This window comes from Phoca vitulina, unplaced genomic scaffold, assembly GCF_004348235.1.
Source record: "Phoca vitulina isolate PV1807 unplaced genomic scaffold, GSC_HSeal_1.0 scaffold35, whole genome shotgun sequence".
Classification (NCBI taxonomy): Eukaryota; Metazoa; Chordata; class Mammalia; order Carnivora; family Phocidae; genus Phoca; species Phoca vitulina.
Window position 1 is genome coordinate 18,402,841 of NW_022589738.1, and position 51,683 is coordinate 18,454,523.

The 51,683-nt window shown below is 44.2% G+C and overlaps 1 protein-coding gene across 9 annotated transcripts; it reads left to right on the forward strand.

Moving 5' to 3' along the window:
• The first annotated feature begins 19,761 nt into the window (after positions 1-19,761).
• On the forward strand, positions 19,762-47,002 carry KRBOX4 (KRAB box domain containing 4). 9 transcript variants are annotated; one of them, XR_004302066.1, is made up of 8 exons: positions 19,922-20,053; positions 20,655-20,758; positions 22,533-22,577; positions 26,404-26,530; positions 26,842-26,934; positions 40,572-40,640; positions 41,020-41,171; positions 45,821-47,002. XR_004302066.1 is itself a non-coding variant. In XM_032426530.1 (7 exons), the coding sequence occupies exons 1-6, from the start codon at positions 20,026-20,028 to the stop codon at positions 40,613-40,615; spliced, it is 441 nt and encodes a 146-aa protein (XP_032282421.1). In that variant the 5' UTR covers positions 19,922-20,025; the 3' UTR covers positions 40,616-40,640; positions 45,821-47,002. The 9 variants fall into 9 exon arrangements, 7 of the variants coding, with proteins under 7 accessions (XP_032282422.1, XP_032282421.1, XP_032282420.1 ...); XR_004302065.1 differs by lacking the exon at positions 45,821-47,002 and adding an exon at positions 42,067-42,144; XM_032426530.1 differs by lacking the exon at positions 41,020-41,171.
• The last annotated feature ends 4,681 nt before the right edge of the window (positions 47,003-51,683 follow it).

Consider the following 51,683-nt stretch of genomic DNA (forward strand, 5'->3'; position numbering starts at 1 on the left):
GCAGTTCATGGGTAGGGATGAAGTTTGGGGTGAGAAAGAGAAGATGTGGATCCAGATCACAGAAGGAACAAAAAAGCATTACCTATTCTAGAAACTATTTTCACTTATGTCAAGTTTATTAACTCCAAACCTAGGCATGTGAAAATTCACTCAAAAGGAGAAAACAACCTATTCCCGGCCTGATCATAAATTGCAGGAAATGCCAGGCACTTTGAATATTATGGCCCATATGCCACGAATTCATTAAAACACAGACCTGTGTAAGTTACAGGAAGCACGGATTTGTGGAATGAGCACCAGAGTGCGTCCTGGCTTGGCTGTTCTCGTTTACGTGATGCTAGGCAATTTGCTTAGGTCTTTTTCTGTTTTCTAACTCCCCGACTGTTAAGAAGGTTCATGCAGAAAGAGAGAAGGACAGGAAGAAAAGAAATTCTCCATTTCTCATGCTTAGCCTGCAGAGATGCTGTGCAAATCGATGAATAACTTCCTTAGAACACTGAGGGGCTTCTGGAAGCCCGATGTGGGGCATCTCCCGGAGCCGCAGGCCTGGAGCTTGGCTTCTATCACCATAGGACTACGCAGTGGCTGAAACATTGAGAGGTTCATGCTACAAATTTCCTCCTTCAGGAAGTACCACTTGTAAATTACGGCTCATTTGTATTCTCTGATGTTCCTTGTGTGGGAGGTAGGAGCTGACTGCCTCTTTCTAAAATAATTTCCTAAGAGGGATTTTTTTTTTAATACCAAGGCATTTTAACTGGGGAAGAGAAGGGAAGGAAATGAAACATCTCATTCAGTGGTAAGTGGATTGATTCATTTACTCGTTCCACAAACATGGATGGAGCCGCTCCAATGTGTCAGAAATGCTGCTAGACTTTGGGAATGCAAAGCCAAATAAGGCAGGGCTCTGGCTTCAGGGAGCTTATGGTCTCATAACAGAGGAAAATGAAAAGAGTCTGTGATCTCATCCTGTGCTGAGGGTAAGGCTGGGGGCTGAGAGTCCATTGTGGCCGCATCTCAACTACAGTAGGGCGTGCCTTGGGCTGGACTGTGAAGGCATAGAGGAATTAACTCGAGAAGAAGAAAAGGATATTCCAGGCAGAAGGAATGGTGCCTACGAAACAAGGTGCAAACCAGCTTTCCTACAATGTAGAGAAAAAGAACATGAGATCTGTAAGGAGCACCTAAGAAAAAGTAGGCATCCAACAAATGGGTTAAACAAATGGGGTTGAGTTAGTGAAAGGTAAAAAGTATTAACCTTAAAAAGAAAATAGCCAGCTATCTTAACAGCAAAAAAAAAAAAAAAAAAAAAAAAGTTTATTCCAGAGTTGCCGAGAATTACAATTTGGGACATGCAAGCCATGGCAAAACCACAGGCAAGTCCAACAAATGGAGGAGAGGAACACAATTTTTTGGAGAAGGAGGAAGTTGGGAGAGGTTGTTTGGAATGAAAGTCCACTGAAGAAAAGCAGGGGTGCAGCAGAGATGATGGTTTCTCTTTGGTTGAGTGGCAGGGGTAGTCAATTTCTAATAGAAGATGCAAGTACATCTTTTTCTCTTGGGGCATATAATTGATCATTCTTTCCTGTTGAGGACTCTTCCATTAGGGTCTATAATCGACAATTTTTTCTGTAATTGACATTGAGTGGTATGCTCCCCCTTCTAGCTCTGCTGTTTCACTTTAAGAAAGTTTCCGTTTTTTAATCTTCACAAAAGTTAGGCAGCTGGTGCCCTCATGAGTGCCACACCTCATCCAGGAGACCATGGTGTTTATTAAAGGCTGGTAGGGGAACAAAGGAGACAGATGAAGTAGTAGACACAAGATTGCAACCTTGGCCCTCCCACCCTCACCTTCCACCCCCAGACCTCCAACTGTAGTTCTGGTGCTGGCACCATGTAGGCTGTTAACCTTAAAAATAAAACAGCCAGTTATTTTACCAGCAAAAATAGGTTTATTCGGGAATAGCAGAAAATTGCCGTCCTGAACAAACACGGTTCCGCAAAGCCATAGGCAGGTCTGACTAAGTTATTTTATGGAGAAGGAGGGAGTTGGGAGGGGTTGTTTTGAACAAAAGTCCACTGGAGAAAAGCAAGGGTTCAGGTGATAATGGGTTTCTCAGTGGCTGAGTTGCAGGGGTAGTCAATTTCTTGTAGGAGATACAGTGTACATCTTTTCCTCTTGGGGCCTGTAATTGATCGTTGTTTCCTCTTGCAGATTCTTCTGTTAGGGGTCTGTAATTGACAGTTTTCCTGTAATTGACATTCCTGGTAGACTTCCTCTACCAGTTCCCCTCTCTAGCATCCTGAATCAGCTTTAATGAGGTTTCCTTTTATTAATTTTTTTTTTAAGATTTTATTTATTCATTTGACGGAGAGAGAGAGAGCACAAGTAGGCAGAGTGGCAGGCAGAGGGAGAGGGAGAAGCAGGCTCCCGGCAGAGCAGGGAGCCGGACGCGGGGCTCGATCCTAGGAACCCAGGATCATGACCTGAGCCGAAGGCAGCCGCTTAACCGACTGAGCCACCCAGGCGCCCCACCTTTTATTAATTTCACAAGGTAAACAAAAAGTAACCATGCCAGATATGCTTTCTCAGAATCACCGATTTTTTTTAAGCTTCCTTGAGAAGCTGGGAACTGAATCATGTTGAATTCAGTACCGTAGAACTTTAGAAAAGCTGCAGATCTGCTAGACCGCGGGAAGTACCCGCAGCTGAAGAGATGCAGGTCCCTCCGGATGGAGGTGGTCTGAAAGCTTAGACATTATGCTTTGGCGAGTTGGAGCACTTGCCTTCTAGAAACACTAATGACAACCAAAATTTATTGAGCTCTCAGGAGATGCGATTGCCCTGAGGCTATCCAATGACTAAGAAACAGTCCCTTGCTCTCAATGACCTCTGAAAAACTAGCCATTTAGGAAAAAAAATCAAGCTCTTCCCCAACCTCTTAATTAACACGTGAGGTCTCTGTTGTTAGTATTTTAAGGATAGTCCTTTCTCTCGGTTTAGCAGTCTGAAAAAGACATTTAAGTCAAAGAGAGTAATGTGTACGATCGCTCCATTTATTACAGTTCCAGGAGAGAAAGCTAGAAAAGCCAAGTGTCTGCTGCCCCAGTGTGGCCACAGTACACCCTTTGCTTTCAGCAATCGCATGAATTTACATTTCCTATATCAACCTCAGATGTGTGAAATTAACAATTTCGGAGAATGGGGCTGCGGTGGGGGGGGGGGGGGGGGGGGGGGGGTGGAGGTGTTCTCCTTTACCATGTCCCAAGGAAAATCCTACGATAAAAACTGGAAAAAAAAATTAAATTTCTCCAGTAAATTCCAGTAATAACTTCTGGTTTATCCTTTCTGAATGGAAGACCCTTGTTCTGACATTCTGAATTCCCTAAATTTCTGCAATGTCCAAACTGGTAAAAAAAAAAAAAAAAAAAAAAAAAAGTTCATGTCCAGGAATTTAGTAAACAAATTTTGGAAACTATTTTTGATCAATGTCTTAGCTATGAGCTGTGAGAATTATGAGGAATTTCAACCAAATTTCAAATTGGTTGTCTTCTTCAACTAACCTCTCCATCCTCCACCCACTCCTTAAAAATCTGTTACAGAATAAGGTTAGCCAAGCAAATGCATTTGTTCTTCTCCATACATAGGCCAACAAAAACTGAATCAAATTATTCTCCCATATGTATCTCTCTTTTCTGGAACATTTACTTTATGCTTTTCACCACACCAATTCCTTCCACTCCAGGAAATTTCTCCCCTTAAATTCAGCTTTTCTGCAAAATGTTTCCAGACTGCACTCAGAAAACTTAGTCAAATTATCATTTCAGCATCTTCTACCTGGAGGGAAAAAACAGAGACCGAGATAGAGTCAAAAAGAGAATGACGGGGAAACTGCTGCTATTCGTGTACTTACATATAAACTACTCGAAAGCAAGCACTGCATCTAGTCTTTCCATTTTGTCTTCTACACTATTTCAATGGTAGATAGAGAACGGATGGATTGACAGAAAGAGAGAGGCTTAATAATGAGAGATTTCAGGGTGCTGTTATTTAAATCCACCTTTTCCAAGGAGAAGGTTGGATTTTGAGATCAGGTGTGAAACATAATTAGAAAGAAAACCATAGCACATTGAATACACGTCTATAAATGAAATTAGCTCAAAATATTACATTTGCAGATGTGTCTGTCTCTTCTGTTAAATGTCAGGCACTCTGCGTCTTGTGGGTAAGAACCAGGCCAGCTTTGACTTTTTTAAAAACAGCTTTATCAATGAATAATTTATACTCCACAAAATTGGCCCATTTTGAATGTACAATTCAATGATTTTTTTTTTAATTTATAGAGTTGAGAAACCATCAACACAATCCACTTTAAGAACATCTCTGGAGCACCTGGGTGGCTCAGTGGGTTAAACGTCTGCCTTCGGCTCAGGTCATGATCCCGGGGTCCTGGGATCGAGCCCCACATCGGGCTCCCTGCTCAGCGGGGAGCCTGCTTCTCCCTCTCCCACTCCCCCTGCTTGTGTTCCCTCTCTGGCTGTGTTTCTCTCTGTCAAATAAATAAAATCTTAAAAAAGAAAAAAAGAATATTTCCATTGCTCAAAAAATATCCTTTTCGCCATTCCCACTCCCAACACCCAGCCCCAGACAACTATTAAACTGCTTTCTATCCCTATAGATTTGCCTTCTCTGGACATTTCATAGAAATGGAATCACAGTATATGGGCTTTTGCGTCTGGCTTCTTTCTCTCAGCATAATGTTTTTGAGATGCATCCATGTTCTAACAAATATCAGTACTTCATTCCTTTTTATTGTCCATTGAATGGATAGAACACATTTTATTTATCCATCTGTCAATTGATGGACATTTGAATTCTTTTCGCTTTTTGGCTATTAGGAATAACGTGCCTATGAACATGGGCGTCCAAGTCTTTGCGTATTATGTTTTCATTTCTCTTGAGTAGATACCTCAAGAATTGCTGGGTTTTATGGCAACTTCATTTATTTAAGAAACTGCCAAACTGTTTTTCCAGAGTGATTGTCCTGTTTTAACTTTCCCACCAGCAATACATGAGGCTTCCAATTTTTCTACATCTTCACCAACATTCTTCTGGGTAGGAAGGGCTGTCTCGTTGTGGTTTTTTTTTTGCATTTCCCTGAAGATTAATGGTGTAGGGCATCTTTTCCTGCGCTTATTGGTCATTTGTAGATTTTCCGTGGTGAAATGTGTATTTGAAACTTTTGCCCATCTTTAAATTAAGCTTGTTGTCATATTATTGAGTGGTAAAATTTCTTTGTACACTCTGGACACAAACCTTGTGCCAGAAATATGAATCGCAAGTATTTTTTTCTGGTCTGTGTCTTTCCATTTTCTTTTTCTTTTTAAAGATTTCATTTATATATTTGACAGAGAGAGAGAGATAGCAAGAGCAGGAACACAAGCAGGGGGAGTGGGAGAGGGAGAAGCAGGCTTCCCGCCGAACAGGGAGCCTGATGTGGGGCTCGATCCCAGGACCCTGGGATCATGACCTGAGCCGAAGACAGACGCTTAATGACTGAGCCACCCAGGCGCCCCTGCATTTTCCTCACAGGGTATTTTGAAGCTCAAAGGTTTTATAATTGTGATGAATTTCAATTCATCAAGGTGTTCTTTCATGTATTTTGTTTGGTGTTACACCTAAGAAATTTTGCCTAATCCACCATAAGCTACAATATGCTCCCATGTTTTTCTCTAAAAGTTTTATAGCTTTAGCACTTACATTTAGATCTGTGACCCACCGTGAGTGAATTTTTGTGTATGTTGCTAGGTAAGGGTACAAATCTATCCTTTTGCGTGTGGCTATCCAATTGTCTCAGCACCATCTGTTGAAAAGACTTTCCTTTCTCCACTGGGTTGTCTTGGCATCTTTGCCAAAAATTAATTAACCATAAACATAAGGGTTTGTTTATGGACTCAATTCTGTACCATTGTCTGTCGTCATGACAATACCACACTGTCTTGATTACTGTCCTTATGGTTGTTTTTAGTTTCTTTGAAATCAGGAAGTGAAAGTCCTTCAACTTTGTTCTTCTTTTTCAAAAATGTTTTTGCTATTCTGGGTCCTTTTGGAATCAACTTGTACATTTCTGGGGTGGGGGGAGCCAGTTGGGATTTTTATAAGGACTGAGTTAAATCTATAGATCTATTGCTATCTATACTAATCTATAGATCTATCTAACAGTATTTGGTTTTCTAATCCATCAACATGGAATGTCTCTCCATTTACTTAGATCTTTAATTTTTCAATGATGTTTTGTACAAGTCTTACATTTCTTTTGTTACATTGACTCCTAAATATTTCATATCTTTGATGCTATTGTGTATGGAATCCTTTCCTTAAATTTCATTTGCAGATTTTTCATTACTAGTATATAAAAGCATAATTGATTTTTGTGCATTAATCTTATGTCCTATAACCTTGTTCAACTTGTTTATTAGTTCTAGTAATATTTTGTGGATACCTTAGGAATTTTAAAATAAAATTTTAAATTTTAAAATAAAATGAAATTTTTAAAAAAATTAAAATACAGGTGGATACCCTAGGAATTTTAAAATTTTAAAATCATATCATCTGCAAATTAAGGTAACTTTTACTTCCTCCTTTCCAATCTGGATGCCTTTAATTTTTTTCTTTCCCCCATGGGCTAGAACATCCAGCTCAATACTGAATAAAGGTGGCGTGGCAAGAGTGAACATTCTTGCTTTGTTTCCATTTCAGGGAAAGCATTTAATGTTCATCATTAAGTATGATTTTAGTTGTGGGTTTTTCATAGATGCCACTTATCTAATTGAGGAAGTTCCTGCCTATTACTAGTTTGCAGAGAGGTTTTGTTTTTTGGTTTTTAAAATCATGAATGGATGTAAGATTTTATCAAATGTTTTTTTCTGTATCTATTTGAGATGAAAGTGTGTTTTTTTAATCCATTATGCCATTAATACGATTTATTATATAAATTGATTTTCAGATGATAAATCAATCTTGCATTTGTGAAATAAATTCCACTTGGTCCCAGTGTATGATCTTTTTAATATGTTGCTGGATTTGGTTTGCTAATATCTTGTTGAAGATTATTATGCCCGTGTTCATGAAGGACATCTGTCAGTATTTTTTTGTTTTTTTTTTTCTTGTGCTGTCTTTATCTGGCTTTGGTATCAGGGCAATTGTGTTCTCATGGAATGAGTTGGAAAGTGTTCTCGTCTCCATTTTCTGGAAAAATTTGTTGAGAGTCAAAGTTAATTCTTGTTATATATTACATAGAACTCACCAGTGAAGCCATCTGAGCCTGGACTTTTCTTCACAAGCAGAATTTTAATTACTAATTCAATGCCCTTACTTACTATAAGCCTATTTAGAGTCTCTATTTGTACTTGAGTCCATTTTGGTCATTTGCATATTTCTAACAATTTGTCTATTTTATCTACATATTCTAATTTGTTGGCATAAAGTTGATCACGGTGTTCCCTAACAGTTCTTTTACTTTCTGTTAGATCAATAGTGGTGATTCCTTTTTCATTCCAGATTGGGAACTTCTGTCTCCTCTCTTTTGTCTTGGTCAGTCTAACTAAAGGTTGTTAAAATGTATGGACCTTTCCCAAGAACCAGCTTTTGGTTTCATTGATTTTCTTAATAGTTTTGTTGTTGTTGTTTTTCTACTTCATTTATTTGTGCTCGAATCTCTATTATATTCTTCCTTCTGTTTGCTTTGGATTTAGTTTGCTCTTCTTTTTCTAATTTCTTAAGGTAGAAATTTAGGTTATTGATTTGGGATTCTTTTTTTCTTTTCTCATATAGGTTTTTAAGCTATAAAACATTCCTCTAAGCACTGCCTTAGCCCATAAATTTTGATATGTTGTATTTTCATCTTCTTTCACTTCAACATATTTTTAAATTCCTTTTGTAATTTTTTCTCTCATTCATGAGTTATTTAGAAACATGTGATATAGGGGCAGCTGGCTGGCTCAGTCAGTGGAGTGTGAGACTCTTGATCTTGGGGTCATGAGTTCAAGCCCACATTCGGCGTAGGACCTACTTTGAAAAGAAAAAAAGTGTTATTTAATTTCCAAATATTTGGAAATTTCCCAAATTTCATTCTTTGTGGTTTCTAATTCAGGTCTGCTGTGTTCAGAGAATAATGTTTTGTATGATTTCAAACCGTTTAAATTTACTGAGGCTTTTTATGGCTGAGCACATGGTCTATCCTAGAGAATGTTCCATTGGCACATGAAAAGAATGTGTGTTCTACTCATGTTGGATGGACTGTTTTATAGATGTCAGTCAGTTCAAGTGTGTTGATAGTGTTGTTCAAGGGTTCTATATCCTTGCTGATATTCTGTCTTGGCTTTTCTATTCATTATTGAGAGATGGGGTGTTGACAGCTCCAACTGTTATTGTTAAATTGTCCATTTCTTCTTTCAATTCTGTCCGCTCTTGCTTCATGTATTTTGGGCTCTATTGTTACATACATATAGGTTCAAATTGTTCTACGTTCCCGGTAAATTTACACTTTTATCATTACAAAATACCCCCTTTGACTCTGATATTTTTTGTCTTAACGTCTGTTTTGTCAGGTATTAATATGGCGACCCAAGCACTTTTATAGCTGCTGTTTGAATGGTGCATCTTTCCTCATCCTTTTACTTTTAACGTAGCTGTGTCCTCCAAAATAAAGTGTGTCTCTTGTAGACAGCATATAGTTGAATCTTGTTTTCTTTTTTTTAGGATTTTATTTATTTATTTGAGAGAGACAGACAGACAGCATGAGAGAGAGCACACGAGCAGGGGTGAGGGGCAGAGGCAGAGGGAGAAGCAGGCTCCCCACTGAGCAGGGAGCCCAATGCGGGGCTCAATCTCAGAACCCTGGGATCATGACCTGAGCCGAAGGCAGACCCTTAACTGACTGAGCCACCCAGGTGCCCCTGAATCTTGTTTTCTGTCCTATCTAACAGTCTATGTTTTTTTTTTTTTTTTACCGGAATGTGTAATCTATTCACATTTAATCTAATTATTTACATGATGAATTTATATTTTCCATTCTGTTACTTCTTTTCTATATGTTTCATGTCTTTTTTGTTTCACTCTTCCTTCTTTACTTTCTTCTTTTGTTAGATTTTTTCTATTATACCATTTAAATTCCTTTGTTGAATTATTTTACTGTATTTTTAAAAATCATTTATTGTTGCTTTAGGGATTATAAAATCTATCTTAACTTGTCACTATCTACTTCACGTTAATACTAACTTACTTTTGGTAAAATATAGAAAACTTGCACTAACATAGCTCCATTTCTTCCTCTCCCCTCTCTGTGTCATTGTTGTCATATACATTATACCTTTATATATTATATCTTTATATGTTATAAATTCAATACGTTTTATAATTATTTTATGCAATATTATGTCTTTTAAATCTGTTAAAAGATTTTAAAATAAACAGTATTTTATATTTACCTACATATTCACCTTTTCTGGAGCTTTTAATTTCTTAGAGTGAATTAGAATTATCATCTAGTCATTTTCTGGCAACTTGAAGGACTATTTCTAGAAAAACACATCCATCCATGAAAAAAATAAGATTATTTTGGCTTTATAAAATACTAGGTAACCCTAGCTAGAGGCAGGTGCAAGGATAAAATGGGAAGAGTACAAATATTTTATTTGTATCCATTAATTCCAGGCATATTCATATTCATGTGGTGTCTACACATATTCCGGAAAATTTAACTGTGAGGTGCCAACAAGTTCTTGGCTTATCAGCCCATCCTCCTCCCCCAGCCGATGTGAGAGCAGGTTGGAGATTCCTTTTTAAAAATTATTTTTTGAAAGGAAATTTTGCAGTAGGGAGCACTTTGCCCCTTTCTTCTGGACCTCCCCACCGCCACCTCAAGCTAAGAGAAGGGGCCCCAAGGTGATTCAGAATCATGGAGGTTGCCTTCTAGATGGGGAGACTAACATCTCATCTGCAGAAACTCACCAACCCATCCGATCTTGTCTCTGTGGTGCAGCTTGAGAGTTTTTGGTAAAGCTTGTCCTCAAGATTTGGGGGTGTGAAGATAGACTGATGACTGCGCCCACCTGGATGAACCTGTAAAGAGGAGGCCAGATGGCAGCCTGAAATGGCCAGGTAAAGAAAGAGAGCAGCAAAGCGAAATACGTCAATCAGAGAAAGACATGTATCATATGATCTCACTGATATGAGGAATTCTTAATCTCAGGAAACAAACTGAGGGTTGCTGGAGTGGTGGGGGGGGGAGGGATGGGGTGTCTGGGTGATAGACATTGGGGAGGGTATGTGCTACGGTAAGCGCTGTGAACTGTATAAGACTGATGAATCACAGATCTGTACCCCTGAAACAAATAATACATTATATGTTAAAAAAAAAAAAGATAGCAGGAACGGAAAAATGAAGGGGGGGAATCGGAGGGGGAGACGAGCCTTGAGAGACTACGGACTCTGAGAAACAAACTGAGGGTTCTAGAAGGGAGGGGGGTGGGGGGATGGGTCAGCCTGGTGATGGGTATTAAAGAGGGCACATATTGAATGGAGCACTGGGTGTTATACTCAAACAATGAATCATGGAACACTACATCAAAAACTAATGATGTAATGTATGGTGATTAACATAATAAAAAAAAAGAAAGAGAGCAGCAGTGTAGACAGTGTGCAGGTCTAGAGTTTGGTGGAGTGAGGGTGTGAGTTTTCCCAGGGGTCAGGTGGATGCCACGGAAGGCAGCCACCTGGAAGAATCTTGAGGGGTCTTGATGCAAGTCGATAGTCTTTCAGGTGAGGAGACTGGGGCTAGGAGTATTCCCTGTGGTAGAAACTGAGGCGGTAAGTAACTGAGCTGAGGAGGGTTTGTATGAGTTGAGCGTCTTTGGGGGCTCATGGGACCATCAGAATGACCCCATGGTCCTTCTCCTACTCTTCTGTATCACTGTTAAATCTGTGCAGAACTTGCAAAGCTCTTGCTATTGTCAATGATTTGGTTTCACCCATTTGCATTCCGGGGCTCCTGGGGATGCTTGTCACCTTCTTTTGTTCAAAATGTAGCCTGTGAAATTTTTTTTCTTTCACTATAATGATTCTGTTTGTAAGACAGCATTTAGGGAAATCAAAAACTACACTGTCATCATCACCTTCCCCTGACCGGTTAATACCGACTTTTTGACGAAAAACCAGTCCAGCTGGCTTGTAGAACGTCTCACGCTCTATATCCTCTAATTGTTTCCTCTTGATGTCACCTAAACTCTTCCTTTATCTCTTGTAGTTTCTATAGAATTGAAGGTAGGTCTCCAGGCTTGATCAGTTTCAGGTTAAACATTTTTTTTAAAGATTTTATTTATTTATTTGACAGAGATACAGCGAGAGGGGGAACACAAGCAGGGGGAGAGGGAGAAGCAGGCTTCCCGCCGAGCAGGGAGCCCGATGCGGGGCTCGATCCCAGGACCCTGGGATCATGACCTGAGCCGAAGGCAGATGCTTAACGACTGAGCCACCCAGGCGCCCCCAGGTTAAACATTTTTGCCAAGAATACGTCATAGGTGCTACTGTGTAACCCACTATTTGTGATGCTAAGTTTTCTATGCAAGGAGCAAATAATCCGTAGGGTGATGTTTTGATTCTACATTTAAGAACCTGTTCTAAAACAACCTTTTACCAAATGCTTTCAACATCTGCTGCGGACTGAATGTTTGTGTCCCCCCTTCAAATTCATTTTTTGAAATTCTAACCCCCAATATGATAGTGTTAGGAGGTGGGGGCCTTTGGGAGGTGATTAGGTCATGAGTGTGGATTCATGAACGGAGTTAGTGCCCTTATAAGAAAAGGCCAGAGGGCTAGCTCACCCCTTTCCCACCATGTGAAGATACAAGAAGAATACAGTCATCTGCAACTTGAAAGTGGGCTCTCGCCAAGGACCCAACCATATTGGCACCATGATTTTGGACTTCCAGCCTCCACAACTATGAAAAGTAAATTTCTGTTGATAAGCTACTCATTTTATGGTATTTTGTTAGAACAGTTCAAGCTAAGACAATATCCCTTAAGCTTCCTTGCTTGAATCAATTATTACATGGAGGTATGTAAAATAGTGATTTTCTAATTATAGCAATTTTTAATATTTATTAGGTGGCATTCTTATAGAAATAACTGCTGTAGTGAAAGGGGTGCCTGGGTGGCTCAGTTGGTCAAGCGTCTGCCTTCGGCTCAGGTCATGATCCCAGGGTCCTGGGATCGAGCCCCGCATTGGGCTCCCCGCTCAGCGGTAAGCCTGCTTATCCTTCTGACCCTCCCCCCTCTTGTGCTCTCTCTCTCATTCAAATAAATAAATAAAATCTTTTTTTAACAAAAGTCAGACAGGGGCGCCTGGGTGGCTTAGTCATTAAGCGTCTGCCTTCGGCTCAGGTCATGATCCCAGGGTCCTGGGATCGAGCCCCACATTGGGCTCCCTGCTCAGCGGGGAGCCTGCTTCTCCTGCTCCCACTCCCCCTGCTTATGTTCCCTCTCTCATTGTCTCTCTCTCTCTGTCAAATAAATAAATAAAATCTTTAAAAAAAAATGAAAAAGAGTCAGACAATATGCCCTCTTTGGTGTCTGGCTTCTTAAAAAAAAAAAAAAAGAAAGAAAGAATTGCTGTAGTGAATCCAGTGACGCTCACTCAGATTTCCTGTTGAGGGCCAATCCATCATCTCCCCAGCTTCAGGGAGAATCAGCTTCTGACCTCACAGCTGTCTCTCACTGGAACCTGCCCTCAGCCACAGGGAATTGCCTCACTCAAAGTTACACCTTCACTCCCCACCACTGCCCAGGGAGCAGGCGGTAGTCAGTGAGTGTCTGATGCGGGAATACAAAGGTCTAGCCCAATCCCCTCAACTTGGGACAACTCCGAAGGGCCATCTCAGCTCCAGAGTGCCCTGTAGGATTGTCTGAGGGCTTGGTTGCTACTACATTCTGGGTAAATCCTTCCTCTGTCCAATCCTATCTTTTTCAACCTCTTGCAGATGCTTCTCCCCAATAAATCTGTATGCAGCTCCATCGCTGTTAACTTGGAACTCATTCTAAGAATAAGACAAAGAGCTTTCTCCTTTTTTTCTTTTACCTTTTTTTGTTCCTTTTTCGAGTATCACTATGAACTCATGGATTTTTATTTGTTTGTTTAATGTATTACAATAAATTGTAGCTGTTACTTTTTGGTGTTCAAATGATCTCAGAAAGACCCACCGAAGCTCTTTCATGATAATTCCTGTGTCCTTTAGACATGTCCCATTAGGCTTTGAGTGCATCTTGAACATAAAGAGCATAAGATACCCATGCTCATCATGTATTCTCCCAGCCCCAGACCCAGAATCAGGCATTCCCCTAAAAATCTCTGGTTTCCTTTTAGTGGGAATGGTGGCTAAAAAGCAAGATCTGGGTACTAGGAGTAAACTGTTCTTTTAATTTCATTTTCTCAATGTCTTTTTGCTGGCATACAGAAATACAATTTATTTCTATACAGACATTCCACTGTGGTCACATTAGAATTATAACCAAGTTCTCCTGAATATCATTCTATATCAGGTAGAAATATTTCCAGCTGTAAGTGCCAGGAAGTTGGCTCGTAATAGCCTAGAAAAGCAAGATGTTTAGTTTGTTCATCTAATAAGGAGTCTGGTGATAGCCAGTCTGTGACTAACGCAATGGCTCAATGATCCTGTCAGGGTGAAGGCACATGATTAGAAAATCTAAATTGCCCTGTATCTATTATAAACATTTAATCCATAATTCCAAACTTTTCCACAAGGAAAACTCAAGGTTCACAGGGCTTGCTTGATGAATTTTATCAGGTGGCTAAGGAAGAACCAACACTAATGGTACACAAACTCTTCCAGAGAAAAGAAGGAACCTTTCCCATCTTGTTCTATGAGATCAGCATTACTTTGATCCAAGAGCTGATGAGAACGTTACAAGAAAGGAAAAATCAGTTCAATCTTTTTCAATATATTCTAAATGAAACGCTAGTACACTGAATCTATAAATATATTAAAAGATAATAGGTCATTACAAAACTGGGTTTTTTCTGGAAATGCAATATTTGTAAATCAATCAATACCATATGTTACACTGATAGAATAAAGGAGGAGAATCACATCTCACCAGATACAGAAAAAACATTTTAAAAATGCAACATCCATTCATATGAAAGCCTCTTTGTGAACCAAGGATAGAAGGAAACTTTCTTAAACCAGTAACCAGTAGCTACAGAAATTGTATAGCAAGGAATCTTCTTCCAAATAGGACAGGTTATCTCATCTCATACTAATTCTTTGGCTGATAGAAACCATAAAAACTAGATAAAATACCCAAAAAAACTCAGCTTTTTAAAGGTGTCAGATATAAACCAAGGAAACTAGTCTTTAGAGCGGTCTAGATGATTAAGTGAAGAGAAACATTCTGAAGTGAGCTGCTTCTTTTTCCCTTGACGCATTTGTTAATCCTGAAGCTGCATGGAGCCAAGCTTAAGAGCAGAAAATGGTAATTGAGAGCTTCAAGAAGTCTCATGAAGTAGGGCATAAAAATTGGATTTACTGCTTGCTGCTAAGGTAACCAGAACTTGAAGGTCAAGACCAACAAAAAAAGGAACCACAGAAAATGGAACTCCAAAGAGTGGGCATGGTTCAGTTTCTAAACTACACAAGATAAGATGTCATGAAGTCAAGCAGAAAGCAGCAAGTAAGAGGCCAAAAACTTAAGCAGAGCTTTTAGAAATCTCATAGTGACAGAAACAAAAATCAGAGATCAAGGTCTGTTAGGGTTTCAGGTAAAAATCCTGAACGGCTTTGACCTAGGAGGGGCAAACCTGATAAAGATGAGGCCTCAGGAACATGAAATAGGGCCTCAAATTATCTTATTCCTTGATGGGATGAAGGTTATCAGATTCTACTCAATTGGGCTGCCAGAAAAAAATTGTTTCTGGAAGATAACATCATCCAGAAAAATCTTTTAAAACTTTTCATATACGATTTCTGGTGTTCAAAAAAAAAAAAAAAAATCACAGGCTGCCACGAGTCAGATGAAGGAAACCAAGATAAAACAGATGATACAAATAAACCCAACAGCAATCCAAATATTTGCACTGTCAGACACAAACTTAAAAAAAAAAAAGCTATGATTACTATGTCAAGAAATTAGGTGACATAATGATTGATATCTTTAGAAAGAATCAAATGGAAATTCTAGAACTGAAAACATAGCTTAAATTAAGCACTAAATAGATGTGAGACACAGCATAATAGAAGCTTGGTGAACTGGAAGAGAGTAGAGAATGTACAGGCTGAAGCACTGTGAAAAAAAAGAGAAAAAACAAAGGAAAGAATTTAAGAGACATGGAACACGGTGGAAAGATCCAATATATGTTTAATTAGAAGGGATACTAATTTGAAGAGATACCAAAATTCACAAAAGATAACGAGCCATTGATTCAAAAAGCTCTCTACTCATGTAAAGCAGAATGAATACAAAGGAGATCATAACTAGGCAAATCATAGTCAAACTGCTGAAAACAAAAGAGAAAAAAAGGAAAATCTAATTGCTGCCAGAGAAAAAAGGCACATCACCTTCAAAGGAGAAACAATAAAAATGGCAGCTGACTTTTCAATAAATACAATGAAAACCAGAATACAATGAAGTTTTGGTATCTTTCTTTCTTTCTTTCTTTTTGAGAGAGAGCGTACATGTGTGAGCAGAGGGGAGAGGCAGAAGGAGAGAATTTTTTTTAAATATTTTATTTATTTATTTGATAGAGAGAGAACACAAGCAGGGGGTGGGGGGAAGCAGAGGGAGAAGGAGAAGCAGACTGCCCACTGACCAATGAGCCCCACACAGGACTCCATCCCAGGACCCTGTTATCATGACCTGGGCTGAAAGCAGACGCTTAGCAGACTGAGCCACCGAGTTGTCCCGGAGTGAGAATCTTAAGCAGGGTCCACGCTCAGTGCAGAGCCTGATTCGGGGCTTCTCGAGCCCACAAACCTGAGATCATGACCCAAGCAGAAATCAAGAGTCAGACACTCAACTGAGTGAAAAGGTATCTTTAAAGTGCTGAAATAAAATCACTGCTAACGTGGAATTCTAGTCCCAGAGAAAACACCCTTTTTTAAAAGATTTATTTATTTGAGAGAGAGAGAGAGTGCTTGAGCCCATGGTGGGGAGAGGCAGAGAGAGAGGGAGCGAGAAACTCCAGCAGACTCCAAGCCTAGCACAGAGCCCCAGGCAGGCCTTGATCTCACGACCATCACGACCAGAGCCTAAACCAAGAGTCTGATGCTTAACTGACTTTGACACCCAGGCACCCCGAGAAAATACCCTTTTCAAATGAGGATGAAATAAAGTAGATTTCAGAAAAACCCAAACTGATAAAATTAACTTTCTGCAGACCTACGCTAAAATAAATACTCAAGATATGTCTTAAAGTTAGAAAAGAATGATCCTTAAATAATAAAAGTGCAAAAAGGAATGAAGGGGACTGTGAAGAGAAAATATGGGGGCAAATCTATATGGACACTGACTGTCTTAAACAACTATAATACCACAGTGAGAGGAATAAAATATATGTAGAGTTTGTTTTTTTTTTAAGATTTTATTTATTTATTTGAGAGAGAGAATGAGATATAGAGAGAGAGCATGAGAGAGGGGAGGGTCAGAAGGAGAAGCAGACTCCCTGCTGAGCAGGGAGCCCGATGGGGGACTCGATCCCGGGACTCCAGGATCATGACCTGAGCTGAAGGCAGTTGCTTAACCAACTGAGCCACCCAGGCACCCCTAAAATATATGTAGAGTTAAAATCCAGGTTGACGAACTACAAAAGGTAAGACATACCCGAGGTAAAATTTTTTACATCATTGAATTCTGAAGGAAGAAGAATTCACTGACAAGAGACTAATAAATCAGTGGTGTATGCCATAATCTCTAGGGTAACCATAAAAGTATAATTCAAAACTGCAAGAAAACAAGCTCGCTCAGCTCCTGCTCAGGCAGGGCACGCACCCAGGACCTCTGTTTCTCAGCGATGGAAAAGCACAGCCGCGCCCTCCGGAGGCCGCTGCTCAGGGCTGCGACCCGCCTATTGCTGAGGGCACAGTCGAACTGGGTTCAGAAGGTCCAACTCCCGGGATGGCACAAACACACGGTGGAGCGGGTACCCATCTGAGCATCTGCAGCAACGCGGGTCTCCAAGACCACCCGCAGGCTTGAGGATTCCCCAGGACTCGTGCCTCAGAAGAGCGGTTCTACTTCTGAGGCCCGGGAGGCCTTCTGAGCGCTTTGATCCGCGGCTAGGACTTCTTGCAGGGAGAGTGTGCAGAGTGGAAGCAGTAAAGGGAAAAGGGGCAGGGGGGAGGCCCCGTAGCAACCAGGCATGACACGGCACTCGTTTCCTCCCAAAGGAGTCCCACGGTCAACGCTTAAGTCGGCCAGGACTGCTGTGCGCCCAAACCTGCGAAGCTCGGCGAGCCAGGGAAGCTCACCCAGGCCTAGGGGCCAGGGGTTTTCTTGGAGGTTCTGCGAGCATGCAGCATCCCTGTGAGGACTTTAGCTACTCAGGCCACAGCCCTCCAGATGTCAAACTGATACAGCACGGCCCGAGGCCGCACGCAGACATAACCAGATGTTCACCGTAAGTCACCCTGTTTGCATAAACCACCGGGCCAACTTGGAACAGCGATGCTTGGAACACAAAAACCCTCCCACTAGGCAGAATGTGACAGGGGCTTAGTGGTGGTCTCCCAGGAGCCAGACAAGGACCAGTCCTCCTGAAATGGGATTTTCGGGGGCATGGACGGGCCTTGAGCAATCCAGGCCTCCTAGGTTTACCCTTTACAATTCGTTTTCACTTAATTAGAAGGCTTAGTGGCTGACGGAAAAAATGTTTTCAGTTGAGTATGAGTGGTAATCCTGGGTAAGGTTGGAACCGGGCACGGGCACATTCGCGCAAGGAGGCGGCAAAGGGGGAGCCCACACTATGGGAAGGTACAGCAATGGCACCAGCACGTTACCGAGTGTGTATGAGAAAACAATGTAAACCGCCACCACAGACCGGGAGCCTGCCCTGGGCTAAATCCTGGGGGCTCTAAGATGCACCCTACATCAGTCACAACAGCCCTTTAGGCAGGTGGTCTTCAGCTATGACCCGAGGGGCCAGAGGGTGGTGGGGACAAGCCTTCTCCCCTATGGATTAATACATCCGAACAGCCCGGGCAGAGGATAGACTGGAAGAACACCTTGCATGTTTCTCAGTTCCGAAACGACAAAGTCACACTAGAAATGCTGGCGTTGTATGACTAACAAATCTGCGTCCTTCCCCGGGCCCCACCCAAACCGTTAGGTCTTCTCTTTCTCGGCAAGCACCTGTCCCTGTCTTATCAGGATCTGGGGAGAGTCCCACCAGGGCCAAAGACCAGGTATTTCTGCAACTGGGGGTTTCTCAATTGTCCCTGGGACACTAGCATACTAACTCTACTACCCTTCTCCTGCCTCCTGATAGTGATCTCCGAAAAGAAGATTAGCAGGTCACCTCTCCTCTAGAAACGAACAGGTAGCATCTCTAAGCCGGGCCATCACTTACAAACGCACGAAGAATGCATTCGCAGTGGGGAGCAGTACCCACTCACACGCCTGAGGGAGAACGGGCTCTTCTCCCCGGACTCCTACTCAAGGCTTGGACAGTCACTTCCCAGAACTCTGCGCCGGAGATCTGGGCTACGAATCATCCAAACCACCCGGGGAATGTTCGTTAACTCATAGAGGGGAAAGGGAAGGACAGGGAGAGAGCAGTATGTTCCAAATGGAAGCCTCCATACGTGTCTGGTGGACTGCATGATGGTTTTTGTCACAGGCTTCTCTCACAGTGCGTGGCACCTGCTGGCTCTAGCTCAGAAGGAATTGGGTGCATCTGAGCTGAGAGCCGACCACGCCCCGCCCGAAGGGTTCTGCTTGGTGACCAGGCAGCTACAAGGGCAGCACACACTTGGCCTCTTTTTCCCAGACCCTACGGAAACACACACGTTGCTCAAGGGCACTTGCAGGCTTTTTTAGCAGGCCAAGCTACCAGGGGCTGCCACTGTCAGAGACCAAGATTCTCTCGTTCTCTAGGCAGTGTCGTCAGAAAGCAAAACCACTCTCCCAGGACGCCCGGGGTCCCCGAAACGCGAGCAACCCGATTTATTTCAGGAGAATGAGGCAGCGGGCTTTCCTCGTCTGTGGGTGTGACCGGCCCTCCAGCCCGGCTACCAGACCCTCCTCGGGGCCACTTCCCCCGCCTGGGCCGGACCGCTGCTCTCTGACCCCTGGGCCTGGGAAGGGCACGGGTCCCAGGGAACGGCCCCGCCCCCAAGATGGCCGCGCCCAGGTGCCGCTGAGGACCGCAGCAGGCGTCGCTACCGTTTCTTATTGCGACGAGCTGAAGGGAGCGGAGAGCGTGGCTTTGCGGGACGGAGGGTGCGCAGCAGAACGGCGCGGGAGAGAGCGCCTCGGCCTCGGAGGCGGCGGAACCGGAGCCGCTGAGACCCTCCGCGCGCGCCCAGCCGCCCGGAGACGCCATTTCCGCCCCGCCCCCACCCCCCACCGCGCCGCCGTGATGTGCGACTCGTCGCGGGAAATATTCGCACGCTCTGGTCACTGCTTCGCGCCTCGGACGAACCCCGGCCGAATCACTGTCCGCGACACGCGCCATCTTGCCCATTGACAGTGGGGACCACCCCCCCCCCCAGTGGCTCGTGCGCGTGCGCCTCGCTCCGACCTCGGGCAGCGCGGCGACGGGAGCGGAAGTGGTCCGCTGAGCCGGGGGCGGTGCGAGGTCCCACCGGTTGTTGTTCTCCGCCCCGGCTGTCGGGTTGTGGGAGGCAAGGGCCGGGAGGCGGAGCGGACACGGGCTGCAGGGGAGGGCGGGGGTGGTGGGTTCGCGCCTCTGCGGGCTCGCGGCACTGGGCGGCCGGCTGAGTGTGGGCAGCGGGATGCGGGCGACGGCAAGTGAGACAGTCAGTGAGTTTGCTGAGTGCCTACTAAGTGCGAGGCGCCCTTGGGGTTCCCGGGCATCTTCCCGATGGCCTGTGAGCAGGTGCTACGATGATCTTCATTTTATTGCGAGGAAGCAAGAACAGAAAGGCTCGGACTCCTGTCCAAAGTCACACAGCTAGTCAACCCCGGGGATCCTTCAGTCTTTTTTCCCCGTGCCTAGCACTTAGCCTTTCTAACTAACGTTCCCGAAATTGATCAAGTTTGTGGTTGCTGTCTGCCTTCCCTGCTCGAATACAGCTCCACAAGGTCGGGGACCTCGGATTGTTTTGTACCCTGATGTATCCGCAGCCCGTAGAACAGGCACATAGCGGGCCCTCAACATTTTCACTGAATGAATAAAAGCGACAGAGCAGGCAATCCGTTCGATTCCGGAGCGGGGACTGTTACGCATAGGGCAGTGCTCAGCTCCTTGTCTGCTGATAACTGGGGTCCTACTAAACGTTACTCTTCAAACTCAGAGGAGGCCTTGTGCTTCCTTCCATAAATGAAAACATTTGAGTTTTCCTCAACTTCACTCCATCATAGGGGCTGCTAATGACATCTCCTGTGTGGTCCTTCTTTCCAGGAGCAGGGTGCGTCACTGACACCGCTGCTCACCAACTGCAGATTCCAGCTCGCCTGCTCCTGGGCTTCCTAGTCTGCAGAAGAGCCAGTGTGAAGCCTCAGAAGGTGAGTCCCCCTGGGTCAGAGGCACAGACATGGTGCTGCAGGGATGGTCCCGGCTGAGATGGGTTTGTCTCTGAATCCTTTGGTCCTGCATCCTTACGAACTAGAGAGCTCTTATGAGGGGCCTGGGAGGAGGAGCCTCAGCCCGGGGCAGAGGATGCAGGGTCCCAGGTCAGATCCAGAACCCAGTGCAGGGGGTGCAGGCTCCCGGGACAGACCCGGACCCCGGGGCAGGGGGTGGAGGCTTAGAGGACAGCAGGTCCAAGAAGAGCTGGACCTGCAGCGGCCTCTGTCCCTCGACCAGCTGCGAGACAGCATGCCCACTGTGTGACCGTGGGCAGTTGGACCCCATCGGAGGAGAGAGATGAATGTGCAGGTGGATGGAGGGATACTACCATGAGGCAGTGGCCTGCCGCAGTCCTGCAGGGGCAGGATCAGGGTGACGAGGATCACCGCCAGCCTGGAAGGACTCTGTCCTGTCCTGCCACGCCTGTGTGCACGGCATATGCCCCCCTCTTTTCCATCGGCTGTCTCTGGATTTGCGTCAGCCCTAGAGCGTGAACATCCCACCCACCTCTGCACAAATGTTGAATCTCCCCCTAGTCTGAGCAAAGTGCAGAACACTTTTGTTTTCTTTTTGCCTTGGTAAAATTTGCAAGTAGCCTGCAGGTACGCTGTCTTCTGGTTCTGCTGCCTCATTTCGGTGCTACTGTGACCGGGCCTCAGAGCAGGAGACGTTAAGCTGCGTGGAGCTGAGCGCTGGCGTCCTGAGGCTGCCACCGGGGTTGCTGGGGCAGCAGCTACTCTGCAGAAGCTCCTGGCGGAGACTTTGTTTAGAAAACTGCCAAGCAGGGGCGCCTGGGTGGCTCAGTCGGTTAAGCATCTGCCTTCGGCTCAGGTCATGTTCCCAGGGTCCTGGGATCGAGCCCCGGGTTGGGCTCCCTGCTCAGTGGGAGGCCTGCTTCTCCCTCTCCCTCCCTACCTGCAGCTCCCCCTGCTTCTGCGTGTGTTCTCTCTCTCTCTGTCAAATAGATAAATAAAATCTTTTAAAAAAAAAAGAAAACTGCCAAGCGGGGACGAGCAGGCAATTGAATAGACATCCTGGGAAAGGAGGAAGTCACGAGCCAGGACCGGGGTGGAGGCGGGCAGTGAGGGGCAGTGTGCGCAGAGTGACAAGGTCAGTGGTTTCCAGCTCCTCGTGGAATGACCGGTGCTGGGCTCTTCATTCCCTTCCCGCTCCCTGCCCCTTCCCCAGCCCTGGTTTGTCTCCGTCCTGCAAACCACAGCCAGAGGTCCCCGTCCTCCAGACTCTGCTATCTGTCTGTCACCTCTGGGGCTCAGTGTAATCAGTTTTCATTTCCATTTTATGAGTGATAATGTTCACATTCAAAAATGCAAGTAGAGAAAAGAAGCAAACTGAATCAGCAGTCAGAGAAAAGCAGTGTCAACATTTTAGTAAACGCTCTGGTACACTGCTGATCCTCAGTGTGTACGTACAGGTGAACAAATGAGCTTGCACTGCCCTTGTGTTTTTGTGATCTGCTTTTAAGTATGTTAAGAAATGAAACAAGATTCATTTGGGGCAACTTGGAAGCCCACAGACACAGGTCCTGTGCAAAGCCCACACGAGCTTATCCACGTCGCAGGGACCGGGCTGGAGCTCCCAGGCTCGTTGCACGTCATTCTCCCCAGGTGCAAGGGTGATGGTCATCAGGCTGGTGGGACGGTCTCATGGCTGAACGCGCTGATCTCGACCCCCCTCATTCTGTCTTCCTAGATCCCCGCCCTTTGTCCGGGGCAGAACAGGATGGCCGCGGCCCAGGTGAGCTCCTGATTTCCCCCCTCCCCTGTTTCCAGGGAACGTGAGGCAGCTTTGGGGCACCTGTACCGTAACCTTGACAAATCTGTCGCTCCCTTCTGCCGTGGCTGTTTTCCATTCAAGCTGTAATCCGCTCCGGTTTCTCCGATCCTTCCGCTCGCCACAAAAACCCAAAATAGAAAACAAGAAAAGAGAGAAGGAAAGTGACTGTTCTCATCTACTTCTTCCTCTGGGAAACGCACCTCCTCTTTGTTCTTCTGCTTCTCAGGGAAGCTTGTTGAAGCCCATAGACTCGCTTTTTCTGTGTCTTCGCTTCCACCTCACTGTTTGCTTTTTCATTATATTCAAATAATGAAAGTAAATCCATGCTTGATGTTCTGTGCACTGAAGAAGAGTCACAACATCCGTGTTTCTTCGGCCCCCGGTGCCACGTTTCTCCTCCGAGTGCCCCCTGGTAACAGTGTGGGGATGGTGTGGGGCGGCTGCGTTTCTGTGAGCTTCACGAGCTGACCACAGGTCCGTAGGCCGTGGTGGGTGAGTGTGTGCAGAGATGCCGTGCCAGCCCCGCTCCCGTCTTGTTTTTCCCACCTGGTTCTACTCTGTGTGCTGTTGCCTCTCAGTGTAGAAAGAAGACTTCCGTTTCCATGCGGTGCTCTGGATGTATCATTCAACTGTTGCTCTCTTTGTGCATAGTCAGCATTTGGATTTTCTTTTTCTGTTCTGTACGGTGCCTCTTGGACGACTCCATGTGTGTGTTCAATAGTGCGGGTATTTAAGGAGGATCCACCCAGAAGTTGGATTTTGGGGTCAAAGGTATTCATACTTGAATTGGCTGTCCCAAATCCTAGACTAATTATGACTCTCCCAAAATGTTAAAGACCAGATAATTTCTGTGTTCAGCTTTTCCAGGCTGTTGAAAGTTGAAAAGGAAACCAGTTGGTTTTATGGAGCCACTTATCTTTAAATTTGATAAAGATATTACAGAAAGTAAGTTATACACCTGATTCACTTGAGATTATGGATGTCAAGATTCTAAACACAGAGTCTGAACAGATGTTGATACGTTGAGTCGAGCACTGTGAAAAATGATCTGTACATACGGTAAAAAATTCAAAACAAAAGCTTGTTTAACAAAAGGTGAAAAGTAATTCTCCCCGTCACCCCATGTCCCGTGTCCTTCCTTGTTTCATACGTTCTTGGCGAGATCACGTATGCACGTGTCTTCGCACCTAAGAATACCATTTACTTTGGAACTCTTCCTTCTTCACATATTCCAGCACATTCTGGACTTCCCCACGACCATTCCGTTTCACTGTGTGTTCGAACAACCCCGGGTTTTTCCACCTGGGCACGCTTGACATTTGGGGCCAGGCAGTGCTGTGTTGTGGAGGGCGGCTCTGTGCCCTGGACGCTATCTAACCGTCCCTGCCCCAGGCTCCCCTGAGGCCAGTGTCCCCACCTCGTCCCCCTCGTGGTGACAGTGAAGAGTTTCTCAGACACTGCCACCTGTTCCCCGAAGGGCTAAATCACCCCCGGGTGGTACCCCATTTACAGAAATGGCTCTGTGATATTCCACTGGCTGGAAATACCGTCGTGTATATTTGCCTTCTGCCAGGGCTGAGCATTGAGGACAGTCTTGTCTTGTGATATCATAAGTGATGCAGCGACACTCAGCTGTGTACGGTTCAGGTTGTTCCTTGTGAGCTTGTCTCATCTGCAGGATAGCTGTCTGGAGGTGAGGATTCTAGGTCGGGGGCTCTGCGCATCGTGAATTTTGACAGCTGAGGGCCTCTGAGCCAGGTGTTCCCCTGCGCTCACCAGTGTGGTCTTGGTCCCCAGCACCTGAGCTGTCACTTGGGAGGGGTGACAGGAGGGTGGCTGCTCTGAGAGCCCCACCATCCCGTCACTGTCCTGCTGCCCAAGGCGTGTCCCGGCTCGTCTCCGTCTGCAGCGCTGAGTAACCGGCTGCCCCGTGAGGCCTGTTGGGGCCCTGTGGGTGCCACCTGTCTCCCGGACTGAAGACCGGCCAGTGGGGGGGTGGGGGTCAGGAGGAGATGCGGGTGTCATCAGGGGGATCCTGCTCTCTCTGTGAGGAATGTGGGCACTCAGAAAAGTGAGCGTTTGTTTGGTGCCGACAAGACCAAACACAGACGTGTCCTTCCTTACCTCAGTCTGCTGACCAGGTCAGACTCCCACCCTCCCGCTTCCTGTTCCCTCTCATGGTGGATTAGGCACGATTAGCAGTCGGGTGACTGTGCAGCCGCCTTCTGGAGGGAAACAGCCCGGTCCTTGCCTACTGTGTCTTCCCTGCCTGCCTTTCTCCGGCGTGTCTCCTCTGCCCTCACACAGAACACTTTATCTCTGACACTTCTGGTCACCAGATGTGGAGAAGGTTTCCACACACCACACAACTCGCTGCCGCACCCGATGGGTGTCCTACACGTGACTCAGCTTTGACACTGGCTCCCTGGAGATAGCATCGGATCCCACAGGTTAAGAGTTCGGTCCCACCACACGGCCACCCCTGTGCCCCCGTCAGATGCCAGCCCCGAGTTGCAGGCTTTTGACCAGCGGGCTAGAGGTCAGAGGTCCAGTGACGCCCTCCTTGGATTCGATTATTTGCTAGAACATCTCATAGGACTCGGGGACACGCTGACTTAACATTTACCAGTTTGTTAAAGGATATGATGAAGGATACACACGAACAGCCGGATAAACAGATACGTAGGGCAAGGCCTGGGAGGGCCCTGAGCACAAGAGCTTCTGTCCGTGTGGACTTGGCAAGCATCATCCGCCCGGAATATGGATGTGTTCACGCGCCGGGAAGCTCCCCGAAACCCATGCTCTGGGGATTTTATGGCGGCTTCATAACGCAACTCCGATCAGTGGTTAACTCCATTTCCAGCCCCTCTTCCATCGCTGGAGAAGGGTGGGTGGGGCTGAAAATGCAGAGCTTGCAGTCACAGCTTGGCCTTTCTGGTCTCCAGCCCCTTCTGCTCACCTCGAGTCACCTCATTAGAACACGAGATGCTCCTTGTATTCTTCTCACGTGGGGATTTGTCAGGGTTTTAGGAGCTCTGCAACAGGGACCTGGAGCCAAGAGCAGTACTTATCTCCTATTACCTCACAGTCCTGACCGAGGAGCTGTGTTCAGAACTGTTGTCATAGCTCTATGTCCCCTGCGAAGCCTTCTCTGCCCGCCCCGAGCAGAACTGACTCCTTTGTAGGCTCCGTTCCCTATTCTGCCTCTGCCATTGCCCTGGGAGGACAGGCAGCCCGCCCTCCTGCCCTCCCTCCCTTTCCTGTGTGCCTTGGTAAGTGCGGCGGTTCTCCCTCTACGAGGGGAAGCGCCCTCAGTTCAGAGAGGGTGTGTTTGTTTTTATTATTCCTTATATCCTCTGGACTTATCTGTGTTCAGTCAGGGAGCTGAAAGATTGCATTTCCAGAGGAAGCTCTCTTTACCGCCTCTTCTGTTTCTTTATAACGTTGAAAATAATTTAGGGGGCATAAACATTGCATCCATTACAGGGTCTCAAATTGTGCGGCGAACAGCAGGGAACAGTTGTATCGAGAAAGGTGGGGCAGTGTCATGTTGAAAGACGTGGGTGTGGCGAGCAGAACGCATGCATTTTCATCCCTCTGTCCTCGCTGTGTGACTCTGGGCAAGTGACTTCCCACTGTGCAAAGCCAGTCTGTCCTCCTGTGTCCGGGGTGTCCCGGGGTGGGCGCCAGATTGAATCTCTGCTGCGTGTGGAAGTCTGAGGAGGGGACACATGGTCCCGATCCCCGAGCCCAGCACTCCGGGCTCATGAGGAATGTGCCGTTGCAGGAATCCTTGACCTTCAGGGATGTGTTTGTGGACTTCACCCTGGAGGAGTGGCAGCAACTGGACTCCGCTCAGAAGAACCTCTACAGGGATGTCACGCTGGAGAACTACAGCCACCTGGTGTCCGTGGGTGAGGGACAGCTGCGCAGCGTGACGGGGACACGCGCGCTCGTGTCACCTCAGCTGCTGCCCGCTCCGGGGCCTCCGGAGCCCAGAATGAGCTGGGGCCTCAGGCTCACCGCTGGGAAGTCAGAGCCCCGTGTGCACCCCGCCCCGGATGTCTGTGCTCTCGCCCTCTCGGTGACTGGTCTGCACTGAGGGGCACAGAGCCTTCCTCGGGGGGCCGCACCGAGGCCGGACCGTGTCGGTTGGCAAGGAGAGGCCCCGGTTCTGGAACACGTCTGGCATTACTAACGAAGTCTGTGTCGTTTCCCCTCCCAGGATACCTCGTTGCCAGCCCGGATGAGGTCTTGAGATCAGGACAAGAAGAGGCCAGGAGGGCAGAGGGAGGGCCGTCGGCGTGGAACTATCCAGGTGAGCCCGCACGCGGCCTGTCGGGCTAGGGCAGGGGACCAGGAGGTCAGCGAGAGCTGGGCGTCAGGGGCAGGCCTGGGGGCTCTTCTCAGAGTCCCTAGACTCGGGGACCTGACTTGGCTTCGATGAAACCAGCCGCTGTGGTAGGCACATGACGCCCACCCCCCCCACCACCACCCTTCCGCAGCCCCCTTGTTCTGCTTGGGGTCAGGTCCCAAGTCCACGTCCCAGTATCCTGGGTGGCCTTCCCCCTTTCCTGCTCCCCCTCCTTTCTGGAAGCTTTGAGGGTGTTTCCCCTCCCGTGGGCATTTGCCTTTTCCTCAGAAGAGATGGGCTGTAGGTGTGACGCGCCCTCTTTATCTGTCGTCCTGTGGGCCCTTTACATCTGACGCTGGGAGCCCTCTTCAGCCTCAGGGAAGTCATCCTGCCTGCCTTGCTGGAGCTGGTGGGGACCAGAAGCTTTGCTGGTGGCCTCCAGCTCGGCCGGGTCGGGCAGCCCCCGTGCTCTCTCCGCGCTCCTGTCGTGCTCAACCGCGTCAGCCTTCACGGGACCCAGTCCTCGCTTCTCAGTCCCCCCGTCTCTTCCAGATGTGACCCGACTCCGCCTGTTGTCAGCTTCCTGCTCTTACCACTGCCTCCCTCCCACTCACCTGTCTTGTCCTCCATGTCATCTCTGTCTTTCCCCAGAACACAGGGGACCCGGAGAGGACATCCCTCCCGGGCGGCCTGCTTCAGTGAGCGCCGCCTCCGTCCTGGGCACAGCGGCTCTTTGCCTCCTCCGTGGGTTTGGTTGGTTTGGCTCTGGGCCCCCTGTGGGGATCCACACACTCTTCAGACGCCGGTCTTCCTCTTCTTCTGGCGCGCTCCCAGCGGCCACCCCGACGGCTTCCCCACAGCCCGCCTCTGCTGGGCTGTGCACCCTCTCTCTGTCGGGGCCTCCTGGGCTGGCCTGCACCTGCCTCCCCCACGGCTGTTTGGGGGTACGGTGTCCTCTTTGTGCTCCGTCAACCCCATACTCGCTGCCGTGTCCAGATCCATCAGCATTTCTGCTCTGCTCGTGGCCTGCTTTTTCCTGCCTCCGGGGTTTTCAGGAATTGAACTGGCGGAGTCTCGTTCTCAGTTCAGTGGTGCCCTGGAAGGAGGAAGCGCAAGTTCAGAGGCGCAGCCCCCTCCCTGAATCCAGTAACCTTACATGAACACCTGTTCTGTTGGAAGGAACTGTACCCACGTTGGGTGTGCGTGCAGGGCAGTCCAGGAACCAGCTCATGTCAGCACATTCCCAGCCACACCTCCACGTTCTGCCTCTTCTCGGGGTTTCTCTTTGTAATTCTGCGGATGGGCACCTCCTGGGTCCCGGGAATCCCTTCATACCTGCATTTCTGGAGATTTCTATTTTATCTCCCCTCTATGAAAACTCAGGATTTATCTCAGTTCCACCTTGGCCTTCTCCTCAGCTCTTCCCAATGCTTGTTAGGTTATTATTTGTAGTTTTTCTGATGGTTACATATTTAAGTGTAAATAATAGAGCTCAGCTTCTATGTCTGCATTCCATTTGGTAACTCTCTAAACCTAGCTAAGTGTCTGTGGCTTATTCTCTGCCTAGAACACAGAACCCCAGAGAGAATGCCTGCATCTTATTCTTACTGTCCCGGTGTGGGGCTGGTGGAACATTCCATAAATAATCTTTCCTTTTGGAGGAGGGCAGAGGAAGGAGGTTCGGTGCTCATCCACAGCCAGGGGTCACTGGCTCCGGCTTTGGAGCTCACAGCCCAGACTGGATTTCTGGCTTCTTGGCTCGCTAGCTGTCCCTCTGCACACTCGCCTCAGAGCCTCTTTGCCTGCTTGTAGAGTGGGGCTGACGCTAGAACTTACGGGGTTGTCAGAGTTTAATGAGTGGATGAATGTAAAGCACCAAAACTGGTGCTTCGACCCCTGGGAGCTTTCGGTAGTGGGTATCACTATTTTTATTGTTTTTAATAAAACATGCCTTACTACAGTCTTTGTTAACCCAAGGCACTCACATAGTGACCTGTGGACCCCACAGGATTCTCACGGTTAGGCCCCACCCGATGGAAATTGTTCCAGAAAGGACCACCACCGGGTGGTCCTGGTTCTGTGCACTGTGAGGGACACTGCAGATAGCCCGACGCCCATGGCCAGGTAGGATCCACCGTTTTAAATATCCCCTGAGAAGAGTTCAGAGGCTCGGGGGACACGGCCAGGCCTCACCGAGGAGCATGGGGTCGGGGGGGGAGACGACAGGAGCAGGTGGACAGCTTTTTCTCTTCCGCCATTCCTCCAGACTTCAAGCTGCTTCGGGACTGCATATTCCCCTGGGCCTATAGGAAATTTCTGGCAGGTCCCAGCAATTCTCTGGTTGTTCTGATGGGGCTCCTGGGTGACTCAGTCAGTGGGTGTCTGACTCTTGATATTGGCTCAGGTCGTGAGCTCAGTGTCCAGGGCTCCAGCCCTGCATCGGGCTCTCCGCTCAGTGGGCAGTCTGCTTGTCTCCCTCTCCCTCTGCCCCTCCCCCTGCTCGCTCTCTGTCTCTCTCTCTCAAATAAATAGATTTTTTTTTTTTTAAAGATTTTATTTATTTATTTGAGAGAGAGAGACACAGCGAGAGAGGGAACACAAACAAGCAGGGGGAGTGGGAGAGGGAGAAGCAGGCTTCCCGCCGAGCAGGGAGCCCGATGCAGGGCTCGATCCCAGGACCCTGGGATCATGACCTGAGCGGAAGGCAGACGCTTAACGACTGAGCCACCCAGGCGCCCCTAAATAAATAGATCTTTTAAAAAAATTCGCTGGTTGTTCTGAGAGAAATCTTCTAGGAATGGTTAGTCTCAAGAGTGGCCTCACTCTAGTAATCCGAATTGTCCAATCCCATGGAGTAGGGTGAAGTCTGAAGTTCATCAAAAGGTTGTTAAGCTTTTCATGGAAAGGTCTTTGCCTTTGTGAATTTTCCCTCTTGTTTTCCGTTTTGTTCACTTCTCCTTTTTCCTTTATTTCCTTTTTCCTACTTACTTTGGGTTTACTTTGCTGTTCTTTATCTAGCCTTTCTCCCCAACATTTTATTATAAAAATTTTCACACCGAACAAGTGAAAGATTTATAGTTTGAACACCCACAGAATTCCCCCTGGAGTCTACAATGAACGTTTTGCTGTATTTGCTTTTTCTTCTGTCTGTACTAATTCCTCTGTCCTTCCATCAGTCCTCTTTCCTTTTGTGATGAGTTTCATAGTAAGTTTCAGAGATCAGTACCCTTCACCCCTAAATACTTCCACAGGCATATCATTAACTAGAGGTCATAACTTTTTAATATTGTTTTTTCTTAATGCTTTTATTAATGCTTAATAGATATTTTAATAAAAGGAAATTCATAAATGGTACCATATGGAATTTGGTTGTATGTAATAATGTTTTAACGAATTCCCATATGTGTTTTCCATGTGTTTTCATTACATATTTATGCGAATGTGACTCTTCTTTTTTTAAGTGAGATTTATTGAGGTATAACTTATATACCCTGAAGTTCACCTTTCTTGAACAAATATGTAGTCATGTAACCACCACCACCATCAAGATATTGGACATTTTCAATCCTGCCAAAAACCCTTGTTTCCTTTCATTCTTAAACTTCTCTTTGCACCCCCAGACCTGGTCTTTTTTTTTTTTTTTCTTGTGGTTTGATTCTTTCTAGAATGTCACATAAATGAATCTTTTAGTAGGTAGCCTTATTCATCTCACTTTTTTCACTTAAGGCTTTTTAATTTCATGTTGTGGTATTTTTTGGTAGTTTGTTGCCTTTTTTAGAGATTTTATTTAGTTATCTTAGAGAGAGAGAGAGATTGGGAGCACGGGAATAGGTATGGGGAGAGGGAGAGGCAGAGACAGAGGGACAAGCAGATTCCCCGCTGAGCAGGGAGCCGACGCAGGGCTCGATCCCAGGACCCTGAGATCATGACCCGAATCGAGGGCAGATGCTTAACCGACTGAGGCGTCCCAGTTTGTCACTTTTATAGCCAAGTCATGTCGCAGTTCATGTCGCACCCAGGCGTCCCAGTTTGTCACTTTTATAGCCAAGTCATGTCGCAGTTCATTTATCCATGAAGCACTTAATGCCCATTTGAATTGTTCCTGGTTTTTGGTTATTATTAATGAAACTGGTGAACATACTGTACAGCTATTTATGTGGACATATGTTTTTATATTTTTGGGTAAATATCTGTAGTAGGGTTGCTTGGTCATATGGTAAGCATATGTTTAACTTTATAAGACATTGCCAAACTGTTCTCCAACATGGGTATACCATTTTGTTTTCCCACCAACAACACACTTTTCATGTAGATGTGTACGGGTAGCTCATTGTGACTTAAATTTGCACTTTTTAAAAAAATTTTGTTTATTTATTTGAGAGAGAGAGAGAGCATGAGCAGGTGGGAGGGGGAGAGGGGGAGTGATAAGCAGACCCCCTGTTGAGCAAGGAGCCAGACGCGGGGCTTGATCCCAGGACCCTGGGATCATGACCTGAGCCAAAGGCAGACGTTTAACTGACTGAGCCACCCAGGCACCCCTTAAATTTGCATTTTTGTGATGACTGTTGATCTTGAGCATCTTTTCATGTGCTTGTCTGTAATCTGTTTATCTTTGGTGAGGTGTCTATTGTAATCTTTTGCCATCTTTGTGTGTAATATAATTGTTATCTTTATATACGTATATAAATATATATATCTTAAAATATGTCTGTCTGTTATCTTTATATATTCTAGTTGCAAGTTCTTTCTCTTCCATGTGTTTTCCAGTATTTACTCCAAAGTTGTGGCTTGTTTGTGTCTTTTGAAGAAGACGTTTTTATTTTTGATAAAGTCCAATTTAGCAAGTTTTTCTCTTCTGGTTCATGCATTTGTGGCCCATTTATCAAATTTCTTTCTAACCCAGGGTAAGAAAGATTTTTCTCATATGTTTTCTAACAGAAGATTATAATTTGGTTCTTAAAGTTAAAGCTATGACGGAGGGGCACCTGGGTGGCTCATTCGTTAAGAGTCTGCCTTAAGCTCAGGTCATCATCCCTGGGTCCTAGGATCGAGCCCCATGTTGTGCTCATACCTCGGCGGGGAGTCTGCTTCTCCCTTTGCCTGCTGCTTCCCCTGCTTGTTCTGTCTCTCTCTCTGACAAATAAATGGATAGAATCTTCAAAAAATAATAAAGCTATGACTGATAATTAACTTTTATTTATTTATTTATTTTTAAAGATTTTATTTATTTATTTGACGGAGACACAGCAAGAGAGGGAACACAAGCAGGGGGAGTGGGAGAGGGAGAAGCAGCCTCCCTGCTGAGCAGGGAGCCTGATGTGCGGCTCCATCCCAGGACCCTGAGATCATGACCTGAGCCGAAGGCAGACGCTTAACAACTGAGCCACCCAGGCGCCCCATGAATTAACTTTTAAATCTTTTGTGAGGTATAGGTCAACATTCTTTTATTATTACTATTTTTTGCATACTCAATTCCATTTGTTTCAGTAACATTTTTTTTTGATGATAAGGGTTTTTCTTAACATCTTCAGTAAAGAGTTATGTTTAGTTTTAATTTTTTATTTAAATTCAATTAATTAACATATAGTGTATTATTAGTTTCAGAGCTAGAGTTCAGTGATTCACCAGTCTCATATAATAACCCAGTACTCATTACATCAAGTGCCCTCCTTAATGTCTATCACCCAGTTACTCCATCCCCCCAACCCCGCTCCCCTCCAGCAACCCTCAGTTTGTTTCCTATGATTAGGAGTCTCTTATAGTTTGTCTCCCTCTCTGATTTCATCTTGTTTTGTTTTTCCCTCCCTTCCCCTATGATCCTCTGTTTGGTTCCTTAAATTCCACATATCAGTGAAATCATATGATAATTGTCTTTCTCTGATTGACTTACTTCGCTTAGCCGAATACCCTGTAGTTGTATCCACGTTGTTGCAAGTGGCAAGATTTCATTCCTTTTGATGGCTGAGTAGTATTCCATTATATATTTATATACCACATCTTCTTTATCCATTCATCTGTCAGTGGACATCTGTGCTCTTTCCATAGTTTGGCTATTGTGGACATTGCTGCTATAAACATTGGGGTGCAAGTGGCCCTTCGGATCACTATGTTTGTATCTTTGGGCTAAATGCCTAGAAGTGCAATTGCTGGGTTGTAGGGTAGCTCTATTTTCAACTTTTTGAGGAACCTCCATACTGTTTTCCAGAGTGGCTGCACCAGCTTGCATTCCCACCAACAGTGTAGGAGGGTTCCCCTTTCTCCGCATCCCCGCCAACATCTGTTGTTTCCTGACTTACTAATTTTAGCCATTCTGACTGGTGTGAGGTGGTATCTCATTGAGGTTTTGATTTGGATTTCCCTGATGCCGAGTGATGTTGAGCATTTTCTCATGTGTCTTTTCGCCATTTGGATGTCTTCTTTGGAGAAATGTCCGTTCATGTCTCCTACCCATTTCTTAACAGGATTATTTGTTCTTTGGGTGTTGAGTTTGATTAAGTTCTTTATAGATTTTGGTTACTAGCCCTTTATCTGTAGTGTCATTTGCAAATATCTTCTCCCATTCTGTCGGTTGTCTTTTGGTTTTGTTGACTGTGTCCTTTGCTGTGCAAAAGCTTTTTATCTTGATGAAGTCCCAATAGTTCATTTTTGCCTTGCTTCCCTTGCCTTTGGCGATGTTTCTAGGAAGAAGTTGCTGCAGCCAAGGTCACAGAGGTTGCTGCCTGTCTTCTCTAGAATTTTGATCGATTCCTGTCTCACATTTAGGTCCTTCATTCATTTTGAGTCTGTTTTTGTGTATGGTGTAAGAAAATGGTCCAGTTTCATTCTTCTGCATGTGGCTGTCGAATTTTCCCAAGACCATTTGTTGAAGAGACTGTCTTTTTTCCATTGGACATTCTTTCCTGCTTTGTCAAAGATTAGTTGACCATAGAGTTGAGAGTCCATTTCTGGGTTCTCCATTCTCTGCCATTGATCTCTGTGTCTGTTTTTGTGCCAAGACCATACTGTCTCAATGATTACAGCTTTGTAATAGAGCTTGAAGTCCAGAATTGTGATGCCACCAACTTTGATTTTCTTCTTCAACATTCCTTTGGCTATTCGACGTCTTTTCTGGTTCCATACAAATTTTAGGATTATTTGTTCTAGCTCTGTGAAAAAAGTTGATGGTATTTTGATAGGAATTATATTGAAATATAGGTTGCTCTAGGTAGCATAGGCATTTTAACAATATTTGTTCTTCCAATCCGTGAGCATGGAACGTTTTTCCATTCCTTTGTATCTTCCTCAATTTCTTTCATGAGTGTTCTATAGTTTTCTGAGTACAGATCCTTTGCCTCTTTGGTTAGGTTTATTCCTAGGTATCTTACGGTTTTGGGTGCAATTGTAGGTGGGATTGACTCCTTAATTTCTCTTTCTTCTGTCTCATTGTTAGTGTATAGAAATGCAACTGATTGTGCATTGATTTTATATCCTGCCACTTTGCTGAATTCCTGTATGAATTCTAGCAATTTTGGGGTGGAGTCTTTTGGGTTTTCCACAGAGTATCACGTCATCTGTGAAGATTGAGAGTTTGACTTCTTCTTTGCCAATTCAGAGGCCTTTTATTTCTTTTTGTTGTCTAATTGCTGAGGCTATGACTTCTAGTACTATGTTGAACAACAGTGGTGATAGTGGGCATCCCTGTCATGTTCCTGACCTTAGGGGAAAAGCTCTCAGTTTTTCCCGATGGAGAATGATATTCACTGTGGGCTTTTTGTAGATGGCTTTTATGATATTGAGGTATGTTCCCTCCCTCTCTATACTGTGAAGAGTTTTAATCAAGAAAGGATGCTATACTTTGTCAAGTGCTTTTTCTGCATCTATTGAGACGATCATATGGTTCTTGTCCTTTCTTTTATCAATGTAGTGTATCACATTCATTGATTTGTGGATGTTGAACCACCCTTGCAGTCCAGGAATAAATCCCACTTGGTCGTGGTGAATAATCCTTTTAATGTATTGTTGGATCCTATTGGCTAGTATCTTGGTGAGAATTTTTGCATTTATGTTCATCACGGCTGTTGGGCTGTAATTCTCCTTTTTGGTGGGGTCTTTGTCTGGTTTGGGGATCAAGGTAATGCTGGCCTCATAGAAAGAGTTTGGAAGTTTTCCTTCCATTTCAATTTTTTTGAAACAGCTTCAGAAGCGTAGGTATTAATTCTTCTTTAAATGTTTGGTAGAATTTCCCTGGGAAGCCATCTGGCCCTGGCTCTTGTTTGTTAGGAGATTTTTGATTACTGCTTCCATTTCCTTGCTGATTATGGGTCTGTTCAGGTTTTCTATTTCTTCTTGGTTCAGTTTTGGTCATTTATATGTTTCTAGGAATGCATCCATTTTTTCTTCCAGATTGCCTCATCTGTTGGCATATAGTTGCTCAGAATATGTTCTTATAATTGTTTGTATTTCTTCAGTGTTGCTTGTGATCTCTCCTCTTTCATTCATGATTTTGTTTATTTGGGTCCTTTCTCTTTTCTTTTCGATAAGTCTGGCCAGGGGTTTATTGATCTTATTAATTCTTTCAGAGAACCAGCTCCTAGTTTCATTGATCTCTTCTGCTGTTCTTTTGGTTTGTATTTCATTGGTTTCTGCTCTAATATTTATTATTTCTCACCTCCTGCTTGGTTTAGCCTTTATTTGCTGTTCTTTCTCCAGCTCCTTTAGGTGTAGGGTTAGGTTGTGTATTTGAGACCTTTCTTGTTTCTTGAGAAAGGCTTGTATTGCTATATACTTCCCTCTTAGGATCACCTTTGCTACATCCCAAAGGTTTTGAACAGTTGTGTGTTCATTTTCATTTGTTTCTATGAATTTTTTAAATTCTTCTTTAATTTCCTGATTGACCCATTCATTCTTTAGTAGGATGCTTTTTAGCCTCGATGTGTTTGAGTTCTTTCCAAATTTCCTTTTGGGATTGAGTTCACGTTTCAAAGCATTGTGGTCTGAAAATATGCAGGGAATGATCCCAGTCTTTTGGTACCGGTTGAGACCTGATTTGTGACCCAGTATGTGATCTATTCTGGGGAATGTTTCATGTGCACTAGAGAAGAATGTGTATTCTGTTGCTTTAGGATGGAATGCTTGGAATATATCTGTGAAGTCCATCTGGTCCAGTGTGATTCAAAGCTCTTGTTTCTTTGTTGATCTTTTGCTTAGATGATCTGTCCATTTCAGTGAGAGGGGTGTTAAAGTCCCCTACTATTACTGTATTATTATCAATGTGTTTCTTTAATTTTGTTATTAATTGGCTGCTCCCATGTTAGGGGCATAAATATTTATAATTGTTAGATCTTCTTGTTGGATAGACCCTTTAGTTATGATAGTGTCCTTCCTCATCTTTTATTACAGTTTTTGGTGTAAAATCTAATTTGATGTAAGGATTGCCACCCCAGCTTTCATTTGATGTCCATTAGCATGATAAATGGTTTTCCACCCCCTCACTTTAAATCTGGAGGTATCTTTGGGTCTAAAATGAGTCCTTTGTAGACAGCATATCGATGGGTCTTGCTTTTTATCCAAACTGATACCCTGTGTCTTTTGATTGGGTCATTTAGCTCATTTACATTCAGAGTAACTATTGAAAGATATGAATTTATTGCCATTGTATTACCTGTAAAGTCACTGTTTCTGTAAATTGTCTCTGTTCCTTTCTGGTCTATGTTACTTTTGGGCTCTCTCTTCGCTTAAAGGATCCCCTTTAATATTTCTTGAAGGGCTGGTGTAGTGATCACAAATTCTTTTAGTTTCTGTTTGTCCTGGAAGCTTTTTATCTCTCCTTCTATTTTGAATGACAGCCTTGCTGAATAGAGTATTCTTGGCTGCATATTTTTCTCATTTAGCACCCTGAATATATCATGCCGGTCCTTTCTGGCCTGCCAGGTGTCTGTGGATAGGTCTGCTGTCAGTCTAATTTTTCTACCCTTGTAGGTTAGGGACCTCTTGTTCTGAGCTGCTTTCAGGATTTTCTCTTTGTCTGTGAGATTTGCATGTTTCACTGTTATATGTCAAGGTGTTGACCTATTTTTATTGATTTTGAGGGGGGTTTTCTGTGCCTCCTGGACTTGAATGCCTGTTTCCTTCCCAAATTAGGGAAGTTCACAAGTATAATTTGCTCCAGTGTACCTTCTGTGCCTCTCTCTCTTTCCTCTTCTTGTGGGATCCCAATTATTCTAATATTGTTTCGCTTTATGGTATCACTTCTCTCTTGAATTCTCCCCTCATGATCCAGTAGTTGTTTATCTCTCTTTTTCCCAGCTTCTTTATTCTACATCATTTTGTCTTCTATATCACTGATTCTCTCTTCTGCCTCATTTATCCTAGCAGTTAGAGCCTCCATTTTTGATTGCATCTCATTAATAGCCTTTTTGATTTTGACTTGGTGAGATTTCAGTTCTTTTATTTCTTCAGGAAGGGATTCTCTAGTATCTTCTATGCTTTTTTCAAGCCCAGCTAGTATCTTTATAATCGTTACTCTGAACTCTAGTTCCGACATCTTACTAGTGTCCATATTGATTACGTCCTTGGCAGTCAGTACTGCCTCCTGTTCTCTTCTTTGAGGTGAGTTTTTCCACCTTTCTTGTCATTATGTCCAGAGAATAGATGAGCGAGAGAGCAAAATACTAAAATGGCAACAACGACCCCAGAGAAATATACACTAATAAGCAAATCAGAAGAGACCTGATACCAAAAAAGAATTTAAAAAAGAGAATATAATCAGAAAGTGAACAGAACAGAGCAATACACTGGATTCTGTGTGTGTTTTGGTCTGTTTGTTAGAAAACTAGATCCCAAAATTGTAAAGAAAGAAAAACTTATATATGTACAAAAATAAAATTAAATACAATGAAAGGATAGAATGTAATTGTAAAAATTAAACTTAAAAGACAAAAAAAAGAATATAAACAGACAGGTGAACAGAACAGAGCAATACACTATGTCCTAGTTGTATTTTGGTCTGTTTGTTAAACTGCATCCCAAAATTGTAAAGAAAGAAAAACTTATATATACAAAAATAGAATTAAATACAATGAAATGATAGAATATAACTATAAAAATGAAAATTAAAAAAGACTTAAAAAATAGTTGATAAAGTAAGAAATTGGTTGAAAGGGAAAGAGAAAAAAAAATTAAAATTGAAAGACTAAATAATCATGAGAAAAAAACCCATGAATTCTATATACTATTTTCCCCTAGTGCTGGAGTTCTACAGTTCTGTGTGATGAATAAACTTGGTCTTAGCCAGATGTTCTTGCTGATCTTCTGGGGGAGGGGCCTGTTGCGCTGATTCTCAGGTGTCTTTGCCCCAGGTGGAATTGCACCGCCCTTGCAAGGGGGCTGGGCTAAGTAAGGGGCTCCAGATTGCTCTGTGTGACTTTTGTTCCCTGAAGGCTCCTTGCCTTTATGCTCCGCTTTAGAGGATGAGAATGAAAATGGCGGCCTCCCAGTCGCCAGCCCTGTAGCCTAAAGTTTGCACCCCCCCACTCCTCAGTGAGCTCTCAGGGAAAAAGCAGTCAATCACTCCTGTCTACCTGGTCTCTGTCCACACTCCATGCTCACCTGGCCTGTGACCCAGTGTTTTCTATCTCAGGCATGCGAGCCTGCTTCTAGTCTCCAAGCCCTGCAGACTCCTGCAGCCCACACCTGCTCCTCCTGGCGGGGAAAGGAGGGGGTCTCACCGTGATTCTGCTGCTTGCTGGGCCCCTGCTTGCAGCCGGCTTTCCCGCTCCAGTGCCTGGGAACTCTTCCGCACTCAGGCACCCCCGTTCTTTCTGTAACCCCAGGGATCTTGAGACCACACTGTCCCACCTAGGATTCCGCCCCGTTTCGCCACCTGAGCACCTTTCAGACAGGGACGTCCCTCAGCAGAGCTGACTTCTCCAAGTTCTGATTTTGTGCTTTGCTGCTGTATCATAGCTGGCTTATGGAGGCTCCCTCTCCCTGCAGTTTATCTTCTGATATATCACCTTGTATTCACGTCTCCGTACCTCCTACCTTGCAGAAAGTGGTCGCTTTTCTATTTGTAGAATTGCAGCAGTTCTTTTCTTAGATCTCTGGTTGAGTTCACAGGTGTTCAAAATGATTTGATAACTGTCTAGCTGAATTCCTGGAACCAGACAAAACTAAGGTCTCCTACTCCTCCACTATGTTGGAAAGTGCTTGATTGTTTCAGTAACATTTTCGAAAAGACTTCTTTCTCAATTAATTTCCCTAGCAGCCTTCTCGAAAATTAGTTGAATATATATGCATCAGTCTGTATATCTATACGACACTGTCTTAATTACTATAGCCTTATATTAAGTGCTCAAATCAGGTAGTGTGAGTCTTCCAAATTTGTTGGTTCTTTTCATAATTGTTTCGGCAACTCTAGGTCCTTGCTATTTTCACATAAATTTTAGAATCAGGTTGTCAATTTCTATGAGAAAAAGTCTGCAGGGGATTTTGTTGGAGATGGCATTAAGTCTGTGGTTGTGCCAACTATATTGAGTCTTCTAATTTATCAACACAGTATAGCTCTCCATTTATTTAGGTATTTTAGAATTTATTTCAGTAATACAGTTTTTTTTTTAAGATTTTATTTATTTATTTGACAGAGAGAGAGACAGCGAGAGAGGGAACACAAGCAGGGGGAGTGGGAGAGGGAGAAGCAGGCTTCCTGCGGAGCAGGGAGCTGGACATGGGGCTCGATCCCAGGACCCCGGGACCACGACCCGAGCTGAAGGCAGACACTTAACAACTGAGCCACCCAGGTGCCCCAGTAATATTTTATAGTTTTGAATGGACAGGTCTTACACATATTTTAAGTTATTCCTGTTGTGTATTCTTACAACATGAATGGTGGGGTTTGTGTTGTGTGTGTTCATTTTTTTGCATTTCATTTTTCCATTGGTCATTGCTAGTTTATAGAAGTTTTATTGATTTTCCTATATTGACTTTGTATCCTGGGACCTTCCTCAGTTCACATATCAGTGCTAGTAGCTTTTTTGACAATAGTTTGGCATTTTCTACATGAACAATCCTGTAGTTGTGTAAAAGACTATTTTATTTCTTCCTTTCCAATCTGGATACTTTTATTTCTTTTTCTTGCCTTATTGTACCGGCTAAGACCTTCAGTATAATGTTGACTGGGTATAGGGAGAGCAACATCCTTGCCTTGTTCCTGATCTTAGGCCAAAAGCATTCACTCTTTCACCATTAGGTATAATTTACCTTGTAGGGTTTTTCATAGATGCCTGGTAGAGGTTGAGGATATTTCCTTCTAATCCTGGTTTTGTGAGAGTTTTTATCATGACTGGGTATTGAATGTTGCAAATGCTTTTATGGATTAATTAATATGATTGTGTTTTTTCTTAGTCTTATATTTCATGTGATTATGTATATTGTTGGATTTAACTCTGTCATTTTATTACTTTTCTTTTTATCCTCTCTTTTTTGGTTGTTACTGTCTTGCTTCCCCTTTCCTCTCCTTGGAATATTTGGTTATTTTTTTAAGTTAGACTTCTATTTTGAGATAACTAGATTCATATGCACTGATAAGGAAATAATACAGACAGATTTCCTGTACCCTTTTGCAGTATCCCCCAGTGGTGACATCTTGCAAAACTATAATACAAAATAGAACCAGGATATTGACATGAATGCAGGTAAGATACAGAACATTTCCATCACCATAAGGAATTTTATAGCCATATCCATTTCTTCCCACCCCTACCCTTACCTTTCCTTAAACCTTGGCAAGTACTGATTTGTTCTCCATTTTTATAATTTTGTCCTTTCCAGAATATTATACAAATGGAGTCATATAGTATGTAGTCTTATGGGATTGATTCTTTTCACTCAGCATAATTCTCTGGAGATTCATCTAGTTTTTGTATTAGTAGTTTCTTCCTTTTTGTCACTGAGTAGTAGTCACTAAATGGATCTTACACAGTTTAACCATTCTTTCCATTAGCCATATGCATTTAAGGTTTCTCCATGTCTTTCTGTAGCTTGGTAGCTCATTTCTTTTTATTCCTTGTATAGATGTACCAGTTCATTCATCCTTTCAGCTACTGAAGGGCTTCTAGGCTGCTTCCAGTGGGACATTGTGAATAAAGCCGCTATGAAGCTGTCATTTCCACGTGCAAGTTTTTCTGTGGACTGAAGTTTCAACTCATGGCTCATTTCCTTTTAAGGTTTTTAATTTTTTTACTGTGAGCTCCTTTTATTTATTTATTTATTTCATTTATTCATTCATTTATTTATTTTAGAGAGAGCACGTGCACAAGCAGGGGTGGGGAGGGGCAGAGGGAGAGGGAGAATCTGAAGCAGGCTCCATGCTCGGCATAGAGCCCAACACAGGGCTCGATCTCATGACCCTGAGATCATGACCTGAGCCGAGATCGAGTCTGACACTTAACCGACTGAGCCACCCAGGCGCCCCTACTGTGAACTCCTTTAAGTGGGGCCCAGTGGTTTCACTAATGCAGGACCAATTGTTTAGGGGGATTTTTCAACTCCTAGGTTTTGTATTCTACTTCAGCTGTCCATTTGGCATGCATGCCTACCTGTGGTACAGGACTAGAGTTCTAATTTGTTGTAAATAACTCCCGATTCTTCTGTTTTCATCACCCAGGGAGTGACCTCTTTCTAGTTCCCATTTTTAAAGCTGCAATGTCCTTTCTGACTTCCAGCTTTTAGGAGGTAGCTCAGTTCTAGTTCTTTGCACATTTGTGTCCTGTGGCCTAGAATCCACTCTGCTCATGAGTTAGAGCCTTAACCCCCAACTGCAAAGCCATACAGCATCAGTTTCTGTTCACCCCAACTTTAAATCTCCTCTTCATTTTTGTCACATCATGTTCGTCATTGATCTTCAGCTTGACTGAGTGTTAATTATTCTTGTTAAATATCAGCCAGCGTTTCTCTGTAGTTGCAGTTGGAGGAGGTGGCGGTGGTGGAGCACAGGGAGAGCCCATCCACATCAGCCCAAGTCCCAGTGACAGGGCTTCTCAGCAGGGCTTTGATCAATTAATGTTATCCCATAACACGATATATAGCAGAAATGATGATTCATTGCATTTGTTGCCCTAGAATTCAGGCAAGTTGGAGACCAGACAGACAACCACAAGGAAAGCCAAGACCAGCCTCTGTGGCAAGCTGCGTTAGTAGACAAGGAAGCACAGAGGATCGAAGTGGCCAAGAATTCACAACCTTCAGAAAAATCACTTATCCAGGCTCAGACTTTGTTTCTCTATGGCAAGGACTCTCTAAATATTACTCACGGGGAAGGTGTTCAAAACATAATTTAAACTTTCTTTACATAAGTAAAGGCTTTTTTGTTTCATAAAAATAGTACATTAATGGATTTTTCTGCTTCTCAGTAACACTCATAAGCAAGGATAATGACAGTCCCACGCCCCCCAAGCAAACACGTATCCTGATGTTTCACAGCTTGAGGAAACAATCATAAGGAGTGTGTTTAAGACACAGAGCTAGTAAGCCATATAGCAAGCATTAGCCACCTACTCTGAGTCACAGTCCGTGGCTCCTTTGTGAAGCCCATTTGTGTGCTCTTCCACAAGGCCCTTCATCCTTCCAGACCTCACCCAATGGAAGAAAGGTGGGAACATCGTATGTGGTTACTTACTACTGTCTCACTTTTGTCTTGGATTTAAATGTTTAATAGAAAGTAATAAGCAGACTTGCATTTCCATGGACATTGTAGTTGGTCTTGCCAGGCCAGCAATCATGCAACAACTAGGTGGGGGGGAATGGGATAAATGGAAAAAAAAATATTTTGGAGCTGTGGCAGAGCTGTGGAAACAATGAGGACTAGATGAATTAAAATTCTAGAGAGTGAAGTGCCTTTTCTAGGTGACCAGACAATTGCTGTCCATTATCTGGAGGTATTTGCTGATTCTGGGTGTGAGCTGAGGATGGGCTTGGCCCAGGCTGCCAGACTTTACAAGGGGAAAGAGATCTAGAAGAGCTTTTAGAGGTTATATAGGGCTGACTTGGAAATGAAAAGAGCTCCAGGAGCATGACTAGTTTTGTCCATAGGATGTTTGCTGAGTTTGTGATGGTGTAGGGGGGTTAGTGGGCTGGGCCAGAAAGGCAAAGTGAGCCCTTGTGTGGTGTCACATGCTTTGGAAACAGTCCAGATTGAACCAAAGGCCTGCAAGAGCTCAGCTCAGTATCTATGAAGGGGGAACTAAATCTCAAGCAGTCTCTGGTCTGGGGAGACAGAGACCCAACAGGCTGTCAAACAAAAGTGCAGAAGGGATAGCCTGAGGAACAGCGCTAAAGAGAGCTAGGTTATCTTAACACTGCAATACAACCCTGATTGGTTTGAGGTGCTCAGTCCCAGACTTGATCTGCTGAATAGAGGAAAAGGCAAACTATACAGTTTTTTAATATACAGTGTCTGATACAGATTACTAGACATGAGAACAGGCAGAAAGATGTGGCTGTTAAAACAAAATGAACAACTGTAGTAGGCATGCTTCTAAGAATGACCCCCATGGACTCTCTTTTATAATCTATCCCCCCCCACCCTTTGTGGGTAAAACCTATGAATATGATGAGATACCATTTCTCTGGTTATGTTACATTCTTTGGCCGAAAGGACATGATCTGAGTGGGCCTCATCTTTTCATAGGAGCTTTTTAAAGGCAGTTCCTCCAGCTGGGTGGCCAAAGAGGAAGTCAGAGATTTGAAGCTATGGAAGGGGTTCAACATGAGAGATTCTCTGTTGCTGACATGGGGAAGGATCTTCGAGCATCGTCCAGGATCTGAGAGTGGCCCCTGACTGACAGCCGGCCAGAAAATGAGGGCCTCAGTCCAGCAGCCATAAGGAACTGAATTTGGCCAACAACCTGAATGAACTTAGAAGTAGGTCCTTCCCCACAGCCTGTACCCAGCCTATACCTTGATCCCAGCCCAGCCTATACCTTGATTCCCACTTTCTGAGACAGAAAGTAGCTAAGCCCACCAGGATTTCTGACCTACAGAACTATGAATTGATAAATGGGTGCTGTTCTAAGCCACCATTTGTGGTAATTTGTTTCAGCAGCAATAGAGAACTAACACAAAATCCAGATGAGTTTGATATTGGACTCAGCAAAAAGCACTTTAACCATTAATATAACAGAAATAAAGGAAAAGACAAAATGGGTGAAAGAGGATTTAAATTGTTGGAATCTTTAAAAATGGATAAAACGTATGCTACAACTGAAAAAAAAACCACAGTAACCAAGAAGTCATTGTGTATGGGTTTAACAGCAGATTAGACACAGCAGAAGACAGGATTAGTGCCTTTGAGGACCATAGACTTGTCCCAAAGAGAGGGAAAAAGGGCAAACAACTGCAAGCAAATTGTGAGAGGCATTTGGGAAACAGCCAAAAGGTAAAGCACATATAACTAGAGCAGGAATATTTATGAAACAGCAGTTAAATTTACAAAAGTCAAGGAAAGCGATCAAGCCATGGAGTCAAGAAGCTCTAAGAATCCCAAGCAAGAGTAATAAAATCACACCATTCCATTTCCAACCGTGATGGAGTAACCAGGACCAAACTTCCCTACCTACCGTAAACAACTAGCTATCGTAGATACACTATACGAGGCTAACAGTTTTCATAACGGCGAGCAAAGGCCATGCGGGATCATAAAGCTGAGAACGAAAAGACCATTGAGAACAAAGGCCCTTTGATGGCCTTGGCTTCCTGCTGGGAGACAGTAGCAAAATATGATGTAGGGAGGGGATCCCAAGAAGAGTTTGGTGGTTCATGGAGTTGAGAAAGAGATGAGTGCTCAGGAAGGCTGAGGCAACTAGAAGTTTCAGGGCACAGTAGTACAGAGGAGAGAGTTACTGACAAGAAAGAGCAACAGAAGTAGGGAGGCCCCCTCCTCGAGGAGAGAGGAATTCGCCCAAATCTATAGGTGTTGCAGGCAAGGTCTGGCAAGCATTTGGTGCACATTTTGGCTTGGCTTCTGGCCTCACTAAAGTTCAGTCTAGAAATTCCTTATGAAAAATTCCAGCAAAGCAGATTTAAAAGAACCTACATGGCCAATCAGTATTCCTGCCGAGCTTCCGTAAATAATTATTAGGCCAAGTTGTTAAAACTAGACTTGTTTACAAACAAATGTGAATTTGGCTATCTCTGGTAAAAATGAGGGTGATTATAGAGAAAAATGTTTCAATAACATACCCGAGTAAATATTAGATTCTAATAGTTTTTTAAAAAGATTTTATTTATTTATTTATTTATTTATTTATTTGAGAGAGAGCATGAGTGGGGAGAGGAGCAGAGGGAGAAGGACAAGACTGTGCTGAGCGCGGGGCCTGATGAGGGGCTCGATCTCGAGATCATGACCTGAGCTGAAATCAAGAGTTGGTTGCTTAACCTACTGAGCCACCCAGGTGCCCCCTAATACTGTTTATTATAAACTGGACTACATCCTGATTTCTTCTAGTGCCTGACTGCAACTCTCCAAGTAACATTTTTTATTTTTCTCCCACCTTTGAGTTGGTCTCATTTGAGAATGAAAGCTGCCCTTTTTCCTGAAGCCTTGCAAACTACATGAACAACTGGATGTAAACTTAAGAGAAATCACCACAACCGCTCGTGTGTGGCGATCTTCATGCATGCTGCTGTGTGGGACATGGAGCGATATCAAGACATGTGAACTGCAAACCAGAGAAATCTGTCCGGCTGCCACTGCTACTCTCCCTGTATCTGAGGAAGTTTCAACCTGACAGCTAGAAATCTCCACCAGCTATCCTCAGGACTCAACGGCTGACTTATGACCTAATCATTAACCATTGTTTTTCTTTTGTTTCCATAGAAATGCCTCTTGTTGAATACCTGATTTCCTGAACCAGAGGCCCAACTTTGAAAACACATCTGCATCATCATCTCTTAAAATGAGTTTAACTAAATGAACCTATTGTCAGGACTAAGCCTGCCTCAATGAGACCAGCTATTTACCAGCTCAACTTTTAATATGGGGAACCTCCCGGGAAGTTCCGGATGGGGGAACTAAAGGGGTACAGGATGGGACACCGCAAAATGTGCCACTTTGGCATAAAGATTGTTTCAAGTTAAAAGTAATAAAAACCCAGCAGATGCAGGAAAGGTGCTCTGCCTCCCCCATAACTGCCTAAATTTACACTGGAGAGAAGAGTCTGCAACAGGAAAAGAAGTATTAACAGAGGCCCCCTTTACCAAAGGAGCTCATCTGCATAATAGAACAATCTTGTTTTTCCAAACCTCTCCTTTCACCTTCTTGCTAATGAGTTTTCTTCCCTTTGTGTCCTCAGGCCCCTACCTTTTTCCATAGCTCATAGAAGCTTCTTGTTGCCTCATCGTCTTTGGAATTTTCTGTCTGTGTGGATTCCCCATACTAATGCCTATTAAATTGCATTTTCTCCTGTTAAAAAAAAAAGGAATAGGAAGTCCCCATCAGTTTTTAACTGGATACTAAGCTGTGTATATATATAGAGAGAGTGAAACTCCACAAGGCCAGGAAAAGAACAACTGGGAAACTAATAAGCTGAGGGGTTCCCAGGCCACACAGGACTGGAATATGTGAGTTCTGGCAGATCAGAGTGGAGAATTCTGGTTAAACACCCTAATCAATCAGTGGAGACATGGGGAGTTGGGGGCAAGTCTTAGTAGTGGGGATAATTAGCCCTAGAGTAAAGGGTACCATAAACCTACCCTAACAAAGCTGAAAACAAGCCTTGAAAGAATTAATTTGATCTTCAAGTATCTTAACTGCTTCCCAAAATGAAGTCCAGCATCCTTTAAAGGAATATAACAAAATCTAGCGTTCAGTGGTGTAAATTTACTATGTCCAGCATCCGATCAAATATTAAGATGTGAAGATATAGGAAAATGTGATTCATAGCCAAGAAAAATAATCAGATAATGGAAACAGACCAAAAAAGGATAAATATGGTAGACTTTTAAAACACCTGTTGAGGGGCGCCTGGGTGGCTCAGTCGTTGGGCGTCTACCTTCGGCTCAGGTCATGATCCCAGGGTCTTGGGATCTAGTCCCACATTGGGCTCCCTCCTCAGGGGGAAGCCTGCTTCTCCCTCTCCCACTCCTGCTGCTTGTGTTCCTGCTCTCGCTATCTCTGTCTCTGTCAAATAAATAAATAAAATCTTTAAAAAAAAACACCTGTTGAAATATAAATATACTTGAGGATTGAAAGGAAACATGACAATGTAAGAAATGGAAGATAAACATGTTGGAAATGATGCAGTAAATTTTTTTTTAGATTGTATTTATTTATTTGTTAGCACGTGAGAGTACAATCAAGGGGAGCAGCAGACAGAGGGAGAAGCAGACTCCCCACTGAGCAAGGAGACCGATGCGGGACTTGATCCCAGGACCCTGAGATCACGACCTGAGTTGAAGGCAGACACTTAACTGACTGAGCCACCCAGGCATCCCGATGCAGTAAACTTAATAAACTTCTAGCCAGATGGCTGACAAAAAAGGGGAAAAGATACGAATTACCAATATGATAAATCAAAGAAGTACATCTTAGAGACCTATTAAATGTATAAGAAAACATGAAATGTGAACAATTGTGTCAATAAATTAGACAATTTATAAGAAATGAACAAGTTATCTGGAAGACATAAAGTATCAAATTTGTCCCAAAAAGAAATAGGAAATCTGAATAGCCCTCTATCAAAGAATTTGGCTTTGTAAGTTTAAATCTTCCTACTAGGAAAACTTCAGGGCCCAGATAATCTCAGTGGTGAATCTTAGCTACATTTAAGGATGATCGTACAGTAAAGAATTGAACCTTGCCCAAAGAAAGGTCTGGTTTTATGCCCTTGCCTCCTGGGAGGTAATCTCTAAGCTCTTGGATTGTCAGGCCCCATAGGCGTGCTTTTATTTGTTTGGGTGCCTTGGGCCAGGCAGATAGTAACACCATGATTTAGGGTAGGAGCTTTGAGCCACACCAACAACATATTTTAGGGTGTGGCCTTTGGGTCATGTATCAGCTCAACCTCCTGAGGGCCTGGAGACTGACTGGCCATGTGGGCAGTGAACTATGCTCATGTGACAGAGCCCCAATAAAGCTCTGGACACCAAGGCTCAGGTGAGTTTCCCTGGATGGCAGTACTCTGCGTATTGCTAGACATCAATGCCAGGAAAGTAACACTGTCCAGGACTCCACAGGGACAGAACTGGAAGCTCCACGTTTGGTACTTCCCTGGACTTTGCCCTATGTATCTCTTCCCTGGGCTGGTATTAGTCTGTATCCTTCAGCTATGCTAAACCATAATCATAAGTGTAACAACTTTTAGTGAATTCTGTGAGTCCTTCTATATAATTATCGAACTTTGGTATTCAGTGACCCTGGGAACCCCTGAACTTTCAACTAGCGGCAGAAGTGAGGGTGGTCTCATGAAGACTGTCCTCCAAGACCTTTACAGTGATATAGTATCAATCCTATACAAACTCTTGAAGAAAATTAGGAAGAAATAATTCCCAGTGAATTTTTCACACCAGCATTACCCTGACACCGGAATTGGACCAAGAAATTACAGGAAAAGATAAGTACAGACTAATAACCCTCATGAAGACTGATACAAAAACCCTTAAAATATTAGCAGCTGGAATCCAAGAATACATGAAAATGAACACAAGTTTAACATTCAGAATTCAATGTTAACTGAATACATTAACAATAAAGGGAAAACATCATCTCAATGGTTACAGGAAAATAACATGATAAAATTAATATACAGTCATGATAAAAAAAAAAAAAAACCTCAGTAAACTAGAAGTAGAAAGGAACTTCCCCAAACTATTAAAAGACATTTACAGAGGTCCCTGGCTGGGTCAGTCAGTGGAGCACGTGACTCTTGATCTTGGGGTTGTGGGTTCCAGCCCCATGCTGGGTGTAGAGATTACTTAAAAATAAAATCTTTAAAAAGACATCTACAAAAACCCACAGCCAACATCATATTAAATGGCAAAGCCTAAATACTATCCCTCAAGCTCATTAAGTTTTCCTCATCTGTATTGACTCTGCTGATAAGCCTGGCATCCCTAGAAGTAAAACTGTTGGGCAGCCAGTAGGAATGCTGTTAACATTATGATCGGAAAAGGGCAAAATTCAAAGAGCAGGAGTCTGAGGGCAATTGCTTCATTAAAAAGTAAGGGTCCCTTGCTCAGTTGCCAGATCTGAGCCAAATTTCAGACCTGGAACCAATTGGAGAGGTGCGCACGTCCCTCAAAGGAGGACCTTAGAGCACTGTAGCAGGTATATATTGCTCATCCTAGTCCCCCCACCCCCGAACCTATGGCCATTTATTTGGGTCACTATACACTGAGAAAAGGGAGAATTCCCAGATATTTTTTAGGACTGCTGGACATAGCTTTCTGAGTTCACATTAATACCCAGAAACTCAAAGCATCATCATGGCCCTCCTATTAGTGTGGGGGCTGAGTCCTAGCTTAAGTCCAACTCACAGTGGCCCACTGCATCTGCAGACATGCCCAGTGGTCATTTCCCAGTCTTAGCTGTTGGATTAATGTCCATGTTGGGTCCTTGGCCTGTGTAGTAAGATCCTTCATAGTGGGGAAAACAAAATGGAAAACCCTTGCTTTTTCCTTCCCCCACCAACCAAGATGGTAAACTGAAACAAATATTGCACCCTAGGGGATGATGGAGATCAGTGCCACTAGTAAAGGCTTAAAGGATGCAGGGGATTTAGTGGTCCTTAATCATATCTCTGTTTAATTCATCATTGTGACCCTTGCAGAAACCAGTTAGAATAATGGAATAATGAGTTTAAGCTACCACAAGCTCAAACACACAAAGTTTAACTTCACAAAAGAGAAATAGAGGCCTCTTCAGAATCTGGAGGGAACGTATTCCATACCCAGAAGTACTTCTCTGGCCCACGTGCCGGGTGACAGAAGGCTGCCAGCTTTGAGGGGGGCCTAAGGCAGGAAAGACCGTAGCAAGCCCAGGCTGCAGCACAAGCAGGCTCAGTGCTTGGACCCATGATCTGGCTGACCCCGTGGTGTCAAGGGTGTCAGAGGTGGGAAAAGTTGCCGTGTGAGACTCAGGTCCCTGAGACTTTGGAGGGAGGCCGTGGCATCTACAAGAGAGGATACTCCTTTTTTTTTTTTTAAAGATTTTATTTATTTGACAGAGACACAGCGAGAGAGGGAACACAAGCAGGGGGAGCGGCAGGCAGTGGGAGAGGGAGAAGCAGGCTTCCCACCAAGCAGGGAGCCCGACGCGGGACTCGATCCCAGGACCCTGGGATCATGACCCCAAGCTGAAGGCAGACACTTAACGACTGAGCCACCCAGGCGCCCCGAGGATACTCCTTTTGAGGAACCACTGCTGGACCCTGTTAGACACCATACACCCCATTCTGTCATGCTGCTCCAGACCATTTATTGAATAACACAAAATGCTGATTTTTAGTATGGCCCAGAGCAAGAATGTACTTTGAAATAGGTCTGGTCTACTATGTGCACTGTCTCTTGGGCTATATGACCTAGCATATCATATGGTGCTTGAAGAGGCTATGGCATGTAGAAACGATGGATGGAGCCTCTGGAAGGTCCCTGTGTGAGAGTCACAGTAGAGTCCATGAGGATTTGGGAGTATAGCAACACCATCTTCTGCAGGAACTATTCTTTGGAGAAAAGTTTCTAGCTTGCACTGAGGCTCCTCCCTCTGCCCTTTCTCAGCCATCCCCCTCAGGTAGTAACTACCCTGAATTCTAATACCAGAGAGAAAACCTCCATAGATTGGACGGTATGTTTGTGACCCTGGAAAAATGAAAAAAAAAGGGGGGGCAATTAGAAACTCCAGGAAAATAAAGCACTAGGCAAAAAAGTAAGTAATTATTGGAAATAATTTGCATTTCCCTAAGAATTTCATTTTATATTTTCTTGTTCATATTATTCAGTTATTTTAAAGACCATGACTTGGGGCACCTGGGTGGCTCAGTCGGTTGGACGTCTGCCTTTGGCTCGGGTCATAATCCCAGAGTCCTGGGATTGAGTCCTGCATCGGGCTCCCTGCTCAGTGGAGGGCCTGCTTCTCCCTCTCCCTCTGCCTGCCGCTCCCCCTGCTTGTGCTGTCAAATAAATAAAATCTTTAAAAAAATAAAGACCATGACTTGTGTTTCCTATGTCTGAATTACTTGTGGGTCTGCTTTCTGCTGTCCACTTTTTTCTTAACTTGACTCTGGGTGTGCTTGGCAATTTTCAGTCGAATACCACAGTGCGTGAGAAATTGTATAAAATCTAGATGAGCTCTATCTAGTTCCTGACAGGCAGTTATATAAATTACCTTAATTCAGTTAGCTAGTGAGCTAATTCAAGCTGAGGTATCAATCTTTTAAAGATCTGGTTTTCTGGTTTATATTTACTTCCCCCTAATTCCTAAAGTCCTTCAGAGATTCCAACTGAGAGTCTTGGGGCATTTACCAGGGCCCTTCATCACTGGTGGGATTTGAAGTCCAAGTTTGATCATCTTGGTACATGGTTCTGCTGAAAGCGCTCCTTGGTACCTCAGGCACTTGGCTGTTGTGCATCTCTGAATTTATCTTACACCATTTACCGACCAGCTCCTTGTGGGAAAAAGCTCTATTGAGCTTATTTTTCTTCACTTCTCTTGTCTCCAAGGTTTTGCCACTCCAGTCCTACTGTCT

Bases quoted from the DNA above. Each gene is read 5' to 3' on its own strand.
- KRBOX4 (XM_032426527.1), top strand. From the start codon at position 20,026: ATGCGGGCGACGGCAAGTGAGACAGTCA. The intron at 20,054-20,654 runs GTGAGTTTGCTG...CCTTCTTTCCAG, and splicing joins GACGGCAAGTGAGACAGTCA to GAGCAGGGTGCGTCACTGAC. The intron at 26,531-26,841 runs GTGAGGGACAGC...TTCCCCTCCCAG, and splicing joins CAGCCACCTGGTGTCCGTGG to GATACCTCGTTGCCAGCCCG.